This window comes from Rana temporaria, chromosome 3, assembly GCF_905171775.1.
Source record: "Rana temporaria chromosome 3, aRanTem1.1, whole genome shotgun sequence".
NCBI lineage: Eukaryota > Metazoa > Chordata > Amphibia > Anura > Ranidae > Rana > Rana temporaria.
Genome location: NC_053491.1, coordinates 98,083,111 through 98,155,199, shown reverse-complemented (window position 1 = coordinate 98,155,199; position 72,089 = coordinate 98,083,111). Strand labels below are relative to the sequence as shown.

Here is a 72,089-nt window from a genome sequence, read left to right as displayed (position 1 = left end):
AGGTGACATCACTGATGGGTGATGGGCGATGGTCACTGATGGGTGGGTGACAGGCCACAGACGGTGACAGGTGATGGTCACAGATGGGTAACGGTCACTGACGGGTGATGGTCACTGACGGGTGACAAGTCACTGATGGGTGACAGGCCACAGTCACTGATGGGTGATGGGTGACAGGCCAAGGCCACTGATGGGTAACGGGTGCACTGCTGACAGTCACTGATGGCAGTCTCTTAAGGTACACTTAACGGGGTGACTGTGGTGACTGTTGGGTGACAGGTGACAATGGGGGGGGTAATGTGATAAGTGTGCAAGTGACTTGTTGCAGACACTACAGAACACTACAGAACACAGATCTCACTGCTCCTGGCTCTTCTCTCCTAACACTGGAAACGGTGTGTGAGGAGGGAAGAGCCGGTAACAGTTACTTATCGGTCTGTGTTTACATTTAATGATCAGCTGTGAATCACAGCCGATCACACGGTAAACAGCCATCGGCCAATAGCTGTTTACTAGTGTGTCGGTGACGAGCAGTGTTGCGCACATGCGCCGTGTAAAATGGGGATGTACCATCTGTGATGGTCCGTGACTTCATCACGGTTGATCACGTGGTAAACAGCCCAATGGCTGCCCCCGTCAGTGACGAGCGGTGTCTCGGTGACATGCCGCCACTGACAGTACAGGGCTGCGCACATATGGTCGCACGCATGCCCTGTTTAAATGGATGGACGCCATATGATGCACGCCCAGACTGAGAGCCGCACCGTCATATGACGGTAGGCGGGCGGCAAGTGGTTAAGAAAGCTTTGGGTAATCTGCACTATTGGAGTTGTTAGTTACCAAATGTGGCACTTGAAGATGGATGAGGTGGGTGGTTGCTGTCAATTTGTTAATCCTGTAATCCATGGTGGCGGTGTTCCATTTAGATTCTAATGGAAATCTCACTTATGTTGTGGAAATTTGATTTGAAGTAGACATGGCACCGTTGCACCTCAAGATTTCCTTTTGAATACCATGGCGCAGGATTATTTCTCTGCACATTTAAAGGTATTATTTTTAAGGGCAATTTTCTTGTGATATTAAACTCAAAAGGCCAGATGACCAGGTAAAAACACAGGGGAAAAGCCTAAAAAAAAAAGCAAATGCAACCACCACACCTTATAAGCTGCAATATAATACATTTTTGGGTTTGGATTTAATACCTCTTTAAGTTTAAATGAGCAGCAGGCTTTACTGCCTCTCTGAAAAAAAGATCTGTTGTGTATTGCTTTTCAGGGGCAGTGAGGAGGCAATATGTCATGTACACATTACTATTTTTGTAATGTTTCGAATCACAGTACAGCAAATTTAATGTGTTATGCCAAGTTTTACAGGCAGCACTGCCTATAGAACGCTCCCATGTAAGTGAATAAGACGGCTGTGCAATGCAAAAATCACCATTTGGGGGAAAAAAGCCAAAAGAAAAAAGGCATCAGGAGGTGACAGTATCGGCTCCAAAATTTCTGCAAACCTCCTTTCTCTGTCCTCTGTAAAGTTATACACTATAGACTGCTTTTCAGGAGGGGGTGGTAAATACTGCTGCTATTGTGAAAGGAGCCTTTGAGTGTTAGGCCGCGATCATATGGACACTGATGCCCGTATGCCGTGAATGGGCTGTTTGTTAATGTGTCCCGCTCTTAACTGGCAGGTGCCACGAGTAGGCAGCCCATTCAAGTCTAAACAGACACAGCAGCTGCATGGACACAGTCACTGTAGGCAGACAGTGTACGTTCAGGACTGTGCATCCATATGCCTGTTACATTAAGAAAAGCGTGGCTGTGTCTATACAGCTGCTGCTTCCTATTATGCCCTGTACACACGATCGGTTCATCCAATGAAAACAGTCTGATGGATTTTTTCATCAGATATCCGATGAAGCTGACTTTCATCAGTCGTGCCTACACACCATTGGTTAAAAAAAACTATCGTTTCTGAACTTGGTGACATAAAACACAACGACGTGCTGAGAAAAATGAAGTTCAATGCTTCCGAGCATGCGTCGACTTGATTCTGAGCATGCATGGATTTTTAACCGATGGACGTACCCACAGACGAACTGTTTTTTCTATCGGTTTTTTAACCATCAGATCATTTTAAAACAAGTTCCTAGTTTTTTCACCGATGGATAAAAAACCGATGGGGCCCACACACGATCGGTTCGTCTGATGAAAACGGTCCATCAGACCGTTTTCATCAGACGAACCGATCGTGTGTACGCGGCATTAGACTTGAATGGGCTGCCTGCAAACAGGAATGACTCATAATAAAACATTCGCCCCTGTAAATAAGGCCTGAGTGTTACCAACTTTTTCTATTTAGAATTTGTTTTGTATTTATAAAGAATCTGTGAGTGCAAGCATAGGCTTTATCTGATTTGTGTGTTAACCTCCCTGGCGGTATGATTATTTCAGACTTTAGGTGCTGAAAGCGCTACCATTATTTTGCAAGGAAATTTGGTGTTTTACATTGTAGGCCTGTAATTCTTAGGAATAACTCACTTAAAGGGGTTGTAAAGGAAACATTTTTTTTTCTTAATAAGCATCCTTTACCTACAGACATGAAAAAGACACAATGCAGCGCCTTCTAAGCGTAGCAAGTGAATTTAATATTGGTGCACGCGTTCAAGACTTTCAAGTCTCTTCTTCAGGCTTCTTCAAGCCTGAAGAAGAGACTTGAAAGTCTCGAACGCGTGCACCTCCCGCGCCCGGATGTGACGTCGATAGCAGCACACAGTGGAGACCAGATCCTTACCTGTCAGTTCCAAGGGCGCTTTGGTTCCTGCTGCCGCTGCAGTACAGGCTAGGACAACACTACATGCCTGCATGAGGACACCCCGTCGTCTCCGGGAACCCCGCGGATGAAACCTTTTGACTCTATCATGCCTACACCTACATCTGTATTGTGAGTAGGTCTTTTATATGTTTTTTAAAATTCGCCAATATTAAATTCACTTGCTACGCTTATAGGGGGGTGCATTGTGTCTTTTTCTTGTCCCTCTACAGATTGCTTCATCTGCTAGCTGGCTGCCACCTAAGCAAGGCATCTTTTATTTATATAGTGCAGTGGACATTTTCTGAATTGGACTATTGTATTTCCATATAGCACTTTATTTCTGGACATCAACTGAACTTTTTTTTATCTTTTTCACTGTTCCACTTTTTATTTTTTTATTTTTTATGTCCACCTTACACATCCCAGGTATTGCTTTTACAGACCTTTATAGGGAATGCGCTCAATTATTGTGTTTTTTACCTACAGACATTCCTCTTTTCACTTCCTCGTTGTTCGTTTTTGCTCAGAAGTTGCTCTATTTCTTCTCTGTTCTGTTCACTTCCTGCTTGTCTGATTTTACTGACCACCGTGACAGGAGGCTTTACTGCGTTGGTCAGTAACGTGCTCACCCCCTCCTGGGAACTACATCTGTGTGGCAGGATGCTCTCTACGTGTTAGGGAGTGCTACTGCATTTGCAAAGTGCACAGTATAGTTGCTTTTAGTATATCGACCCTATTGCGTAGTACTGCAAAGCAGGAAATAGAGCTTGTATATGTAATAAGTAAACATGGCTGTTTCCATGTTCATATATATTCATAATTCATTGGAAAATATACTTACCATTCTGGCAGCCCGTTTGTTGAAATACAGCCTCTTTGTTGTTCACTGGCTGATGTAAGTATTCCAGAATTCCAGGTTATACTATACATATGAGTCAGCAGAAGAGGCCACAGCCAGGGCCGGACTTACCATTGGGCTTGACTGGGCTCAAGCCCATTGGCCCCAGTCCAATAGGGGGCCCGCGGGCCCCGCCCGTTTTAAATATCTTCATATTCGTTACAATTTATTATTTTATCAATTTGTATTGCTTTTATTAATCTCCTGGTTCGTTTTTAATTATTACATTGTTTACTGTGTATATGATTGTTTCCGCACATCCAGCCACTTCCCTTAAGCATGTGTGTATATATTGAAAAAAGTGAATATTACCGCGCTTATCAGGGGAGAGGGGAAGAGGGGGGGGGGGGGGGGGGGGGGGGAGGGGGGGAAGGGTAAGGGTACAGCTGCGGCACTGAAAGGTGTATCAAACCATAAATACTTGATAATAGGGAGGGTAGTGCTGCGCTAATGGGTAGTGGATGGGTGGGTGTATGGACAAGTGGGGGAAGGGAATGGAAGATGGTATAACTAAAAGTGGGAACAGTGTAACCAAAATAGCATAAACAAAAAACTGATCAGTGAACAATACTGGTGCAAATCATATAACTCCACACATTTCTCTTAATGTGATAAATGAAATAAGGTAATGCATAGTGCAAAAAACAGTATTTTGTGTATAACACAACACCCGAATAACTGTGATGGGTAACAGTATTAAACTGGTGATAAAAAGTCCATAGACAAGGCTTGAACTGTGTCAGACAAAATATATATGAATAATAATTAAGCAGTCCAAAAGGTAAGAAAAAAGTGCTGGTGTAGGTCCGCAGTGTGAGGTGGAAAAAGGATGGGTATCCAGTGATCCTTTTAAGGTGAATAAGGGTGTCCCCTTACCTTACTGCTGTAAGGTAACAGCATATAGATCCAACCACATTAGGTGGTTAACCAGATGGGCTTTTATCCAGAAACGATAGATCCTCCTTGGAAATCTCGTCCCGGATTGATGAGTATCACACCCCAAAGAAAATAAAGCATCGATAGTGTGATATCGTTTAAAATTTGAATTCTCGTAAAAAATAAACAAGGGTACTCACATTGTTACAAATACAATAAGGCATGTAAAAAAGGAGAGCAGTCTGTCGCCAACGTCACCTCCGATACCTCTCAGTGGGCTCATGCGCATTCGTCACTATCATGTGACTTCCTCTTTCAATTATATGATTTGCACCAGTATTGTTCACTGATCAGTTTTTTGTTTATGCTATTTTGGTTACACTGTTCCCACTTTTAGTTATACCATCTTCCATTCCCTTCCCCCACTTGTCCATACACCCTACCCATTAGCGCAGCACTACCCTCCCTATTATCATGTGTGTATATATATCTGACCTTGTGAATAGTCAGCTAGATCTGATGAAACAGCGGATGTCATTGGCCACGACGTCACTTCCGGTCCGCGGTGTTTGCGTTCCACCTTGGAACACACTTCCAGCCTCTGTCTTCTGGTTCACGGATGCCATCGATACTGCACGGCGTGCAGCGCCTACACTGCCCTGGAGACATACAGAGCATGGAGAAGAGTTACCAGTGGTAAGAAAAATAAAATCTTTCAATAATGGAGGCATTTTAACAGTTAGTGCGTGAATCTTTAGAAATAGGAGAGCCATAATGTTCGGATCCAGGGAGGCGGGTCAACATGAGTGGGAGGATCCTGGGAGGCGGGTCAACATGAGTAGGGCCTGAAAGTGACTCAAGCCCAGGGGCCCCCACCACCCTAAGGCCCCTTTCACATTGAGGAGTTTTTCAGGCGGTAAAGCGCTAAAAATAGCGCTGCTATCCCGCCTGAAAAACTCCTGCACTGCAGACTCAATGTGAAAGCCCGAGGGCTTTCACACTGAGGCGATGCGCTGGCGGGAGACAAAAAAATCTCCTGTCAGCAGCATCTTTGGAGCGGTGAGAGGAGCGGCACGTATACCGCTCCTTCACCGCTCCTTCCCATTGAAAACAATGGGAACCGCGGCAATACCGCCCGCAATGCGCCTCTATTGAGGCGCATTGCGGGCGGTATTAACTCTTTATCGGCCGCTAGCGGGGGTTAATACCGCACCGCTAGCGGCTGATACCCGCGGCAATTCCGGCGGTATAGCGCCGCTATTTTTAGCGGCGTTATACCGCCACCGCAGCTCCCGCCCCAGTCTGAAAGGGGCCTAAGTCCGGCCCTGGCCACAGCAAATGGTGGGTGAAACAATGTATTCCAACCATTCGACCAGTCAAATACCTGGAAATGTTGGAGAGCAGCAAAGATGCAGTTTTTCAACTAATGGGCTGCCGGAAAGGTAAGTGTAGCGCTACCCCCGAAGGAGCCGCTGGTTGATTTGGGATCATCGTATTAAGTTACCAAATTCTTCTGTCTAGTGGTGATGCTTGTGAGTGTGGATAAAAGAACAAGTGTCCAGCAGGTAGCGTGACTTTTTAATGCTTTATTCCTCGGCCAACAAGGCCAACATCAACATGACACACAGTAGAGCAAGAGGTTGATGAGTAGGGAGGACTTGTAGCATCAGGCCTTGGATATCAAAAACATAGAGAGCAAGCCTGCTCTCGGCACAAATAATTCGCCACCCTCGCCAGGGTGGGTAAGTGCCCTTTGGACAGGCAATTAACTTGGACCTGGCAGCCAAAGGGTCGCTCGTAATAATCAGATCACTGGGAGGAAACAATGCCTCTGCCACAGGCGTAGTAAATTTTCTTGGTATAATTGAAGTGTAAGGATAGCAAATCCTCCCAGTAAGTTGTGTTCTACAAGATCACCCACTGACAGCAAAAGAAAAATACCTGTCGTGTAGCGCGGTGATCGGATCCCCGGTGGTTCGTCCTGGCCTCACAGACAACCTCTGCACTTAGGTTCTCCCAAGTCAATCCCCCACCGTTCAGGCTCCAGCTTAGGATCTGGAACCCAGCAAGTCGCTGGGGTCCCTTTCTTCATCAAAAGAAGGCTCCACGAGGTGCACAGCCTCAACCCGGCCGGCCATGAGGATGGGGCCCGTGGATGCGCGCACCCTAAAGGTGGATGCCGCACCTGGAAGTCGGGCCCTGCAGACTACTCAAAAAATGGCCGGTGCTCCAGATATACCCCCCGCCAGCATTCCCAAAGAGGGGAACTCCTCTGATTGGCTGCTGGATAAGGATGGTTCCGTCAAAACCCCTATAGCGCCAATTGTCGCCCAGGGGTGGAAGCGCACCCCAGGACACACAGACCGACCCAAGAGGCAGTTCTGAACTGGCACCAGCACAAACTAACAATTAGTGAATGGGAGCGAGTGAAATCTCCCATTCCCCACTAACTTTAGCGTAACGCCCCACTAACTAAAAAGGGGGCGCTACATAAGTATATAAATGTATTATTATTTATTATACTGTACATTCACATACAACGTGACTCTGTGCTGGGTCAATTTAAGGCCCTGTTCACATATGGGCAATTTGGAACCATGGCAAAACGCATGACATGCGTTTGGGTGTTATTCATTTTGAATGGCACCCCAAATGTGGCGCAATTTTGCCACAGTTGTCGAGCGACAAAACGATCAAGCATTGTGGGAAACTGCAAGTACAAAATCACTCCTGGCTCAGGGTAAAAATGTTGTCCCTGAGATTCTTCCAAGTGACAATTGCACGCACTATTCAAGTTATTAGGCTGCCCTATCCATGACATGCGTTTCACGCATGAGAATCCTGCTAACAAAATCGCAAATGCAAGTTCCCGCTATGCGTAGTGTGAACACTGGGAATTTTGGTGTTGGCTGCAATAAAGGATAAAGTGGAAAATAAGTATAAATGGATTGCGGATGTTTTTGGACAATGCCACTTTTTCCAATATTAGCAAGCTGACGGTGTTTCATTAACGAGATATATACATTTTTTCTTCATCCTTACATGATAAAAGCCTGTACCAGGCTGGTATAAGGGCAAATATAAAATGCTTTTGCAAAATCCAGACATACCACATCAATCACGTTTCCCAACCAGATTTGATCTTGTCTACATTATAAAAATTGATTTTTGTTAAGGAGGTATGCATTTTATATACATTTAAAACTTCTTGGTATTTAATTTAATATGACAATCGATCTGTTTTTCAAACTGAATTCTAGGCATCGATATAAAGCACCAGTTAACACAATTATGGATGCATTAAATTATTAAATGTAATTTTAAATGCAAAGAGTATAAGTACCTGAAAATATCTTGGTATCAGTCTCTGTCATCCCTTACACAACCATAGGAGAGAGCAGAATAATAGACAGTACAGTGGCTTCCTGGTTAGCACTGCTGCGTTTGCAGCATTGGGGTCATTGGTTTCAATCCTGCCAGGACACTATCTGCATGGAGTTTGCATTTTCTCCCTGTGCTTGCATTGGTTTCCTTAGGTACTTTGGTTTCCTTTCACACTCCAAGGGCAAAATGGTAGGTTAATTGGGTCCTGCCTAAATAGGTTCTCATGATTATGTAGCAAGGTCTCTGGCCTTGTCCAGTCTAACGAGAACTTTCCAGGCCAAAGATATCTGACATCCTTCTGTATGTGGTGGGTTGTGAGGCATTGTGGGTGCAAGATGGACAAAGTTATTGGGCGCCAGACACTTCTTGGATGTAAAAGAGGTTTTTATTTCTATTAAAGGATCACTAAAGGATTTATTTTTTTTAGCTAAATAGCTTCCTTTACCTTACTGCAGTCCTGATTTCATGTCCTCATTGTTCGTTTTTGCTCTGATGTTGCTGTAATCCTTCTCTGTTCTGCACATATCCTGGTTGTCTGTTTCCTGATGACCACAGTACTGGGAGATTCTAGTTTTATTTTCCAAACCATCACTGCTCTATGGCTTTGTCTAGCACAGAGGCAGGATAACATGCAAAAACGGAAATAGATGCAAAAACTAAACTAGATGCAAAAACTAAACTAGAGGTACATTATATGATTGATTTTTATCTATTTTTAATCAATTTTAAAAGGAATCAGTTAACTATTATGTCCTCATACCCTGTAAACAGTCATTTCAGCAAAAAAAAAAAAAATTCCTTTACAACTCCTTTAACAGTCATTTTTGTGTTATTGGGTGAACGAGGGCTAGGACCAGGACAGCTCCAGCAAGAAGCCACATCTGCACTTGCAGGATTGCTGTCCCCTATGGCAACAGTATTTAACAGTTCCTAACTCAAATGTAACAGTCCTTTCAGCTTCAATACAGCTGCCTCTTGTAGTTCTTCAACACTGAGCTCCCAGGCTCTCACTAGACCCTCTGATTCACCGACTCTGAATCCCTTAAGCTCCTCCAAGTTTTGCGGTGGTATCCCCTCAAACATCATCCACGCTTCCCTGCTGGGTCGCTAGCTTGGCACTCCAGTTACTTCTCAAGCTTCACCCCTGCTAACCGGCGAGGTCCCTGGCTTGACTCGCAAGGCTGCTCTGGAAACGTCTCTACGTAGGTTAGGTCCCTGACATGATCACCACCTAAAGTTTCCCGATTCTCCACTTTACCCTTTTGGTGAGAATATGGTTCCGGTACTTGCTTTAGTTACTCGCTGTGGTCCCTGGTAAAGGTGGTTGGTCCCTTTGTGGCGACAGCTTCCCTTCTACCTCCGACCACTGACAGGTTCTCTGGTCGGCAGAACCGTCACTTTTGGTTGGACTACAAGCCGCAATCCTGATGCACGGTGTGCCACTACTTATATTGGCATGATGTCACCCGGAAGCCCCATCCCTTATGACGTCACCACCTGGGGCATAATGGGTGGTGATGTCATAAGGGACGGGCTCCAATGTGTGCCACCCGGGGCTACCCACGCCCCCAAATGTACGCCACTGGGGCAGAGTTAAACTAAGATAAGTATAATTAGCCTTGAGAGCTTCAGCAGGAGAGGCCACAAAAAGGGCAAAACCTTCAATCTATGCCTTTCCTATTTTTTGAAGAAATGCGGCGTGCAAAATTTTATTATAAAGGTGGAACTTGGTGCATATTATCCTGTTTTCATCCCCTTCACTATATCCCTCTAAGCTCGATCTTGCTGTATATTGGCTTTTACTATCGCGCTGTATTGAGCCTAGTTTTTAACTCAAATAAATCTTATGGAGTACACTTAGATTGTCTCCTTCCATTCATGCCATTTGGATGACTCTGGTCCCATCTTCACGCTGCCCACCACCGCTACATTGGAGATCACTGACACTGGAGGTCAGTCTTGGAGATCCAGCCTACCTGATTGGAGGCACCGCAGCTGTGCGCATATGACCTTCTGTTGTACAGAGGTCCACCGTATCTGGTAAGAGCAACTGTTTTTTGTGGTGGAGGACCCTATCACATTTTTACCATCCAAGGACAATACTTCACCTTTCATCACAAGGGATCTTGTCGTTCATCTTTGGGATCCTTCCTGGTTCCCTTCCTGTTGTTGATTGGAGTTTTTTCCCAATTTTCTGTGCGCTACACTTACCATTTGTTTTGTATATTTATCATGGGCTTTGTGATTACCTATAAATCCTCGTACACACCACCGAGAAACTCGACAGAATCCATCAAGAAACTTGGTGGGAGAGCTTTTTTGCTGAGGAAAATGGTCATGTGTACGTTTTTCATCGAGGAAACTGTCGAGGAATTCAACGAGAAAAAAAGAGAACAAGTTCTCTTTCTCCTCGACGGGAGTCTCAATTTCCTCGTCGTGTTCCTCGTCGGGCTGGTTTTCGACGAGAAACTCGAGCGCGTGTATGCTAAGAAACCCGCGCATGCTCAGAATAAAGTATGAGACGGTAGTAAAAGTAGCATTTGTAATGGAGATAACACATTTTTCACGCTTTAACAGACTGAAAAGTGCAAATCGTCTCTTTTTTTGAAAATTTCGGTTTATTGAAAGTTTTTTGCATAACAAAACACACATTCCTTGGTATAGCACCAAGTATACCATTGGTCAACATGACCATGTACATAAAACAGAGCCATCGCAGATGGCAATAACCAACAGAACGCCCACCCTCCCTCCCCCCTCTACTCAGTTCCCTTCCCCCTGCGCAAAACCTAGCGCGGGGCTCCTCTGAAAAAAGGATTTACACCTCGCTTAATGATCATCTCTGATCGTAGTCCCGATGCACCGGAAGTAAATCAATGTAAGTACACAATGTAGGAAAATTCAGAAATTATTTACCATTCCTCACTACCCAACCGTCTGATCAGATTCATACCAGGCCCTCCATACTTTTTCAAATTTTCCCACACACCCCCGAGATAAGTATGTTGCCTTGTAATATGGGAGCATAGCATTCACCAGCCCCTTCCAAAATGCTATCTCCGGGGCCCCCGGACTCTTCCACTTGAGCAAAATAGATTTCTTCCCATAGAACAGGAGTATGCTGAGTAACGTCCTATGCGCCCTGGATGGGACCACCTCCTCCACCAAGCCCAACAGACATACACTGATTTCTCTAGGTACAGGTACCCCCAGTACTCCCGCTATACAGGACGTGACCCCGGTCCAGAACTGCTGAATCTGAGGGCAGTCCCAAAACACGTGATGTGCGTCCGCTGGCGAAAAAGTGCACCTCCAACATTCAGGTGGCACCGACGGATAAATCGCTGCCAGCCTAGCTGGGGTGTAGTAGCTTCTATGCAGGAATTTAAACTGAATGAGTCTGTCCCGAGCCGCCACCAGATATTTAAACGGACGATCCCACATGTCATCCCACTCCTCCCCTTGTATGCCAGGGACCTCAGCCGCCCACCGCTCTCTACATTTTACCAAAGCCTTAGGACTGATTTTAAACAATTCCTTATACGTCACCGATAAAGTTTTGGGCAAGTCTTCTGTCATTAGGAGGTCCGTGCAAATCGTCTCTTACCAAACTTTCACTTAACACGCAGTAACATGAGATTAGCAAAAGCAGCCCCCAGGGTTGTGCCAGTGGAATCGAACTTCACCTGCCATTGTATGTGTTGTACGTCACCGCGTTTGAGAACGAGGAGATTTTGTCTTGACCATGTGTACGCAAAGCAAGCTTGTCAAGTTCCTCGACAAGCCTAACAAGGAACTCGTCGAGGAAAACGATGTGTCTTTTCCGACGAGTCCCTCAGTCGTGTGTACGAGGCCTTAGTGTTCAGCTTGCAATTAACTGTGCATATTTCATTTGTTTGCGCTGATTGTTTCCCTTTCATAAGTATTAGCTCATGCCCTTCTCACTGTAGCGATTTTCCATTCCAGCCACTGGGATTTTACTGTGGATTCTGCATAGCCATTGTTCTGTCCTCATCACACATCACCTTGTGGCCTTTTGGACTGTTTGACATGCAGATATGACTTCACATCCTTCAATAAGCAAACCTGGGTGTAGACTCTTCTGAGGAATTTATTGGAACAAGTGGTTGAATACAAAACAAACAAAAAAAAGAAAGAAAAAAAGAAATCATGATGGTATGCCATTGCAACAATGCTGTTAAAAGCACAGTATAAACAGCATACTGAAGGATAAAAACTGCTATAAACATGTAAACCTTAAGGGAGCATATATCTGACAGGCTGTTGGTTGAGGTCTATGAGCATAAAGAAGGCCATGAGGTTTTCTTTTCACTGCACAGTTCCCAAACTGAAACTGCTTCAATTTCCTTTTCTTTTTTCACCTCATTAAAAGTATTGTAGTGGATGTTTGATCTTTACACATGCATGTTCTGCTTCCTGTATATTAGTTCAGCACAGTAAGGCCGGCCATAGACAGTTCAAATCTCAGCTGCTTCAGCAAGAACCAGCCAAGATTCGCACCTTTATGTGAAATCCCTGGTGTTCCTGACAATTCCACTGCTTTCCTATTTAAACTGGACCTCACTAAGCAGGAGAACACACCGTGGTCAGATCTCAAGCTATGCTGGGAACTCAGCCTGCTCTCTTCCAATGATTAGACTTGTCCTGACATGCCCCCTCTGCACAGCCTTTCACTGGGAAGTTCAGTGTACTGCTGCTTCTCCTCCCCCAGCTCTTATGGAGCTGAGAACAGAGGGAATGTGATCACTTATAAAAAAGAGAGAAAAGGGTAATTATAATGCAATTTTATATTTATAGAAAAATGTTTTGCCTTTCATTTCTATTTTAAACTGAATGGGTTGTTTTACAAGGTGATCATTTACAAACACTTCAGGCAAGCTATACACGAACCCAAATTTTCTGCTAAACCAGCCAACTTCCGGTCCATGTGTACTACTGACTGTTTAACAGAAGATGTTGCACAGTCATGCCATGTTGCAAAACTAGCATACAGCCAATGGCTGCAGCATTGATCAGTCTATTCTGAAAGAGGGGTAGTCCCTGCAGTAAGAATACAATAGCTCAACGGGAGAGATCCCTGTATTCACATAATTTGTGTTGATGTGGAGAACCTGCCATCTTTCTTTTTTTATTCAACCCACTGGTTGAACAAAAAAGAAACTGAATGCCTATACCCAGTGCCGATCCTGACCTCCCTGGGGCCCTAAGCAAAATTACATGTCACATGAAAGTTGAGAAGCAGGGGGGCTGCCGAAAATGACATGTCACTGCCGACGGGGTTGTTCTGCTGTTGGAAATTACATCTTACATTAACGTGAGAAGCGGGGGGTGGCTGCCTTCTTACCTCTTCTCCCATGCAGCCAGCAAGTTGAGAAGCGGGATGAGGGGCCGAAAATGACTTCTCACCAGGCGGGGCCTCTAGTAATTCGGGGGGCCCTCCGCAGCTTTGCGGGGCCCTAAGCGGCTTGCATAGTGAGCCTATAGGGCAGATCGGCCCTGCCTATACCCTGCCTAAAGCTGGCTACACACTATACAATTTTTATACAATTTTATTGTACAACTTTGCTTTAGATTTACCAAACCATATAATAAATAATTGCATGCAGCCAGGCAGGCCCTTGCACTACATAGTTGAAGGTAAATCTGAAGGAAATTAAACACAAATTGTATAATGTGTATCTGGCTTCCATTGTTCTCAATTTCCTCCTAATTCTTTTTTTCTGTTGTGATTTGAGTTTTGTTAGAAGATGGCTACATTTGTTCTCCATGGTACGCCAGTATGTAGGTGTAGCCCTGTTGTGATTTTCAGCCATTTAAGAGGATGTAGATATATATATATATATTGCAGCAGGTGGAGCCAGAGAGCACAGATTTGGAAAACTGCATTTCCCAGGAGGCTGTGAGACAGAAAGTTCCGGGAGAGAGGGGAGTGAGGAGGAAGGAGTGAAGGGAGTCAGTCTGGGACAGTGATCCAAGAAAGACAGATCTGCATTGCAGGGGATTTAAGACAGCTTGTATCAGAGCTGTGTGTTTGCCACTGAGACACAGGCTCTATGCAGTAGTGTTTGGAGAGACTGATGTTCGTCTACTGAAACAGGGAGAGACTGTGTTGGGAGCGATCGAACTGAGGCCTGGTCGCAGGGCCGATCCAGCCACCAGAGTAACCCAGCCTGCCCAATTGAGTGAGTGAAGCTGACGGAGGTTATTGCCAGATTCCCCAGACGGCCCCTAGACTATCTGAGATGTCCTGCCAGAGGCTTTAAAAGACTGCATCCATTTCACAGACGTCGGTCTGAGGAGAGAGGGACACTCGCTTCCGCAGACAGCCATCCTCCTTTCCTAAGAGACATTGGAAGTGGTGAGCGGCCTTTGGCCATTGCAACAAGTGTATTTCCTACAACTGTCATACATCCAGGGCCCCAACGTTGGCTAGCCTAGGACAGTACTACTGGCCAGTAGTTTAGGGTGGGGTCGATACTGCTAAATATATAGATATATTACTGTTCATCGCATTCAATCTAAACGTATTATCTCATTCTGTTATTAGTTGTATTATATTAGAGTGGGGAGACATTAAGGGCTTTTGCTCTATCCCACAGTCATTAAATCTGTTATAAAACTTCACAAGGTGTGCTGGTGTGCTGTGGATTCATTGTTTGTGGTGTGTTACAGAGGTGAGACAGAAGACCCGATAATTCAGCGGCTCCTACGGGGGTGAGCGCTACACGTGGGGGCTCGTCCGGGATTTCTTCTGATACCTCTCGCAAAGTGATAACCGCACAAACGAGCCAGCAATGGATCCAAACACCGCAGCAGAGTGGTGCAAAGAACAAAATGGCCAATTAGGGCTGAGTATAGTAATGGACATTCCTGCTGACAAATGGACAGAGGAACAGATCCGTCAAGCAGTAACTACACTAGCACCTGACCATAAAGTGTTTGTAATAGACACGAAAATAGATCAAAAAGTCTCCCATACCTATGCCCTACTAGAATGGAAGAAAGGAGTCCCAACCTGCTTCCAGGGTGATAGCATCCAGCTAGCCGGAGAAGTTAAAGCACGGTTATTCCCTCTACTCACCTCAGCAAGTTGTCTGGAGGGACCAAGCCAGACCATGTCAGACTCCCCAGTGACCTTGAAGGCACGGATGCCGATTGGACAAGTGGCCACTGCCACACCCCTCTCACCCACTGAATTGATAGAGGGAGTAGACAGAGAGATCCCAGCTGAACGATTCTATCCTAAAGATGCCCCTATCTCGCCTGAGTGGAAGAAGCAAATTCAGTCTCAGCTCCTCAAGTGGCAAGATTTATTCTCCAAGGATGAGTTTGATGTGGGGTGTGCTAGGAGCACTCAGCACCGCATTCGGCTCCAAGATGACAAGCCCTTTCGAGAAAGGTCACGGCGAGTCCCATTGGGAGATCTAGATGACCTAAGGGAACAGCTGGCTGAATTGAAAAGGACCAGGATAATCCAAGAATCCAGGAGTCCTTATGCCTCACCCATCGTGGTAGTTCGCAAGAAAAACGGTTCCATCCGTTTGTGCATAGACTACCGCACACTCAACCAAAGAACCATTCCCGACCAATACACTACTCCTCGAATAGAAGATGCCTTACAGTGTCTGTCCGGAGCAAAGTGGTTTAGTGTACTTGACCTGCGAAGTGGATATCACCAGATACCCATGCATCCTGAAGATAAAGAGAAGACTGCTTTCATCTGTCCACTGGGATTCTTTGAGTTTAATAGAATGCCCCAAGGCCTCACAGGAGCCCCAGCAACTTTCCAACGACTAATGGAAAAGACGGTGGGAGACATGCACCTGATCGAGGTACTAGTGTATCTGGATGACCTAATAGTCTTCGGAAGAACACTGGAAGAACATGAGCAGCGGTTGGAAAAGGTCTTGAAGCGGCTGCATGAAGAAGGATTGAAACTTTCCTTAGAGAAGTGTCAGTTCTGTCTGCCTTCAGTCACGTACCTGGGACATGTTGTTTCAGCAGAAGGCATATCAACTGACCCTAAGAAGTTGGAAGCTGTGGCTTCATGGCCGAGACCTCGTAATATTACTGAACTCCGGTCCTTCCTAGGATTCTGCTCATACTATAGGAGGTTCGTAGAGGGGTTTGCCAAGATAGCTCAGCCTCTGAACACGCTTCTAAGAATGGAAGGAGCAGAAGATGAATCAATGCCCTTTGAGCCGGGTTCATCAGCCCACGGAACTAGGAAGCCTCGTGAATCAATCCAGGAGGAATGGACCGACCAATGTGAAAGAGCTTTCCTCCAATTGAAAGGAAGTCTAACACAGGCTCCTGTCCTTGCCTACGCTGATCCTGCCAAGCCTTATGAACTACATGTGGATGCTAGCAGAGAAGGGCTAGGAGGAGTACTATACCAGGAATATGATGGCCTCCTGAGACCGGTGGCATATGTGAGTCGGGGTCTCACCCCTTCTGAGAAGAATTACCCCACTCACAAGTTGGAGTTCCTGGCCTTGAAGTGGACAGTGGTGGACAAACTAAAAGACTACCTGTACGGGGCCAATTTCGTGGTCAGAACTGACAACAACCCACTCACTTACATTCTCACTACGGCCAAACTGGATGCCACTGGGCACCGGTGGTTGGCTGCCCTGTCAGGATTCCGCTTCAGCCTCAAATATCGCCCTGGGGTCAATAACCAAGACGCGGATGCCTTATCCAGGAGACCCTATAGCACAGGGGTCCCAGAAACAGAGTGGACTCATTTGACTCCAGATGGAGTTCAAGCCCTATGCCAAGGGGTGGAGTGCCGAACCAAAGGAATGATTGGAGCAGAGGCCATAGGAGTCATGGCTGCCGGTGTCCCTAAAATGTATTGTAACCCTACACAGCTGAGGAGTGAGGACCTGCCTACTTTCACGAAGAAGGACCTGAGAGTAGATCAGGCTGAAGATCCTTTGATCGGGTTAACTCTGAGAGCAATGAAAGCGGGTCAAAGAGGGCTCCTACTAACTGATTCACCAAAAGAGGCTCGTCTGGTCCACAAAGAGTGGGAACGGTTGAAACTGCTAGACGGGGTGGTCTACCGAAGGGGCCCCTCGGATGACTTAGAAGAAAAGCAGCAGTTGTTCCTCCCAGAGAAGCATAGAGAAAATGTGCTGAAAGCTTTGCATGATGACCATGGTCACTTAGGAGCAGAGAGAACTTTTAAACTGGTCCGAGACAGATTCTATTGGCCCTGCATGAGATCCGAAGTTGAAAGCTACTGCCATTCCTGTCTAAGATGTATCCAGAGGAAAACTTTACCTTCTAGGACTGCTCCAATGAGCCATCTGCAGAGTCAAGGGCCTATGGACCTGGTGTGTATTGACTTCCTGTGCTTAGAGCCTGACACTAGTGGACAGGGAAATATCCTAGTGGTGACAGACCACTTTACCCGTTATGCTCAAGCTTTTCCAACCAAAGATCAACGTGCTCCTACTGTAGCCAAAGTCCTAGTAGAAAAGTTCTTTGTTCATTATGGTCTACCTCAGAGGATCCATTCTGATCAAGGCAGAGACTTTGAAAGTCGACTCATCAGGCAGCTCTTGGATCTATTGGGGATTCAGAAGTCAAGAACCTCCCCCTATCACCCCCAGGGTGATGCACAACCGGAGAGATTCAATCGGACTCTGCTCAATATGTTGGGAACACTGTCGATCAGGGAGAAACAGCACTGGAGTCGGCATATCTCTACCATTGTGCATGCTTACAATAGCACAGAAAGTGATGTTACAGGATACTCACCGTACCGCCTCATGTTTGGAAGAGAAGCCCGATTACCAGTAGATTTAGCTTTTGGCCTCTCCCTTGACCAGACGTCTATTGCCTCTCACCAGGGTTATGTGGATAGACTGAGGAGAAACCTGGCTTCTGCATTTGAGAAGGCCCGTTTGACATCCGGGAGTAGAGAACAAAGAAACAAACGGAACTATGACTTGAGGGTTCGGGTACAGGATTTACAGCCAGGTGATCGAGTTCTATTGAGAAATTTGGGTGCTTCGGCCAGGCACAAACTAGCTGATAGATGGAGCTCTCAGATCTATATCGTCTGTAAACAATTGCCTGGCCTGCCAGTGTACCAGATTCGACCAGAGGGAAAGACCGGGCCACTGAAGAATTGGCATCGGAATCATCTCCTACCTCTGAATGAAGCTGTGCGGGTACCAGATAGAGATGAGTCTCCTTCACCCATTCCATCCACTTCCCGTCAAGCACCTGTTACTCGGTCCCAACAGCCACCTTCTACAAGAGAAAGTGAGGACGACAGCGATGAGGAAGATGTGTGTCCGAGTTGCATGTGGCCATCTGAACCTATGGATGTTCATCCAACTATTATGACTCCTGAGCCGGATTTGAGCAATTTGAGACCAGATGCCCCTGAATTTGTGCCTCAAGCAAACGAGGATAATTCTGTACCCTCTCAAGTGGAAAGTCTCTTGCCGGAAACCTCAGTGCTAGAAGATGCCAGTTCAGCCAGTTGAAAAGGAAACTGAATTCCCTCAGTTAACACAGCAAGTAGAAGAGGACTCAGCAGATGAAGGCCCATCCGGGTTTTTAGAATCAAGGTCCAAACGACTGGTGCGACCTCCTCAGAGACTCACTTATGACTCACCAGGGAACAGCACAGAGGAAGCTATCACAACTGTACGCAGATCACCCAAAGTGTCCACCCTAACCACAGAGGTATCAAAGGACTTGTGTCCAATCCCGACCATCAGCACACCTTGGTGGAGTGTTCCTCTGCCCCCTCCACTTGCTAGACGTTGTCATAGACTGCATCTATCTATGCGCAGTAAAGGTATTCAGATGGTCTAGTATAAACTTTATATGTGCCTTTCATACTGTATATATTGTCTGTAGAACTTACAAATACAGTTTACCCTTTGGGGGGGGACCCCAAAGACTTTAAGTAGGGGGAGAATGTAGCCCTGTTGTGATTTTCAGCCATTTAAGAGGATGTAGATATATATATATATATTGCAGCAGGTGGAGCCAGAGAGCACAGATTTGGAAAACTGCATTTCCCAGGAGGCTGTGAGACAGAAAGTTCCGGGAGAGAGGGGAGTGAGGAGGAAGGAGTGAAGGGAGTCAGTCTGGGACAGTGATCCAAGAAAGACAGATCTGCATTGCAGGGGATTTCAGACAGCTTGTATCAGAGCTGTGTGTTTGCCACTGAGACACAGGCTCTATGCAGTAGTGTTTGGAGAGACTGATGTTCATCTACTGAAACAGGGAGAGACTGTGTTGGGAGCGATCGAAATGAGGCCTGGTCGCAGGGCCGATCCAGCCACCGGAGTAACCCAGCCTGCCCAATTGAGTGAGTGAAGCTGACGGAGGTTATTGCCAGATTCCCCAGACGGCCCCTAGACTATCTGAGATGTCCTGCCAGAGGCTTTAAAAGACTGCATCCATTTCACAGACGTCGGTCTGAGGAGAGAGGGACACTCGCTTCCGCAGACAGCCATCCTCCTTTCCTAAGAGACATTGGAAGTGGTGAGCGGCCTTTGGCCATTGCAACAAGTGTATTTCCTACAACTGTCATACATCCAGGGCCCCAACGTTGGCTAGCCTAGGACAGTACTACTGGCCAGTAGTTTAGGGTGGGGTCGATACTGCTAAGTATATAGATATATTACTGTTCATCGCATTCAATCTAAACGTATTATCTCATTCTGTTATTAGTTGTATTATATTAGAGTGGGGAGACATTAAGGGCTTTTGCTCTATCCCACAGTCATTAAATCTGTTATAAAACTTCACAAGGTGTGCTGGTGTGCTGTGGATTCATTGTTTGTGGTGTGTCACAGAGGTGAGACAGAAGACCCGATAATTCAGCGGCTCCTACGGGGGTGAGCGCTACATAGGTATATAACCACCCTCTCTTGTTTGCGTCCAAAATAGACTACAGGATTTCTAATTTGCATAAAGCAGCGCACATGACCACAACTAACATGCACTGCTTGTTCCAAACAGATGTAAGGGGGAAAATGTGATGTTCAGGAACTCATGAAGGACATTTCCTGGGGTTAATCATGTCAGCCTATGAATGGGTCAGCTCCACTCCTCTGACCCCACAGGATAACCCCCTGCTCAAATAAAAGGACGGATTCTCCCATACCTGAGATGTACAAAGCTGGTAGAGACGTCCCCAAAAAGACTTGCAGCTGTAATTGCAGTGAAAGGTGGTTCTACAAAGTATTGACTCAGAGGGGCTGAATACAAATGCACACCACACTTTTCCTGGCCAGTCCTCCCGTCAGCACATCATGGGTTAATCCCCTCCTCCGGTCCACCAGTACCACCTTCTTTTAGCTAATAAGTAGGGGGCCCCTCCTCCCAGTCCTTGTTCCTTTTTTTTGGTCGGACGATCAGACCACCTAAGACTCTTCCAGACAATCAAGCTACGAATGAAGAGGAAGAAAGAAAAACCCCCCTACCGAACCATCCCCACCCAGGTTCAGCCTCTCCTCGGGTTGGAAGGTCCAGAAGTAATACAGGTATGCCCCTTTATGACACTGGACGCTCAGGTGCATGAGCTGCGGGCATTTTTAGCTTATAGGAAGCTTACTGTGATCATAGAGGCTGTGCTGTGTCTCCTGTCCTCTGCTAGGACACGCTGGCTCCTTCTCCTTACTCAGATCTGAGCTCCGTAGGAGCGCGCCTCCCCTCCTTCCTTCACTTTATGTTAGTCGGCGGTGACCTCCCAGGGGGGGCGGGGCCGTGGGCGTGCCCAAATCGGCTTTAAAAGACTCTCCAGGACAGGAGGCTCAGTGCGGTCTGCCACTGTCTGGGAGAGGAAGCACTAGGTAAGCCTCCAGCTGAGGAGGATTGTGTGAGATTGTGTCAGCGCTGCACTATGCTTTCAGGTCCTCATTGTTCGTTTTTGCTTTGAAGTAGCTTTTCACGATGGTCTAAGCTGTCATTACTGTGTGTCTAAAACTCCTCAGAACCAATCAGATTCATTTTGGAAACAAAACACTGCCCTGGATTAGTTTGTTTTTGTTCTGTGTGTCTTCCCGACTCACCTCTCACCCGGAACTTCATGTATGTACCTTTGAAACCGAAAGTGAAACTAGAGGCACATTATATGATTGAATTTAATCTATTCTTAATCATTTTTAAAAGGAATCAGTTAACTTTTATGTCTCTATACCCTGTAAACAGTCATTTTAGAAAATAAATAAATAAATAAAATAAAATTAGGTATCAATTGCTACACCGCCTGATGTGCGTATCCTGCTTCTTTACACAGCATGAGCTCACCACAGCCTCAGGATGCACCAAAGTCACCGGACAGGTAGGAGGGGTCAACGGGGGCCACAACGTAAACGAGTGCAATACCAAGAGCTAAAGGTAGTGTTTCTTGGTTGTCTTTTTAGGAGCAGAAGCCCTAAGATAAGACAGGAACGGAGAAAAAAGTCCCGCCACCGTTCAAAATCTCCGCAAACGTCTGGCTCTCGGGCAACGCATAAGTCCCATTCTAGTCCAGCACGCAAATCCAGTCACTCTGCGACTGTAGCAGAGCCAAATGCATCAAGACCCCGCCCAGACGATGGTCTTTGTTGGGCATGTTCGGCACCATCCGAACCTGGCAAACTTCTATGCACCGGCTGCATTAAGGACGTGGCTACAGGTGGCAGAGGGTATTCAGTCAGCCGCAGCCACCAAAACACCTAGAAGATCTAAAGTTAGTAGCGCCAATCAATCAGTGGGCGATGAATCACCTGCCCGGGAGATGCTATCACTAGGCTCATCGGACTCTGAAGAGCCCTCAGAATATTTATTTGATTTTCAATATGTTGAATCATTTGTAACAGCCGTGAGGGACACCATTGACTGGGATCAAGATGTTTAGCCAAGCTGAAGGGAAAAAAAAAAAAAAAAATTTTAAGGTTTTTTTCCTAGCCGGAAAAGGCAAGGGGTTACTTTCTCCCTCTTGCCGGAAATCCGAGAATGGTTCGAGGAGGAACGGGATAAGCCGGAAAAGAGGGTAAACGTACAGAATCGTTTCTCAAGGTTGTACCCTTTTAAAACCCCAGAAGCAGACCTTTGGGACTCCCCATTGGGCATAGATGTGGCCTTACAGCACCTGGCCCGACAGGTCGCATTGCCATTGTAAGACCCAATGGACAGACGTGCAGACACAGACATTAAAAAGGTCTACTCAGCTGCAGGTGCAGCGTGCCGCCCGGCTATTGCCCTAACCTCAGTCTCCAGAGCACTCAAGGTTTGGACCACGAGAACCCAAGCAGCCCTAAAAGCAGATACAGGGTCAGAATCAGTCATACAGACAATGGAGGAATTCAATCTTGCCGCCGATTTCATAGCGGAAGCCTCTATGGACCTGACAAAGTTACTCGCAAAAATCATGGCTTTTGCAGTGACGGCAAAGAGGGCCCTCTGGTTGCGACATTGGGGAGCAGACAGCACCTCAAAACTAAGTCTCTGCAATATTCCGTTTAATGGCAAGGTGCTGTTCGGAAAGACCCTAGAAGAAGCTATTAGTCGAGCTACAGGGGGAAAGTCCGGTCTAATGCCGCAGAGACCTAGGAAGACACAGCAGGCCACCCGGCCAGCCCAACCAGACTACAAAAGGGCGTATGACGCCAGGTCATACAGGCCAGGACGGGAATATACAAGGACCTACTAGAAAAATCCACAAGATTCTTTTTGGGGGAAGGTAAAGTCTAGAGCGGCACAGACCGTGAAAAAACCCGAAAAATCTTTTTGACGGGTTAACCGCCCATCCCCCCCCAGGTGGGCGCCAGGTTAATGTCCTTCGGGGAAGTATGGGCGGAAGAGGTCAAGGACCAGTGGGTCCGCAAGATGGTCAGATACGGTTCCAAAATATCCTTTCAGAAGAAACCACCCAATACGGTGGTCCACACAAAATAACCGACAGATCAGAGGAAACGGAACTGCTTACAAGAATATTTAGACGGCTTACAGCAAAAGAATGCAATTTCGCCGGTGCCCCTATCCCAACAAGGAAAAGGGGTATACTCTCCAATCTTTCTAGTTCCCAAAGCATCGGGGGATCTCAGACCAGTTCTGGACCTGAGAATTCTAAACCACTTCATAGAACCCAAGACGTTCAAGATGGAGTCTGTATTTACAATCATCTCTGTGTTGCAACCAGGAGACTGGTTGATATCAGTCGATCTAACGGATGCATATTTGCACGTCCCAATCAACGAGAGCCATCAAAGATATCTAAGATTCTTGGTAGGGGAAGATCACTTCCAGTTCAGGTGTCTGCCGTTCGGCATCAGCACAGCTCCGCGAGTGTTTTCCAAAATCTTACTAGCCGTTATTGCCGTCATTCGCCTGAAAGGCATAAAAATATTTCACTACCTAGACGACATCCTGGTAGTAGCACATTCGAGCAGAGAACTGGCGTCTCAACACGAGATGGTTCTAGAAATCCTATCAAAATTTGGCCGGATCATCAACAGGCAAAAGAGCCAATTGATTCCCTCACAACAGATGGATTATCTGGGACTGTTTTTCAATACAAACAGAGGCCTTGTCCTCCTACCCGAACGAAAGAAGGCAGAACTGGTAGCCTGCGTCAGCAGCGTGATGAAGTCAACATCGCTAACGGCAAGAGATTGTATGACCCTACTCGGGATGTTTACTGCATCAAGCCCAACCATTCCTTGGGCAAGATTCCACACAAGAGCCTTCCAGGCAACCTTCCTGAACCAATAGGACGGTACCTCTCTTCACCAGAGGATTCTCATACCAAGCCGGATTCGACAGAACCTAGCTTGGTGGAAGTCATCAGAGAACCTGTCGCAGGGCATGCCCCTCAGCCCCAGGCACTGGGTTCCGATAACTTTGGGTGCCGGTCTTCAGGGCTGGGCTGCTCACTGCTTCGGCAGGCAGGTGCATGGAGTTTGGAGCAAGACGGAATCCCGACACTCCAACCTTTTGGAGCTGCAAGCAGCATACATGGCCATGCAGGCCTTCGAGAAACTGGTACAGGGAGCTTGAGTTAAACTAATGTTAGACAACAAGACAGCAGTAGCATATATAGCCAGACAGGGCGGAACCAAGAGCTTGCCACTTCTGCAGGTGGCAACCAAAATATTTGTGTGGGCGAAGCACATCTGGAAGCCCTAACAGGAGCCTACATTCCGGGCAGCCAGAATTCCATCGTGGATCATCTGAGTCGGGAGTTCCCCGACAAGAACGAATGGGCCTTGAACCAGAAGTTCCTAGAACCAATCTTTTCCGAGTGGGGGACACCCTCAGTGGATCTAATGGCGACCCGAGTCAATACAAAGACACCCCAATTTGTGTCCAGGTTCCGTTGCAACAAAGCCTTGACCCAAGATGCCTTCTCCATTCCATGGGATTTTCCCCTAGTTTACATCTTTCCGCCGGTGCCGTTAGTAATGAGGACTTTGTTAAAGATTGCGAGGGGAAAAGGTTCATACAATAATAATTCTACCCTTTTGGCCACAGAGGCCATGGTTCCCTCTACTCCTACACATGGCGTTGGCTCCCCCAAGACGTCTGCCGCTAAAGAGAGATCTCCTATGACAGTGCCAATGGGTTCACCCCAACCCGAACAGGTTGAAAACTGACGGCCTGGCTGCTGAATCAACCAGACTCCAGGCACAAGGCATTTCAAAGGAAGTAATCTCAACACTGTTAAAGTCTAGAAAGGCCTCGACCAATGTCACCTACAACAGGATTTGGGCAAAGTTTACAACTTTTGCGTTACAGAAAAATTCCGCTTCGGTGGATCCGAATGTGGCACAAGTGCTGGACTTTTTGCAATCTGCTCTAAACAAAGGCTTAGCCTATAGTACATTGAAGGTACAAATTTCAGCTTTGTCGTGTTTTACAGGATACAGGTGGGCAGACGAACCACTGGTAAAACAATTCTTAAAAGCGACCATGAAAATTAATCCTCCAAGGAAGTCTCTATTTCCGGCCTGGGACTTAGGCACAGTGCTAAGAGCACTACTTCTGCATCCTTTTGTACCGGCAGAATCTTGTCCATTCTGGTTCCTAACACTTAAACTGTTTTTTTCTCACCGCCGTAACATCGGCAAGAAGGGTATCCGAGCTAGCGGCCCTGTCCAGTAAGGAACCGTACTGTATCATCCTTCCAGACAAAGTAATTCTGAGGCCTTCACCAATAGCAACGCCCAAGGTAGTTTCAAAAATTTCACCTTAACTGGGAGGCAGTGCTACATAGCTTTACATTACCTCCTAGGCAGGAAAAAAAAACTGGACCTCAGACCTCTGGACATGGTCAACCTTTTCTCAATTTACCTGCACCGTTCTCAACAAGTGCGCAAAACTGATTGCCTTTTCATCTTACCATCTGGGCCTAAAAAAGAACAAGCCGTTTCAACAAGAATAATCTCGACCTGGATCACCAAAGTAAGAAAGCTCACGTACGAGAAACAAGGGCTGACGCCTCCTCAGGCAACTAGAGCTCACTCTACCAGAGGGGTGGCAGCCTCCTGGGCAGCATTTGCCAAAATACCAGTTGAGGAAATATGCAAGACGGCCAGTTGGAGTTCCTGCAAGACCTTTGCAAAGCATTAGAAATCTAGACGTGACGTCATCTAAGGCGTCTAGTTTCGGAAATGCCGTGGTATCGGCACCTTTTCAGGCAAAATAAAGAAAGATTCACTTAAGCAGAATCCCTAGGGTGTTAAATTAAATCCCATGATGTGCTGACGGGAGGACTGGCCAGGAAAACGGAAAATTGTTATTCTTACCTTCGGTAATTTTCCTTTCCTGGCCTGTCCTCACGTCAGCACAGCCTTTCCCTCCCTATAGTCTGTCGTCCGCCAAATTAGTGGAACAAGGACTGGGAGGAGGGGCCCCCTACTTATTAGCTAAAAGAAGGTGGTACTGGTGGACCGGAGGAGGGGATTAACCCATGATGTGCTGACGTGAGGACAGGCCAGGAAAGGAAAATTACCGAAGGTAAGAATAACAATTTTCCGTTTTCACATATTTATTTGTAAAAAATTTGGAAAAACATTTATAATTATGTGCCAATTTGTGTTGGTCCATCACATAAAATCCCAATAAAATACATTTACGTTTTTGGTTGTAACAAAACAAAATTTGGAAAATTTCAAGTGTGTATGAATATGTTTTTCAAGGCACTATATATAGATCAGACCAAAATGAGGGACAAATGAGGAGCAAAGATGGGCAAAAGGGACTTTGTTCCAAATCAGAGACAGTGTGTCAATATCAGGGGCTAATAGTCCCCATTGATGGCTATGATAACTGTAATTTTTTTTTTTTACTGCAACACATAAAAGAAAAAAAAAAAGATCAAAACTGATTTAATACCACTAGAGGGCACTGCCTAACACACAACATGTATCTAGCTTCATGCTAAGCCTCTTGCTGACTTACACATTATTATTTTTATAATACAGGATTTATATACAGTAGCTCCCACAGTTTGCACAGTACTTTACAACATGAGGACAGACAGTACAGTTACAATATTATCCAATACAGGAGGAATCAGAGGGCCCTGCTTATTAGAGCTTACAATGTAAGATGTACTTTAATACTGTATCATTACAAATATGTTTTAATGATAATTCATTTTTAATTATTTTTAACAGCAGTGACATTTAGATGAGTGTATTATTGTTTTTTTTTTTTTCTGCGATGTAGAAAGATCAGGTTGCACAAAAGGGGCAGTTTCTCCAAATAAGGGACAGTTGAGAGCAATGTTTTATTGCTATAGTAAACACTTAGGACTGGAATTATTTTTTGTAATTATTGATACATTTGCTTGAATGAAAGTAAAACAGATTTTGACAGGCAATCTTATCTATGTGATTTCCAGCATTTACCAGTGATTCCCATTTGTCTAAGTCCCAATTCAATTTGCATTTGCTCACATATTTAGAGGAAGTTAATTTGCTGATATTCAGTCTCCATAATATTCTTTGCAAATCAATTAAAGCGGTAGTTCACCCTCCTTCACCCCATTATTCCATTACTTTCGGCATCGTAGCGCGAGCTACGGTATGCCGGTCCTAAATTTTTAATCCCCGTACTCACTGTGCTATTGTTGATTGAAGAATCCGACTCCCGCGGGGAATGGGCGTGCCTATGGAGAGGGAGGATGATTGACGGCCGGCTCTGGCACGTCACGCTCCCCGAAGACAGCCGGAGTAGGTCTCGGCTATTCACAGCGCCTGCGCACAGGCTATGCGCAGGCGCCGTGAATAGCCAAGCCTATTTCGGCTATTTCCGGAGAAGCGTGACGTGCCAGGGCCGGCCGTCAATCACCTTCTCTCACCATAGGAACGCCCATTCCCCGGATTCTTCAATCAACAATAGCACAGTGAGTACGGGGATTAAAAATTTAGGACCGGCATACCGTAGCTCGCGCTACGATGCCGAAAGTAATGGAATAATAAAAAAAAACATTTTTTTTTTTTTTAACAGGGTGAACCCCCGCTTTAAAGTGTGAATCTAAGCAAGTGAATGGGACTGTAATTATATTACAGAACATTTCTCTCTGCTTTCTGCAGGTGGCAGTCTAATATAATATCATGGACCATACTTTTGATATCAATTGTTTTTCACAAAAGGCAGCAAAATGTCATGGCAATTAAGCAAGTAAAACAAGGTAGCAGCCAAATCTTAAAATTTAGTTACGTTGAAATTATTATACAAATAAGGTATTTGTCTGAAATGTAATTTTTTCTTTTAATTAATTGATAATGGGAGAATCCCGCTCATATGATGTTAGCAGTATGTCAAAATCTGAATCCAGTGAGATTGTATCATGCAGGTCATCTGTCTGTTTCTTTTAGTTTAGGCATTTGATTCACAGCAAAAAAGTAAAAAGAGCTGCCGGGTAACTCTTGCTATCTATGTCCCCGTTTGGAAGAGTTCCCCCACTTTCTGTTCTTGAAACATAACACAGCTGTCATCAGGAACCAGTTCCCATAAGTAGATATCCCCAAATACTATTTTGGTACCAGTTATCGGCAGTTATCTCCCTTTGGGGGGATTTACTAAAACTGGAGCATGCCAAATTTGGTGCAGCTCTGCATAGAAACCACCAATCAGCCTCCAGGTTTTATTGCCAAAGCTTAATTGAACAAGCTGAAGTTAGAAGCTGATTGGCCACTATGCACAGCTGCACCAGATTCTGAGTGCTCCAGTTTTAGTAAATCTCCCCTTTTGTGTCCCACTGACAGTTATTTTCAGAGAAGTTCTTTGCTTACCAGTACACCCAGGGTAGTAGAGCAGGCAGTGTTCTAGTATCAGATGTTTCCTTTTGTTCTGGTACAATGTTTTTAATGTTTTTAATGCGAAAGAAAACCAGATAATAAATTCCCACGCAGGGGATATAAACAGGACCATAATATAGGTTTTTAACACAAGAACATGAATAAAAATGTGTTATAGGATTTAACCTATAAACAACAGTGACCCATCAGGTCCAGGAGCCAACATGAGATGTTTAAGCCTGCAGATTCAGGGGCTGAGGTGGATAGGGGAGCAGACCTGTCTGCGAAAACGGGGTGAAAACAAAACCAAACCAAGCACAGGACAAAGAAATGAACAAAACAAAAAAAACAACAACGGGTTGGGACAATGCGACGGGCAAGAGGCCCAGAAATGGAAGAAAGGGGTAGGAAGAGAGGCAAAGAAGAGGTAGAGAAAGGAAGTTCCCCCAGGCTGGGGATGGGGTCAAGGTCATGTTAGTTTGAGACAGGGGCGGATCCAGGGGGCAATTGCCCCCTCAGAGAATGAAAAAGAGAGGAGTGGCTCCGTGGGTGACAGTGCGGGCAGCTCCGCAGGTGACAGCACGGCCAGCTCCGCGGGCTGGAGGCTGCGCGAGTGACAGTGCGGGCGACACCACGGGTGACAGTGCAGTTGGCTCCGCGGGGGTCTCTGCGGGTGACAGTGCTGGCGGTTCCGCGGGCTGGCGGCTCCGCGGGTGGCTCGGTTGGTGAGGGGGCAGGTGAGAGCGGGCAAGCAGCTGGGCTGCTGGGCAATCAGGGAGCCGATGGGACAGGGGAGCAGGGAGATGACATCATCTCTCACTGCCCGGAGTCCGCCCTGCATCCCTGCAGTTCCACCCTCACTGTGGAGGCAGCCTTGGGCAGCAGAGAGATTACATCATCTCTCTGCTGCCTGACTGGTAATCTGCTGCCTGACTCTGGAGGCAGGTGACATTCTGCAACGTGTGGCAAGTGACAATTCACAACGTGTGGCAGGTGACGTGGCAAGTGACAATCTGCAATGTGTGGCAGGTGACGTGACAAGTGACAATCTGCATCTGCTGACAGGTGACGTGGCAAGTGGACAATCCGCAATGTGTGGCAGGTGATGTGGCAAGTGACAATCCGCATCTGCTGACAGGTGACATGGCACGTGACAATCCGTATCTGCTGACAGGTGACGTGGCAAGTGGACAATTCGCAATGTGTGACAGGTGACGTGGCAAAAGTGACAATCCGCATTTGGTGGCAGGCGATGTGGCAAGTGACATGCTCAGGGCTCCCACTGATTCTGCATTATGGTGAGTTGAGATATTTAATTTTATATTACAATGTAATAATAGAAATAATGTGCTTCAATCATCCTGACACCATAACAACCATGGTGCCGGGATGATTGAAGCGCCAATACCAGCCATTTACCCAATCAATTGCCCCCAAAAAAACATATTTTCTGGCAGTGCCCCTCCCGAGACTAGACTTTGGATCCGCCCCTGGTTTGAGAGGTCTAGGCTGCTTGGGTGTAGAGTTAGAAACGCATAGAACCACCACATGGCCCATACTTTGAGAAATCTGGCACAGGAGTCGTAGAGGATATTTGTAATTTTTTTGTGGGGATGTTTCCTTTTGTTCAGTGGGTGGCTCTGTACAGCAGGATATATTTATATATTTTTTGGACAAAGATATATTGACCCTTTCCCAAATATATTGTTTTGATGATTATACTTTCTTCTTTAATTGCCATAAATGTAGAAAGATGAAAATGATAGAGTTGTTTTTCAGCATTATGGACTTGGAGCCATGTGATTTCTTGCATAGGGCTTTAGTGCCTATAACAATTCATATATAACAAAAACCTTTTTCAGTCATGCCCCTTCAACAGAAGTCAGACCAGCTACAGTACACATGAACCTTAACCATTAAGCTTTAGTCATAATTAGGGATGCACGATATATCGGCGCCTGATACATATTGGCCGAAAATAGCTGTTTTGGGGAAATGCCGAAACAACTTAAAAATTGCCGATAATGACTAGTGGTGCAACGCGGGATTGCAGAGCGGTAAAACACACACTGAAATTGTCTTCGCTCTGCTCGCACACAGCCCCGCCTGCTCCTAACCACGCTGTGATAGACAGAATGTGGGTCCAATGCTGAGATGTGTTCTGTCTATCACAGCGTGGGGTTAGGAGGAGGCGGGGCTGTGTGTGAGCAGCGTGGAGACAGTTTCAGCATACGGGCGGTGAGTTGCTTTCTTTTCTAGTAGAACATGTGTGCACTGTGCAGCCATCCGTCCTTCCCCCCCACACCTCCCTCGGCTGGCTCTATCTTCGGCCCTCTGTCTTCCCCCCTCCTCCCCCTGGCTGCCTAGTCTGGCTCCTGTCCCTGTCGCCAATGCACTCCTGTTTTTGGAGGTGACAGGGTTAATAAAGAGAACCTGACACCTCCAATTGCTATCACACAGGGAATTATTTTCTCCTGTGTGATAGCAATAAAGTTAAGTGTAAAAAAATAAGAAATAATAATTAAATTAATAAAATAAGTAATTAAAAAGTAAAGAATAAGAAAAATAATATTAAAAATAAGAAAATTATACAAAAATAAAAAAAGTAAAACGACAAGCTACAAAAAAAAAGTGATAAAGTTATAAAAAAAAGAAACAAGAGGCGGCAATTGGGGGACAGTGACAGGATGCTCCATACATTTTTGCAATCCGACTGTACTGTTTTAACATACAATTATAAAAAAAAAAAGAAAGGTAATTTTCGGTTTCGGCCTGACATTTTTTTTTGTTTCGGTTTCGTTTCGGTTCTGAAATTTCCATTTCGGTTCACCTCTAGATAATCCTACCTAATTCCTAACTCCCTAAGGGCTTTTTTTACACTAGCAGCAAGGACTTCTGCTTCTCTGAAAAGCGATTCATGCTCAGATTGCTTTTAGAAACAGTTGACAGGCGATGGGGAGGTGATTTGTTGCCTCCTCAATGCTTGTTATAGCCCCTTAAATGCCACAATGTGGAGACACAGCCTTGTGCAGTGCACATGTTGCTGGGTGGTTACAACGCAACCCTATTCACTTAAACGGGATATGTGGCATGTGTACACCTCCAATCAATGCCTTTGCAGCTTAAGAGGAAGAAGTTGGGGGCGTATGTTTTTACTGTCCAACAACTGCAAGTGTAAATGTAGTAGCCCTAAAATCTAAGGGAGCCTAGGTTGATATCAGTGCCAAAACTGCACAAAAATATGCAGCAACTAGTAAAAAAAATGCTAATGGTAAAAACCAGGGAAGAAGATGGAAAATTGTAGCCAAACTTTAAAATTGAAGTAAAGTAAAATACTACTTTTTTGGGCTCTTCATAAGACCAAAGACCATTTTTATGTGCTTAAACCAGACTGTCACTAAAATTTACTATTGTAATTAATCTCGCTCCTTTCAGCAAATCACAATCATTTAATTTATTTTTTTAGTGAGGATACCATTTTTGGAGAGCACAGAGCTGTGCATCTTCCTTCAAGGTCTAGGTGAGAATGACATTCATCTGCATCTAAAGCCCCCTGGGATTCCCCCTGTCATGCATCCCAGGAGTCTTTGGGGCAATGTGGAAGATACTGCACATGCACAATATGGCATCATCAGGGGACTGGCTGCTAGGATGCGGAGGAGACTGCTGGCCCCTTGATGACATCAGCAAAGGAAATGGCGGTACAGGAAATGGCACATTGTGGCTTTCAGGGCATTACAGAAAGACCATTCTGTATTTGCTGGGCAGGTCATTTTGTGTTTTAAAGATAAATAAGGGGGAAAAAATATTACAGGGGGGTGCAGTTCCTCTTTGCGTGTTAGCTCTGTATGTAGAAGCTTCCCCAACACAAGCTACTACAGAAAAGTCATCAGCATGCAAGTAAAGTAATATTATTGTGGCTTACATGCAATTGTTATCATTTCATCACTGAACTAAGTCAAGATCTGGTCATAAACGGATGGAAACTTTGCCAGTTCAGCAGTAAGAAACTGATCGATTTCTATTGAACAGACTAATTAAAAAACTTTTGTTGATAAGGCTGCAGCTGCTGATCAGTGTAATGGTGTTACTTCATACCCTGTAGTGCTTTACAGACCCAGGTTCTTTTGGATATACCAGAACTAATATCCCACCCTTTGAATAACTTCAGACCAGGCTCAGGACAGTTAACGTAATTTTACTGGAGAGATTCAGCATAACCGTTCAATGTAAACAACGTCCTTTTCCTAATCCTGACTAGGATAGAATAGTGGCCAGTGTTAATTTTGGCATCAAATTTCTAGTCTTTAAGACTAAAATGGCATTTTAGTTTTAGTCCCATTTTAGTCTTCTGCAATTATTTTAGTTTTAGGCCTTGTACACACGGCCGGGAATCCCATCAGGAAAAAACGTTGGTTTCCTGACGGGATTCCTGGCAAGCTTGTCTTGCAAAGCCGTGCATACAGACGGCCATTCAAAAGAACCGCCGTTCTTTTGAATGACAAGAACACAGTGACGTCATTGACTACGACAAGCAGGCGCTCGTCAAATTCAATGCCGTCGCCACCATCTTGCTACACTCCACACTAAACTTGTATGCTACCGTGCATGCGTCAAACTCTTATCGAGCATGCGTGGGTTTGCCTGGGACAGGTAAGCATACAGACGACCGGTTTTCTCGTCAGGAAACACAATTTCCCCTTTGGGATTCTCGGCTGTTTTCCTGATGGGAATACTAAACTGCTAGGGAGCATACACACGGCCAGAGTTCCCGGCCAAATGCTCTCCTGGCAGTTTTCCTGCCGGGAAAACCGGTCGTGTGTACGAGGCTTTAGTCATATTTAGTCGGCTAAATCTCCAATACATTTTAGTCAACTAAAACTAATTTTAGTCGACTAAAATAGTATTTATTTAGTTGACTAAAATGTTTTAGTCGTTTTAGGCAACAAAATTAATGGGAGTCCATAACGCCATTGTCCATGATTTGGATGTCTTCCGAAAACCCTGGTTTCTTTGGCAGTGCCAAGACTGTGCTCACAGGTGATGCTGGCACTCACTGGACCTACAGCAACCCACCTATTTGGACCTCAGCTGTCCCCCTTTTTATAGCACAGATGGTCTGACTTGAACCAAAAGCCCTGGAACTAAGCAAGAAACACTTAACCCATTCCCCAGCCTGGGCCAGCTGCTGGCTTACATACATACTTCAACTTGCCAACACCCCATCCACCTCATTTGTGTGAATGGAGGAATCAGTTTATTTATTTTTTCCTTCACCTGAAAAAAACTACTCATCTATAGTCAGCCCCAATTGAGGCGCATTATGCCCTTCTAATGACACAAATTACTAATGTCTATGCTAACACCTGGACATTGCCACTGACCATATACCATATTTTTCGGACTATAAGACGCACTTTTTCCACCCAAAAATATGGGTGAAAATGTCTCTGCGTCTTATAGTCCGAATGTAAATCAGGCACCGCCCCCCGCCGCCGCTGTCAACGCCCCCTCGTCACTGCCGGCAAAAAAGATGGCAACCTGTTCTGCTGGGACTTGTAGTGCCTCTGTTCTGCTGGGACTTGTAGTGCCTCTGTTCTGCTGGGACTTGTAGTGCCTCTGTGGGGGACTGAAATATGCCAACCTGCTCTGCTGGGACTTGTAGTGCCTCTGTGGGGGGCTGAAATATTGCAACCTGCTCTGCTGGGACTTGTAGTGCCTCTGTGGGGGACTGAAATATGCCAACCTGCTCTGCTGGGACTTGTAGTGCCTCTGTGGGGGGCTGAAATATTGCAACCTGCTCTGCTGGGACTTGTAGTGCCTCTGTGGGGAACTGAAATATGGCAACCTGCTCTGCTGGGACTTGTAGTGCCTCTGTTCTGCTGGGACTTGTAGTGCCTCTGTGGGGACTGAAATATGCCAACCTGCTCTGCTGGGAGTTATAGTGCCTCTGTAGGGGGCTGAAATACGCCAACCTGCTCTACTGGAACTTGTAGTGCCACAGGTCAGGCCACAATAATGACACAGGTCGGGCTGCATTATTGGCAATGGTTAGGCTGCATTTCATGGGCACTGGTAAATATTTTAGTACACCATTTGGTTCAAAATATTTATTTTTCTTGTTTTCCTCCTCTAAAACCTAGGTGCATCTTATGGTCAGGTGCGTCTTATAGAGCGAAAAATACAGTAATATATAATACAGAAACTAGTCTTACCATCTCTATAAACTTTTTTATTTCAGGATTAATCTTCCCACTGGTGTTGCATTGTATACACAGGGGTAGATTCAGGTAGAATGGCGCTTCTTTGTGCGGGCGTAACGTATCCTATTTACGTTACGCCTCCGCAAATTTTACAGGCAAGTGCCGTATTCTTAAAAGAAAGTTGCGGCGGCGTAGCGTAAATAGCCCGGCGTAAGCCCGCCTAATTCAAATTCTGAAGAGGTGGGCGTGTGTTATGTTAATCAGGCTTGACCTGACGTGATTGACGTTTTTCCCAAACGGCGCATGCGCCGTCTGTGGAATTTCCCAGTGTGCATTGCTACAAAGTACGCCGCAAGGACGTCATTGGATTCGACGTGAACGTAAATGACGTCCAGCCCCTTTCACGGACGACTTACGCAAACGACGTAACATTTTCAAAATTCGACGCGGGAACGACGGCCATACTTAACTAAGGATACGCCTCATATAGCAGGGGTAACTATACGCCGGGAAAAGCCTAACGTAAACGGCGTAAATGTACTGCGTCGGCCGGGCGTACGTTCGTGAATTCGCGTATCTAGCTGATTTACATATTCTAGGTGTAAATCAGCGTACACGCCCCTAGAGGCCAGCGTAAATATGCAGTTAAGATCCGACGGTGTAAGAGACTTACGTCGGTTGGATCTTAGTCAAATCTAGGCGTATCTGATTCTATGAATCAGGCGCATAGATACGACTGGCCGGACTCAGAGATACGACGGTGTATCAGGAGATACGCCGTTTTATCTTCTATCTGAATCTACCCCACAGTTTTTTTCCAAAGAGACACTGAATGGATAAATGTATTTGTTTTGTATTGACTTTATCATATGTTCATGCTGGAACAAGGCTGTTATTTTACTCACTCAGCCTCATTTTAACAAGTGCAGCAAACGTCTGTAGTTATTATAGACCTGATGGTGTATGTGCTGTTTGTATCACAAAGCTCTGTTGTGTCACTACATTTCCTCATGTCCCTTTCCAGTAGAAAAGCTACGCCACCCACTTGCTGCTGATTTGTTGGAACAAGCCCAATTCAACTATAAAAGCCGGAGAAGCAGGCAGCAGAGCTCACTCACTGCTTGAGGCTACAACAGCACAGATTTCTTTGTTACCTGGAACTGAATCACACAGGAGCTGTTTCTGGGTGACTTCATCATTGCAGCAGGTAATTTCTACAACATTAACGGTTTATTTAGGAAATAGTAGCAAATAACTACCGTATGTTATTATATTTAATAAAAGGTGAATTTATCATAATCTAAAAAAGCATTACCTAAATAACAATAACTTCTCTATATAGAAAATTCTATACCCAATTCTGCTGTTCCACATTTGACTTCATCTTTTGCATTTTAAACAGTGTATGTTATATTATGAATTGCTGTACAAAGCTTGCCATTCCTAATTGTATCTTATCATTACAGGATCATTGTATTTCTCTCACCTGGACATATGTGGTTGTTGGACAAGCTGAAGGTACCTGACATGCACGGACAAGTGTCTGACCTGACAATGAAAGGGGCGGTCATGGATAAAAAGCAGCGTCTTACACCTTGTCACAATGTCCTAACCCCAGACAGGATTCCAGAGTTTTGTATTCCTCCACTACTTTCAACTCAAAGAGCAGTAAGACTGAAGTCACTCTACAGGTCTGTACCAGATCTTAGAAGAGCTGCTTATGGAGCCTATAATGCACCAGAGACACATATCATACAGGTAGACAGTGCAGATGAGCCTATGGAGGACGAAAATACAAATGGAGACCCTCAGGCACAAGCAGCTTTGTCCCTACCACATCTTTATAAGGCCCATACATCCTATGGATTCTGCACCTTGCTAGAAAGCCCCAACACCAGAAGGAAAGAATCTCTTTTCCATGATGACCCTGCTAGCCTTCCAATTCTGTTACAAAGACCTCGCTCTCTAACCACCACTTGCCAAAGGACAACGTCTTACGGTAGCTTCAGGGCATTAAAGCTAAGGACACTAAGTCGTTCCGGAACCTTGGACAGCGAAACGTCCTCTTCAACAGACTCTTCTCCATTTAGTTCCCCTCTGCTTCAGAGATCTCTACCACGGGGTGCCTCTTTACTGAAAGCCATCAGTCAGGACAGACTTTTTTCTAGAGCACTGAAGAAAAAAGGAAGGCTATCCAGAAACAACTCACTGTCGGCTGATGAGTGCAGCTCCACAGACAGCAGCCCAAATATAATTCGTAGAGTTTCTGATGGGATGATGGATTCTGTGTTTCCAATGGATCTTCTGTATTCCAGAGGTAGTTTTGTAGCCGAAAACACAGTGTTGCTCGAGAATGGGGCTTCTCTACGTTTATCTACAGAATATTGTGATACAGCACAGAGGCTACGTGTTCGACTCATCAGCATTGAAGGACTTTACAATGTGCACACTGACCCTAAAACAATCAATTGCTTTGTGGCACTCTCTATTACTCCTGGGAAGCAGCAGAAGCAGCGAAGTACCGTTATAAGAAGGAGCAGGAACCCAATCTTTAATGAGGACTTTTTCTTTGAGAACTTGCCACCCACAAAACTTCACAGCTGCTGCCTTAAGATTAAAGCAATCAACAAAGCGTGTGGAATAAAGAGAGACTGTGTCTTGGGCCAAAGTGAACTTTCTTTGCTTAGCATCTTATCCCTGTAAGAAAGAGGAAAAAATATTTAACATTTCAAGGCATTTTAATCCAAACTACGAACAAATTCATTATTACTGTTAACTGACAAAGGCGGTAAAAAAAAAAAAAATGAACATTTATCCTAAATATTTATTGAGTCCTTAAAGATCTCATAAAGGGTACTAATATAACTTATAGCATTTATTTAAAGATGTAGTGTTTAAAGAGGTCAAATATAGGGGCTAGAAATAACGTTAAAAATAATGTGCGGGTAGGTTGGTACTTAGCGTGGACTGCAAAATTTAAAAGGAGAGTCACCTTCTACAAGTGTTAATCAGTCTTATGAATTATCTGCTAAATCTTTTAACATCTGAGAACTGTCATTTGTTACTTTTGCACTCATGGTTGAAACAAAGGTATTTTCCATATGTAATTTGTAGGCAGTGTTGTGTTCTGTTTCTGGATGAGCAATTTGTGGCTCTGCAGCTGTAAGGCCTCGTACACACGACCGAGTTTCTCGGCAAAAACCAGCAAGAAACTTGCTGGGAGATATTTTTTTGCCGAGGAAACCGGTCGTGTGTACATTTTCGTTGAGGAAACTGTCGAGAAATTCGACGAGCCAAAAATAAAGCATGTTCTCTATTTCCTTGACGGGAATGGAGAAATTTGGCTTGTCGAGTTTCTCGACGGCTTCACAAGGAACTCGACGAGCAAAACGATGTGTTTCGCCCGTCAAGTTTCTCGGTCGTGTGTACGAGGCCTAAGCCTTGCCATGTGCTTGCTGGGCCTTCTAGTTTCAGTACAGCTAGAGAGGCATAGCTAAGCCCATTCAAGTGCTATGTCTTGTCATTTTGTAGATGACCTTGCCCATTCTGACTATACACTCATTAAAGCTGCTAATAAAAAGTATTTGAAAGTCATTGACTTACCTGCTTATACTATGCTACTATAATTATTTATAGAGCTAACATGCTGAAAAAAACGTGGTTTGTATGTAACTGTGCCAGCCTGTAATTGGGAAGTAATATTTGCACATCAATAAGCTTATAAAATGTATGTTTAGATATTTATTTTTTATTTTTATTATTATATGTCATTACATTTTATTTTGTATTATCCATTTAATGTAAAATTGTTTAAAGATGTACCAGAATTAATATATTACATAAACACAACCTGTAAAGAATATCATCTATTTTTGTATGTTTTAACTAATAAATTATTTGAAAAAAAAAATCAGCAGCATGTTTTAACATCTGTTCATGGTGTACATTAGCTCTAATGTTGCAGTTCTGTTGGTTCTGCATTATGTGGAAACAAAAAAGGTAGTTATTGCACGACACATGAAGATTATTCCTGTGACAGTCCTTGTAAATCTGCGTTCGCTCCTGTGTGTGTGTCTGTGGCGTAAGATTTATAAGCGGGAAGTAAATATTGACAGAGGTGAAGCTCACTATGTTATTTTCCTGCCTAATAATAAACTACAGTCTGGATTTTCTTTCCACGCGCATCATCCATATTCACGACGAGGCGGCATGAACACAGTCACTTAGTAACGCTATATTAACCCTTATCAACCAGACTCAAAACAAAAACCAAGTGTCTAGGAAGCCTTCACACATCACATATGTCAAAGGTGACACAATTAATGTAATCCTGCAGTGTGAAATAGGGGGGGATTTCATTATTTATTTTTTTATTTTTTATTTTTTATTAAAAATTGCTTTGCTATTGTTTTAAATACATTGATAGATTGACCCAGAAACAATTGTGTAGCTCAGGAAAGTAATAATGACATCAGAAGTTCAAATCTGCTAGTTGTCTTGTATCAGTAGATAATTCCTGAAGTCAGTGGATCAGCATGACAGCCAGGAAATTACTATTTTCAATTAGAAATTAGCAATGGCAGCCTCTATATTACTTCAGTGCAGGTTTAATATAAAGTAGATAAATGTTCTCAAATCTTGACTACTTAGGCTGGCCATACGAAGTGATTTTTTTTTTTTTTTTTTTATGCAAGCACGGGTTGTAGGAAGAAAAAAAACATGATTCCCCCACAGACACTGACAGTGTTGACAGGAGAATCCCTCCTGCTGAGCAACTGTTTTCTGCTAGAAGACAGTGATTATTGCTATTGTTATAGCAGCTGCAAGCAATAATCTTTAGAGAATCCGTCAGGCTGGTTGTATCCAAGTTGATCGATCAATCAATTTGGTACATTCAGCATGCCCATTAGCGGTTCAAATCTTGACTGGTTCCTGCTGAACCGGCTGAGATTCGAACTGTGCATGATCGGCCTTATAAGGGTGGTGTTATTGTATAAATGCAGTGATTTTCAAAAATGTTTTAATGCATTTTACACAAATATCTGAAGCTCCCTATGTATAAAGGGCTTGTACCTGGATCAAGTTATACCTCTGCAGGTTATGCTACACATGTCAATAAAGCTTTGTCCATATTTACTCAGACAAGTATCTTTACATTGACATAAGAATACTTGATGAGATAAACCTAGGTTTATCAGCTTGGGCTAAAATTGTTGATGGTAAATTATATCCCCTAAACAGACAACAAAAACATCAACTATCAGCATTCAACTTAAGAATCGGTATATATAATCATATGCACGTTACCATTTCTGAGAGGGTAAAAATATACCATTGTAGATTATCAGGTTTTAGTCCGACTAAGGGTAGACACCTGTAGTTATGCACCTCATCCCAGAAAGTTAAAGTGGAGCTCCACCCTAAATTGGAACTTCCGCTCATCGGAACCCTCCCTCCGGTGTCACATTTGGCACCTTTCAGGGGGAGGGCGGTGCAGATACCTGTTTAAGACTCTGCGGGGACCTGCGGGTAGTGCGTCACTTCCCGCCCCTGCCCCCCCCCCCCCGTTGTGTTCTGGGAAACACACGGCTCCCAGAATGCAGCGGGGACCAGTGAGCATGACGCAGCGCGACTCGCGAATGCGCCGTAGGGAACCGAGCAGTGAAGCCGCAATGCTTCACTTCCTGGTTCCCTCACCAAGGATGGCGGTGGGGGTAGCAGAGTGACAAGCGATTGCTCGTCTTCTGCTGCCGACGTCGCTGGACTCCAGGACAGGTAAGTGTCCTAATATTAAAAGTCAGCAGCTGCAGTATTTGTAGCTGCTGGCTTTTAAAAAAATTTTATGGCGGAGCTCCGCTTTAATGTATTCAAAAAAGAGAGGGGAAGGATAAATGGACTATAGCGGTGCTTATTCACATAATAATGGAAACCAAACAAAGATAACTAAAAAAGTATATATGAATTATCTGATACAAAAAAGTAAAAAATGGGTAGCAAACCACATAAGGTCGTTATTACAGGATAAGTCCAATTTGGTGGTTACATATAAAGGTTTTCTGAAACATGTCGGGATAACGTATGACTATTCAATCTTCAGAAAACCTTTATATGTAACCACCATTTTGGACTTATCCTGTAATAACGACCTTATGTAGTTTGCTACCCATTTTTAACTTTTTGTATAATAAAAATAATTCATATATACTTTTTGCTTATCTTTGTTTGGTTTCCATCATTATGTGAATAAGCACCGCTATAGTCCATTTATCCTTCCTCTCTCTTTTTTGAATAAAATACCATTGTATACAGTAAGTATGAAATTCTCATGCTTCTTGCTCCTAAGACTCTAGCTAGCATGGTTTTTGGGGAAATAGTCTATGTGCAACCATAAAGAGGTGCTAAACTGTTGGCCAAGGATCACATATTTGAGCAATAATGATAATCATATTAATGCCTGCTTACATTATTGGCATTCATGCCTGGAGACATACTGCCTTAAACATTAGTACCGCTAAGTGCAACGTCCAGACCAATCCAGCTGTAGCAGCAGCCTCTTATAGAGTTTAATGAGAAGCTCCAGGTGTAAGTGGGTCTGGGCAGGGCACCGAGTGGCACAAATACTTAGGGCAGAATACACCTGAGCACGAAGGTACAGAATGCAAGCAGTCATTAATATTATTATCATTTTTTTATTATCATTGTTATTCAAATTATGGGACCCTTGGCTGACACCACAGGGTTGGTTCACACATGTAATTGGTGTCGGGTGCATTTGCAGGTGTGAATGCACTCCCTAATAGGCTTCCAGCAGTAGGGCCTGACAGTGCGCTCGTGCAATCTACCTGCACCTAAACACTTGAGTATCTGAACTGGAGGTAATTGCCCAGTGTGCATGAGGTTTTTGATCATTCCAGAAAAGCTTTTCCTTCAGCTCCTTCAAATTTTCTTGTAACTGTAGGCGAACACAAGCATCAATTTGACCCCACTAAAGCTCAGAAATTCAAATGAATGTTCTGTTTGACCTAAATTCTACTAGTGCATGGCCAGATTTAGGAGATATATTATTAATGGGGCAATATACAGCATGACAAATTGCTAGGTAGATATAAGGTACAACAGGAGTAAATTAGCAAATAAATAACATAGAGACATTTTGTAACTTGGCAAGAGAAGCAGAATAGAGTCAAATTTTTACAGACAATGTATGTGGTTTGAATTTCTTTTTTGAATTAAGGTGTATAAAACTCAATCCCCCCACCCCCCCTGTATTGTTTTTTTTTAGACAGTGAAATGCGGGTCTTTTCTTGTACAAAGGGTTTTATTGAAAATACACATCGACAGGATAGTACAAAAACAGTGGTGGACACATCATGAACTAACCGGTATAAAACTGCAGGCATCAGGAAGGTTAACCTGAAATCCAAAACTTGAGCTAGCCCTTAGAAGTCCGAGGGCAGAGGCGTAGGCTACCAGCAAAAGGAAGTGCGCATCTCGTAAGTCCAAGTAAAGTGACGTTATACTGATCTTGGTTCATATACTGCCTGTCACAAAGGGTCATATGTGAAACTTATGGCGAGATGACGTTATAACACATAGCATTATAAAAAGATAACAAACTAAAAGGATTACATAAAGGAGGGTAACATTCACCAGTATGTAAGGTAAACAGCATCACATCATGCGTCCAATCCCAGCAGGACCAAGCCTGTGGGCCAGAGCAACAGAGAGAAGAAAGAGAGAAACGGTAAGAGGAAAGAGAACCAGGAAAAAGAGCATATAATGCAAAAGACAAAGAAAATAAAGAAAGTAAGAGAGAAGGGGTAGATAAGGGAGGAGGGGGGTCCAGGGGGTGGAGGGAACAGAGGCTATTTTAAAGGGAAAGGAGCGTTGGGTCAAATCGTGAAGGGTGGTCGTGAGCCACCCAGGGTTGCCATGAAATGCGGGTCTTTTCAATAGTCCGCTTCTGATTTAATGCTGGTTTTGGAATTTATAATATTAGCGGCAACTGACTAAGATCATAACGTACCTGGCATACTGTACTGGCACAAGTATTTAAAGTGTCCTACTGTGTCCCCTTGCTGTTTTATAAAACACAAACGAAGAAAGGGTTGCGCTAGGAAAACGGCACAACCTGACCAATGTGCGTATATAGTGCATGAATGAATTCCTAAATAAATAAAGATATTAAATATATATATTGAATAAATAAAATGAGGAAAAAAAAATTGCAAGTAGTCCTTCTAATTGATACGACTAGTAGCATATGCTTGGACAATAAATTTGAGTTCAAACATCAAATGGGTGAAAAAATAAAAAATACAATTTTTTATCCAATTCCAAAACCATCCAAACAGTGAAAAGATGAAAGAAAAGTCCACCACCGATTCAGATTGGGGTTGATTGAAAAGGAGGAATTCCTCAGGATCACACCAAGGGAAAGGTAAGTATATGCTCTTACCAGACACGTAGGACCCCCTGTTAGATGGGGTCAAGAAGGCATATAAATCCACCCGATCCGGTGATGGGAGATCGCAGGAATTATGGGCTCCTCGACTTCCAGCTGGTCCTCACCAGGTTCATGCAGGTGGCTGTCTCCTCAAAAGCGCTCCACTCTAGAACTCTGTATCCCACAAAGGAATCACAAGGAGAAACAAAACAAGGGCTCGAGATGGTGAAGTACCATAAAACTGGGTTTATTAAAAAACGTGTAACATATACACTAAACGTTTAAAATTGCCGGCAGAAACTAACATAAAAAACAAACGTACACCTGTGCTTCTGGGGTCACGTTAACGCAGTGACGTCAATGCGTGGCTCCGCCCTGACATGTTTCGTCATACATGACGTAATCAAAGGGCATGGCCGCGCACTGAGCGTTCACCTCTCATATACCCACAGAGCCTCACTCTCGTGTAACAGCGACCGATGAAAACAGCTGCATTTTTTCTCCCTTTAGACAAATAGGAGATGCCAAGAACATCTAAGAATGGGAAAGCGACGGAGACACCGGAAGTAGCGAAATAAGGGCTAGTCACTGCAACACAGATAGGAATATCCTGTGTTACCGGATCAAGTCCAACTTCACTAAAAGGTCGTCCCCACCCGATCTCCGATCTCCAAGCGTCTACAAATTTGTAAATCAGCCTAACCACAATAATACTGCCTATCACAATATATGCAAATATTAACAAATTACATACAAGCAGATAACCACAATTTATGTATTCATCATTAAAGTGGTAGTGGAACCAAGGCAAAAAAACATATATATCCTTTAAATAAAAAAATCCATATTAATGGAAAAAATTTATATTTAAAAAGCGGGATGAACTTACACTCTATAGAGCCATCTAGTGGATAAAGGGTGGAAGAACAACCACAGTAATCAATCATATAGGTAATACCATCTAATGCCTCACTAAGATAAAGGGACCAAGGAAGGTCTCAGTCCACTATATAAAGGTGATATGCATATGTATGTCGCTTACTAAGGAGCTGGGGATTACATTAATTAAATGAACTTTGATCTTACAAAAAACTCACTCCAAAAAACGTTGTCTATGCCAACCGCAGACCCGAATTGGTCTTGTGGGTTAGGTATATTGACGACCTCCTCCTCCTGTGGAGGGGATCCAGGGAGAGCTTTTTTTCTCAGAAAATAGGTGCAGGAACTCAACCACGACCCTGTTCAGATTTCACAAACAGTAAAAGGGTCTTAAAGGGGCATTAAATACCAGGATTGCATTACATACAGAGTGTAGAGTTCGGGGGGGTTACACACAGAGTGCAGAGCTGTCACTTGTAAACACCGAAACCAGACTTCTGTGTTTACAAGTGATTGTGGTGAGCAGGCACCAAAGGGTCTGAGCCAGAGGTGTTGGAACTCAGTTCCCCCAAGTTCCCTCTGAAAAAAAAGCCCTGTCTATATCTATAGATTAGGGCTGTTACTGATTACAATTTTCGTTTTCGATTAATCGATTTTTTTTTAATCGATTAATCGACTAATTTCGATTAATTATAACGCACATACAGATCCAACTACTTTGAACTGATCTCCTTGTATTAATCAGTGGTAAATGTGATATACACTATATACAATTACTCAACACTAGTTAGTTTCCAAAAATCCATGACTTAACTTCACAGTTCACACAAATACGTTTTAAATTCAAATTGTAGCACTAACGCAAATATTTTTTTCTTATTAAACTTTAAGAAAAACGTAGAAAGGTAGTTTAACTTTAATTATAAAACTTATCTAGTATATTGACTGTCAGTCACTTTATAGTAGGCAAGTAGGCATCACTGTGTGTGAGTGTTTATATTTTCTGGAAGCAGACATGATCGCATTTTATTGACAATATACCCTGAAGAACTGAACAGTCTTTCGCATGGAACAGATGTTGCCGATATACAAAGAATTGTCTGCACAAAACTGCTTAGAACAGGAAAACAATGGTTATTTTAGAAGGGACAAGACACTGATGGTGGAGAGAAAGGATTGCTGCTCACCCCGGTTTGAATGATAAAGAAATTTTCCCAGTGGGGTTTTGTGTATAAAAAGGGGGGGGGTAAACAGATTGGGGCATTATTTTTAACTACCCTGTATCATTCAACAATGGTTATTTTTGCCCCCTTCCCCTGATGGAGTCTGTAACGGTCACCACCGTCTACGACAACTATGACAGCTCATCTGACTCTCCAACCATCCAACAGACATCAGACATCCCATTTCCCAGAATAACGAGACTTGCTCTGTGTTCTGGTTTCAAATGCAAGACAACTTTAATGGCTAGCTCTCAAGTTTATATACAGTTTTCAAGGCATGCTTCAGTGATCACAGGAACAATCAAACTCTCCACACCCTGGAGGGCTTTAATACACCTTCAGATGGCTATATTTATCACTGCACCTGAGAAGTCACATTCCTTCATTAACAGAATTCAAAGAAAACACCATCACACAATGAATCCCCCTCAATCCACATCTTTAGACAGACGTTCTGTCTCCGCATACAGCTTGACAAGTTCCATTCCACACATACAACAGTATTTAGTTTACATAATGAGAGATCCTGGACCAGACTCAATTAGCATGTCAACAGTCTACACAGAGAGATGAGTCATAGAATAAACCAACACTTTCCAATATCTCCTGCAATATGAGCTATCAGTAATGTCCCTTGTCCTGTTATTTAGGATATCATTTCTCAGTCATCCTATGGCCCTATCGGACATAAGGTGACCCTAGACATAAGAGTTATTAATGACGCTGGCACAGGAGTACCCCTCATCCTTCCAAATTTTCTGTTTGTCCCGGGTCATTCCGTTACATCTCTCCCCTTTCGGTGGGAGACTGACACAGGAGGTAACCCCGAACGGGTTGACTCTGAAGTTAGTCAGTAGTACCAGTCCTTCAATGCTGGTATCCATACCGTACCCCAAATAAATTGCTCCAAACAGAGCATTACTCACCCCCCCAACCTCTGTCTCTCTCAGAGAACCTGCCTGCCGCTGGGGAGAGGCCTGGACTGGCCCTTCTCCCTGGAGTCCTTTCAGCCGCTGGAGAGAAGACAGGGTGACTGGGCTCAGTCCATCATGCTGTTGGGGATCTGGGCCAACTGGCCCCCATCCCTGGGGTATACCAGTGGAGACTGAAGTCCCATCCACTGGTAGGTGAAAATCCCCCGATGCTTGCAAAGCAAAGCCGACATCCTCCTGTCTCGGTGACGCACCATTTTCTGGGGTTGTGTCAGTGAAGACTAAAGTCCCATCCACTGCCCCAGGAACTCCCTCTTCCGTTAGTTGAGAGCAGAGGCTTGTGGCACTCTGCTCTGTTGCCAGCTCTTCTGCTGGGTTGCTTTGAGTGGAGACCACAGTCCCATCCACTCCCACAGGAACTCCCTCTCCTGCTAGATGAGAGCAGAGGCTTGTGGCACTCTGCTCTGTTGCCAGCTCTTCCGCTGTGTTGCTGTGAGGGGAGACCACAGTCCCATCCCCCGATGTCAGCTCAAGCTGCAGTTGTGTGCAGCAGCCAGTAGCATCCTGCCCTGCTGCCAGTGATTCAGCTGGGAGTAAAAGCTTTACCACCACAGCTTATTGCTGGGGAGAGGGGCCAACTGCCCCGGCTCCCTGGAACTCCACTTCCATGGTGACTGGCATCTGTACCTCTCCCCTCTCTTCAGTTGGCGCTGCTGTGACTTCTGCTGCTGCTGCAGCACCTCTTTGCTGTAGCCAAGTGGCATCCACAGCCGCTATAACCCGGTCTATGATCTCTGGTGGAGGATTAGGTCCATACTGTGCCAGTCCAGTCCACTCCTAGATTCACAAGGAGTTTACGTTGGCGTATCTATTGATATGCCGCGTAAATTGAAAGATACGCCGTCATATCTATGCGCGCTATTCAGGGAACTAGATACGCCTGAATTCGTGCTTCACCCGACCGACATAAGTCTTAGTACGCCGTCGTATCTAGGGTGCATATTTACGCTGGCCGCTAGGGGCGCTTCCGTAGATTTACGCGTAGAATATGTAAATGAGCTAGATACGCCGATTCACGAACGTACTTGCGCCCGCTACGCCGCTTACGTAAGGCTTACGTCCGGCGTAACGTTACCCCTGCTATATGAGGCGCAGCCAATGTTAAGGTATGGACGTCGGAACAGCCGTCAAATTTTACGTTGTTTACGTAAGTGGTACGTGAATGGGGCTGTGCGTAGGTTACGTTCACGTCGAAAGCATTGCGCCAACGTTTCTTAGGGAGTATATGCGACGTGATTCTGAGCATGCGCGAGCATGCGCCGTACGAACGGCAATTCATTTACATGGGGTCACGAGTAATTTAAATGAAGCACGCCCCCTACCTGCCTATTTTGAATTAGGCGGGCTTACGCCGGCCTATTTACACAACGCCGGAGCAACGTACGGCACGGGATCTTTCAGAATACTGTTCTAGGCTCCCTGTTTTACGTTGGTGTAGCGCATATGAAATGCGCTACGCCGGCCAAAAGATACGCTGAGCTACGTGAATCTAGCTCATAGTGTGTAAGTATGTATCTGAGTGTATATATGTGTGTGTGTGCGCAAGTACTGTATGTAATTAAGAATATGTATACAGTATCTCACAGAAGTGAGTACAACCCTCACATTATTGTAAATATTTTATTATATCTTTTATATCTCTAATATTTTATTATATGTGACAACACTGAAATTACACTTTGCTACAATGTAAAGTAGTGAGTGTACAGCTTGTATAACAGTGTAAATTTGCTGTCCCCTCAAAATAACTCAACCCATTAATGTCTAAACCACTGGCACCAAAGTGAGTACACCCCTAAGTGAAAATGTCCAAATTGGGGCCAAAGTGTCAATATTGTGTGGCCACTATTATTTTCCAGCACTGCCTTAACCCTCTTGGGCATGATGTTCCCCAGAGCTTCACAGGTTGCCACTGGAGTCCTCTTCCACTCCTCCATGATGACATCACAGAACTGGTGGATGTTAGAGACCTTGCGCGCCTCCACCTTTCGTTTGAGGATGCCCCGCATATACTCAATAGGGTTTATGTCTGAAGATACGCTTGGCCAGTCCATCACCTTTACCCTCAGCTTCTTTAGCAAGGCAGTGGTCATCTTGGAGGTGTGTTTGGGGTCGTTATCAGGGGCAGCCCGGGCGCCACCACCTCTCTCCTTGCCACCCCCTATATGCAATGGAAAGATCCATGCATTGCATGAATCTATCCTTGGCCGCCACTGCCACCCCTATTCATGCAACTGGCCCCTTTCTGGGGAACCGGGCACATGAATTACAGTGGCCAGGTTTTTTTCTGAAGCACCTGATAAAGGCCAGAGGCTCTAATAGAATTCAAAATAGGATGGGCTTGGGTCGCAGAGGATGCGTCCCGAGCCCACCCAGGAGTGATTATTCACTGTTGCAACACTGATCCTCCTCCCGGCCAATCGGGAAGCCGGTCTGATACCCCTCAACCGATTGGCTGAAAGGACAGGTGATCCCATTGAATACCTAGGAGGAGGGGAGGAGACGCACAGGGGAAGCGAGGAGGAGAAAGGCCGCCCGGTTCCCGCCGATGCCTGGATGCCCGATCCCCACCACTACTCCTTGGATGCCCATCACCTAGATGTGGTAAGTACCGGTGGACCATCTGGAGGACAGCGTAGGGGAGTGGTGGGGGGTGTGAGTTGCCGCACAGGGGGGTTCGGTTGTTCAGCGACCCCCAAAACAAAAAAACACCAGCTCCCACTGGTAGCTATCATGTTGGAATACAAAGAAAATGTTAAGGTACCAGAGATTGTTCTCGACATTGGAGTTCATTACTCAGACCTACATGTACTATATATATTCATGATTGCAAGAAATTGTGTGTTTTTGTCTTGTTAACATGTTTTATACTAATCATCACATGTATGATCGATTTTTTGGCTATTTTTCAATAAATATTTGTATTTTACCTTACTCTTGTAGTGTTGTTGCCATTTGAAGTAAAATTTGCAATAGTATCCACTCTATTGTAACCTATATAGATATTGCATATATGTATTAATTGTATATCCCTATAACTGGCTAGTCTATGAGAGTATGCTAGGCTTAGTGATATCAAGTTAGCTATGAAGACAGACACATATGCTAGTAAACAATATCTTATTTATTTCCCAAGAAAATAGAAATATCACACACTAAACAGCAGATATCTATAGAGCCTATAACAACAATAAAACAGTACATATACTTATCACATCCTCTAGGTACAATAGAAGCAGCAAATATTACGCCAACCATAAAGTGCAAAATGAAAGCAGCTAACACAACAATCAGACAAAAATTATAACAATATAGAAATTATAAAGTGTAGCGCTGTATATAAAAGAAGTGGAATAACCTACTTCAATAACATATATGGTGTTGAAAGGTAAAAATATGAATATAAGGTGTTAGCCCTATATGTGATGTGAGCGTCTAAAAAGACGCAATGGTAACCTGTGAATTAACAACAAGCAGCAACTTGTAAATATCAAAAGTGGCTATAAAAAATATATATAAACAGTGTAACATATAGCTAGAATTCATGAAAAACCTAGGATCATATGGGGAATAAACAACACATATATAAAATATGAGCAACCATAAATTATACAAGAAATGGAATGTCCCACTGCAATAAATAAGATTGAAAAAAATCTAATGTCTCTCTCCCACTTCTCCCTGCAGGGCAGAACGTCGGGTGCTTGTAACTGTAAGTAGGATCTGGAGATGATACCCTTTTTCTCTGTTTCATCAAAAACTGAGCCTAGAAAATTGGAGTCCTCTAAGTGCAGAGATGAACAATTTTCCTGGGATCTAACTGCATGTGTTAACCTAAGATATTGATAGTGGGACTCGCCCAATAAAGGGAACTCCTCTTTCAGCCTCTCATAAGATTTAAGGTCCACCCCATCAAAGATTTGAAACAAATATTTAATACCTGCTGTCTCCCATCGAGAGTAATCACAAAGTTTAACAAGCTCAGTGTAAAACCTGTTTCGCCAAATGGGTGTACTAGGCAGGAAACCCGTAATCCCTATGCTCTGTTTAATACTACTCCACAGTTTTTTAAAAAGACAGACTGTAGGGCATATCACAGGGGCATCAGGGAAACCCATCTCCATGTGAGATAGTGCAGAATACAAAGGGGTTGGGTCTATGAGCAAAGACCTAGAGGGGTCTACCACAGTCGACTGATTCCACCCTGTAAAATGTTGTAATTGGGCTGCATAAAAATAGGTCTGGGCATGAGGAACAGCCATTCCACCCTGATCCTTAGGGTATTGCAGGGTGGTAAGTTTTATCCTGGCCACCCGGTTGTTCCAAATAAGGGACCTAAATTGGGAGTCAATACGCTGAAACCAGTACTTTGGAATCCACACCGGGGCATTATGTAAGATATACAGCAGTTGTGGGGCCCAAATCATCTTAGTCAAGTTTACTCGTCCCGTAACTGACAAAGGTAACTTACCCCAGGCGGAGCATTTAGTTTTAAACTTTTGTAAAAGGGGTTTAAGGTTGAGGGACACATAATCTGTCAGATCATTGGTCACCACAATCCCTAGATATTTGAAGAAGTCCACCAGCTGTATCCGGGATACACCGTCTGGCAACTCTGAGGGGGGAACGTCCAGCGGGAGGAGCACCGATTTATGCACCATTGCGTATTTTTAGTTGCTCACATCACATATAGGGCTAACACCTTAGATTCATATTTTTACTTTTCAACACCATATATGTTATTGTAGTAGGTCATTCCACTTCTTTTATATACAGCGCTACACTTTATAATTTCTACATCCTCTAGGTAGACTCCTCGCTGGCTGAGCTCAGATGTTAAAGAGGGCTCTCTGTTTCAAACAGTCCTATTTAAAGAACCTCACTCATACTTCCTCCAAACCCCCTTACTGCCAGCCCCATTTGCTTTTGGACCAATCAGAGTGTTCACAGGGCAATCCTCCTCAATAGATTATATTACTGACTGTCCTGCCGTACTTGGCCTCTGGGGGCAGTATTGCCTATATCCTCTCCAATAGCTTGCTGGTCTTTGATCATTGCCATTACTTATTTTGGCAGTTACAACTTTCTTTGAAGCTTGTTTGCGGAGGGGCTAATCAAGGAATCTCACAAACAGATTGGAGCCGCTTGTGTCATGTAAAGTTAGAGGCTTAATTGAGTACATTCCAACTTGGGAGCCAAATGGCAGTCCTGTCCTCCATGGAACTGATCAGCCTGGCTAACCGTTGCAAATGAAAACAGATATGTAGAAATTATACTAACTCATGGTCTTTAACAATCCTATTGTCTATAGTGTATAGTAAAAAAAAAAATGCCATGCGCCAGTAAAGTGTTTGGGTTTGGCTCGAAGGAAAGATGGCAACCCCCACGTGCAACAGAGTACAATAGAACATACAGTTCAAATAATAGGCAATGTAGGCTTTCCTCCTGGCATGTATAAAACAAGCACAAAGGCAGTCGATTAAGGAAGTAACCATGCACAAATAAAAAGAACAACATGACTGAATGCCATTCGTTTTTCTCGAGGGGTTGAACCGAATGGACTTAGATCTTTTTTCAGCCAAATGAATTATGTAACATGCCACTAAATGAAAGTGTGACATTGTTAACCCCAGTGAAGGCACATCCTAATACAAATATTTATAACACATGGTAAACACGTGCCATTGCTAATTATACCAGCTCACGTTTTGTATAATAAGCCAACGTGAAATAAATTTCCTCTCACTTAAGCCCATCGTTTTCTTCTTTTCTTCTTTCTTTTGTTACCTAAAACTGAGACATCTACAGTGTTTTAGTTGAAATTTGCTTTCAAGTAGGTAAAAGTACAATTGCACCTATGGATTACCACCTGTGCAATTCCAGTGAGTGAAAAAGTTGATAAACTATCCCACACTTGTCCCACAATCACACTAGTTTAATAATAATAATAATAATAATAATAATAATAATAATAATAATAATAAAAAGATAAACAGAGTAAGCATAGTCAAAACATAGCCAGAGTTCAGGAACCGGATCGGATAGTCAGCCAAGCCAAATGTCAGAGAGAGCCAGGGATAAACTAAGTAGAACAGCAAGCAGGATCAGGAGCCAGAAGGGATTCAGCCAAGCAAGTCTTCAACAGGAATGCAGGAGATAGTCTCTGTGATGTTGACCAAGGCGGAGGCAGAGAGCAACTGAGCTGGAAGGCTTAAATAGGCAGGACTGACGAGCAGGATCATCAACAGGTGAGTCACTGTGGAGAGATAGGAGCTGTCGGCAATTAGCCGACAGCTGAGCGGCCAGCTCAGAGAAGGAAGGGCTGAGCCCAGCCCTGACAGCCAGACTATGGCCAGAGGGCTGGATGTTTCCAGAACAGAAAAAGTGCTACTTCAAAGAGCCCCTTACAAACAGCATCAGTCAGTGTATTGTAGGAGTAAGATAAAGGGTTAAAGCTTCGGTACTTTGTTTTCTTGGGGCCAAACTGACGCTGGGGGAGACTTCCCCTCTTAAGACACTGATAATATAAACCAACATTAAAAAGCAGCAAGCAACAACATCTTGTGAAAATAAAAATGGGAAAATTCAATAAAGTATTTTTTTTTTGTGATAATGGTAAATGTGATCATGTTAATCATAAATATATGCAAAAGATGTCACAACCTTTTTGCAAGTTATTTGAAAAAAAAAAAGTATATAGACATGGAAACAGCCATGTTTGCTCATTGTCTGACTCAATGCAAATCTATCATTGCTCTGACTGAGACAAATGGGCTTTCCAAGTGGTTTATCTTGTAAACAATTACTGTCTCATATGTTGTTCAACAAGGTTGCTTATTACAATCTGTAGAGACAATGGCCAAATCTACACATCTGTAATCTATATTTAACCCTGGAAACATTAAAAAAGCAATCAAGTAAAAATTGGAAATCACTATCACAACTGCTTTTTATAGGGATTTGCTCTAAAACACTGACAACAAATGGAAATGTGAGATTATTTACCCCGGTGAAGGCACATCCTTGTTAATAAAAGTATTTTTAGTGCAAGGTAAACACTTTCACATGACAAGTCATGTGCCACTGTTAATTGCACCAGCTCACGCTTTATATAGGAAGCCAACATGAAGTAATGACATCTTCATTTAACAGCCAGGATACCAATTTCCTCCCACTTAAAGGGGTTGTAAAGGTTTGTCTTTTATTTTCTAAATAGCTTCCTTTAAGCCAGTGCATTGTTGGTTCACTTACCTTTTCCTTCGATTTCCCTTAATTTTTTCACTTCCTGTTTCTCCTCCGTAAGCTTTCCACCATCATCTGACCGGTGGAAAGTCAATCAGAACAGCTTACTGAACACCTTACTGAGGAGGAACAGTAAGTGAGAAATTCAGACAAAGAAAACAAAGAAAAAAACATTTGGAAGAGAAATCGAAGGAAAAGGTAAGTTAACCAACAATGCACTAGCCCAAAGGAACCCATTTAGAAAATAAAAAGCAAACCTTTACAACCCCTTTAAGCCAATGATTGTATTGTTATGCTTTCCCCTTCATTATGGTGATATTAAAACCACAGTTTTTAAGAACTTTCATCAGCTGATTTAATCATTTACTGAGTATGCAGATTCTTTGGCCGGGATTCAGAAAGGACTTAAGATGGCCTATCTCCAGATACGCTGTCGTAAGTCCAAATGCGCGCCGTCGTATCTATGCGCTTATTCAGGAACTGAGATACGCCTGAATTTTGCAAGATACGACCGACGTAAGTCTCCTTACGCCGTCGTATCTTGGGTGCATATTTACGCTGGCCGCAAGGGGCACTTCCGGGGATTTACGCGTCGAATATGCTAATGACCTAGATACGTCGATTCACGAACGTACTTGCGCCCGTCGGATTTAGCTACGCCGTTTAACTAAGGCGTATGTCCGGCGTAAGTTTACCCCTCATAAAGCAGGGGTAAGTCATGTTAAGGTATGGACGTCGGAAACGTCGGAACAGCGTCGTATTTTACGTCCTTTGCGTAAGTCGTATGTGAATGGGGCTGGGCGTAAGTTACGTTTACGTCGAAAGCATTGAGCCGACGTATCTTAGGAAGTATCTGCGACGTGATTCTGAGCATGCGCGCGCATGCGCCGTTCGATCGGACATGCATTTACATGGGGTCACGCTTCATTACAATACAACACGCCCACTGCCTTGCTACTTTGAATTACGCGGGCTTACGCCGGCCCATTTACGATACGCCGACGTAACTTTGGGAACAAGTGCTTTCTGAATACAGTACTTGCCTCTCAATGTTTCGTCGGCGTAGCGCATATGAGATGCGCTACGCCCACTCAAAGATACTACAATATATCTGAATCGTGGCCTTTAACTTTATTTATGTTTCGGTTTAAGCTGGTACCATGACCACTGCACCAGGTTTCTTGTTTCACAATGGTTCCTTTCTCATGCAGCATCTTATGGAGATACCTTTGCATGCAGGAACTAGAGCTCTGTCTCCCTACACTGTGTGTGTCAAAAGAAACACACAGCCCTATACCCTTGGATTACAAGGCACTCCCCTGCTCCTCCTCCCCGATAACAGACTGACTCCAGACTGCATTGTCCACTGTGAAGACCAGAAGTTCAGGGAAGCCGCACTGAGATACCAGGGCCATCAGCAATGAAAGTTGTAAATTACAAGTGGTGGAGTTCGAATTTTAACAAATAGTTTATTGGGTAATGTTTATTTTATTGTGCTCAATGTGTTAAGCTAAAAAAATGCTGAGGGTTTAATATTACTTAATATTAAGCCCTCCACAATATACAAGTTAAAATTTTCTTCCAATTAGTTAAAATAAAAATAAATTGTAAAGATAACCACCCTCTACGATTCCAGGAAGAGTTATTAAATTATCCTTTATATGTTCAGAAATATTTGAATTACAGACAGTCCCTGAATTACCCATAGGAAGGGAAATTCACTCCTGTAAGAGTTATTATGGGAAAATGTGTCTCCACTGAAGCTTAATCCTTGTTTCCACAACAACCCAAAATGTTCAAAATCCAATTGTTACAGGAACAGAAAGTGAGGTGAAATCTTCTGAACAGGGGTGCCAGACAGCAAAGAAAATGTTACAGGGGTGTCAACCCTTCTCTATGCTATCCAAAAAATGTAAAAATATTTTTTCTTTATCGTACATAAAGGAAACACAGAGCAACCATAATAATGACTATATGGTTATACGCCACCTATAGGTGAATGGTCACTGGCAGATAGTCAAACAGGAGGTCCTCCCCTATATAACCCCTCCTACAGAGGAAGGACCTCTGTTTTTTCACCAGTGTCTGTAAGGTGGTAGTCACTAATGTGATACACATGCTCTTGGAGCATACTTGGAGGTCTGGACGGTTCTATTTAGAATCATGGACTTCATTCAGATTAATTCAAAAGAGTTGTCAGCCAAAATGGATGGTACCCGAGCCTCATTGGAAGGAGAGAAGATTCCTCGAGGTTTGCCTGTAATGCAGCCTAATGCCGCGTACAGACGGTCGTTTTATGCGATGTAAAAAAACTACGTTTTCTGTGAAGTAAAAAACGACGTTTTTGAAACTTCAATTTTCAAAAACGATGTTGCCTACACACCATCGTTTTTTCACAGTGCTCTAGCAAAGCGAGGTTACGTTCACCACGTTTTTCCATTGAAGCTCGCTTCATAACTAGCTTCTGGGCATGCGCGGGTGTAAAAACGTCGTTTGAAACGTCGTTTTTTGCTACACACGGTCAATTTCTGTGAAGTAAAAAACGACGTTTTGAAAAACGACACATAAAATTGAAGCATGCTTCAATTTTTTTTGGTCGTTTTTCAGAAGACATAAAACTACGTTTTCTCCCACACACGGTCAATTAAATTTACGTTTTTAAAAACGTCGTTTTTTTACATCGCATAAAACGACCGTCTGTACGCGGCATTACGGACCCTGCATAATGGAACCCTGGGCAGTGTTCTGACAAAATGTGCTTTCCTGCAGGGTGCTATACAGATCCAGGGGAGTGGACCTGACATTAAGGGGACCCAGTCCCTGAAGGTCTTTTATGACAAAGCTCATTGTGATGGGTGAAGATTGGACTCCTGTTATGTTCAGAGTCCTCCATAAATGCATATTCTATAAACGCATGAATAAATATGTGCTTATATATAAATATAAATATAAATATATATATTTTGCATTTTACAGCATACGTAAATGCATGAACTGCAAGAATACTTATATACTTGCATATTTGCATTCCTAAGTACCTACATAATGGCATACCTAGGTACCTGTATATTTACATACTGTACCACCACTGTAATCATCAGTAAACACACGTCTTCATGTGGCAGTTTATTTCCAGGCTCATCAAAGATTTCTGTAATTGCAGTAGAAAGTTTTTTTTGTGAATCTGCACTTTGGGTTAGCCACAGCTCCAGAGGGTTCACAAAGCTTCTAGCCCCAGTGCTGGGCTTGCTGAAGATACCTTAATACTCAATACCTCAATAATCGTTGTTCAGGAAGCAGTCAATTCCAGGGGTTCCTTCGATATTTTTCTGCAAGAGGATGCTGTGTTTAGGTCGAAACACGTTTATTACGTACAGTCCTACTCCAGGTCTTGGTAGAGGATCATTCACAGAATGTCAGGCAAAATGGTCGGCCCTCACGCATGTTCACTTCATCAAATCTGGCCCTCTTTGAAAAAAGTTTGGACACCCCTGCTTTAGGGCATCCCATATAGTTATTATTATGGTTGCTCTGTGTCCCGTGATGTACGACAAAGAAAATAGGATTTTTTCATCATACTTACCTGTAAAATCTTTTTTCTTGAAGTACATCACGGGACACAGAGGTCCCTTCCATCTTTTTTGGGATATTTATTGCTTTGCTACAAAACTGAGGTCCTTCCTGTGTATGAGGTATTATATAGGGAAGGACTTCCTGTTTGACTATCTGCCAGTGTCCATTCACCTAGTTGCTCTGTCTCCCGTGATATACTCCAAGAAAATAATATTATAGGAAAGTATGACAATAAAATCCTATCTTTTGGCTGGAATTAAACTTAAAAAATGTACCTGTTCTAACTTACATACAATTTAAACCTACAGAACTTATCTTGTTTGTAAGCCGGGGAATGGTTGTATATAGATTCCATGGTTAATGTTATTCAGTAAATAACTTATGAGGTTTTAATTATCCACAGAACACGTGAAATAGCTAGCACTGTAGCCAGATTGGGAAATTATTTCTTTGGGTTTTATTTACTGAAGGCAAACAGACTGTGACTGTGCACTTTGCAAAATGTAGTTGCACACTGCAAGTGCAGTTGCTCCAGAGCTTAGTTAATAAAGTAAAGCTTGATTTGGAAATGAATACTCAATCACATGCAAGGAATAAAAAACAAAAAAAACAGCATTTTTGCTTGCATGTGATTGGAAGCCAGCAGAGCTTCTCCTCATTTACTAAACTCTGGAGCAAAGTGCACAGTCTATTTGCTGTTACTAAATCAACCATATTGTCTATAGGCACTAGAAAACTATGTCAGAAAGCAACATGTTAGAGATTTCTAAATATTTTCTATTCATCTGCATATGCAAGCATTAGAGGGGACTGGTCTTGCTTCCCTCTTTGTTCCACAGGCATAAGCTTCCTAGATCAGAAAATCAAGGCATTCATACATTGGTCTTGTATTCATCACAGGAAGCCTCTTGCATCTTTCACAAGTCCTCCCCATGGAGACTCCTCACACAGGGCTCTATTCACTATGCAGTAAATTACTGCACAGCTTTTTTCAAAAAGTATTTGGGCATTTACTAAGAAACGCTACTAAAATACTGCATGAGTTATTTTATGAAGTCATGCGGTATCTTAGTAGTGAAAACCTGCGGTAATTTACCACCGGAGGTAGCCGGCGTCCTTAACACAGACTGTAAATAGCTGGTTGTTAAGAATGGGCAGTTGCCAGTATCCCTAACAACTAGTAAATGTCATGAGTCCCTGCTGACAGCTGAATAAAAAAAAAGAATTGCCGGGTCTGGTATGGATTTTAAGGGGAACCCCCAAAGTAAAAAAAAAAGACAGAGTGGGGTCCCCTCCAGAATCCATACTTGACCCTTATCATGCAGCCTGGCAGGTCAAGAATTGCCCCCCCCTTCTGAACCATACCAGGCCACATGCTTCCCAACATGGGGGGTGATTTATGGCAGGGGAGGGCTCTAAATTCAAGCAAGCCTGCTAAGGAGAAAGTGACTCATAGCAAATGGTGCACAAATGCCCGTAGAAGCCATTTAATATGATGTGTCCTCTATTCTCTGCCATGACTCTGTAAACCACTTCATCCCCTCTGACACATCTGTATTTATCTTAGTGTGTTGCAAAGAGCTATGTTAGCTTAGGCCAGGGATAGGCAACCTTAAAGCGGGAGTTCACCCGAAAACATTTTTTTAACATTAGATTGAGGCTAATTAGGCGAAGCAGAATCGTTTTTTTTTTTAAATCAATGTAGTACTTACCGTTTTAGAGATAGATGTTCTCTGTGGCTTCCGGGTATGATCTTTGGGACTGGGCGTTCCTATTTGATTGACAGCCTTCCCAACGTCGGTGCGGCTCTATACGGCGCCTGCGCACCAATGTTCGGCTACTTTCGGGAACTCGTGACGCGCTGTATGCGACCGTCGGAAGGAGCGCCCAGTCCCGCAGCCCATACCCGGAAGCGGCGGAGAACATCTATCTCTAAAACGGTAAGTACTGCATTGATTTAAAAAAAAACACCCGATTCTGCTTCGCCTAATTAGCCTCAATCTAATGTTAAAAATAGATTTTTCGGGTGAACCTCCACTTTAAAGAGGTGGAGATCTACTTACAACATGGGAGAAGTCAAAGATCACTGGGCACAGTGGCGCCCAGTGTCACCTCCTCACACCTGATTTAAACCTCTAATTGTCATTCTACCGTGGTGCAAACGCATGCATTGCATGGCAATCATAGGTTTAAATCAGTTAGTGAGAAGGCAACATATCACCTCCTCACTACCTATCAAACACACTTGGATTGCTTTTGCCTGCTGCAATTGTGAAAGAGCCCTTAGTTGCGTTCAACAGTGGCACCATTAACGGTTGTCCAAACGTTGGGGGCGTAATAAAACCCTGTAGTTGAGTTTACGGCCCCCAATCCCCACCCCATTTAGCTGCTGAGGCAGCAGCCAAAGGTGAACACATGCTGCAGCAGGAATCAAGCCCTGGCTCACACTGGAGCATTTTGACATCCGATTTCAAAAAGTAGTTTCTACTTTTTTCAAGCTGCGATTTACATTGGCATCTGTGCATAAACCTGCACTTATGTCATTGAAATCGCGGCCAAAATCGGGACTGAGATGCGGGAGTGAAATCATGCGAGTTCAGCTAAACATTCCCGCAGCTCAGTGTGAACCTGGGCTAAACCCCCTGTTGCTTTGGTGGGTGCTACCACCTGCCAATCACGACCCATTTAAGTAAATTGGCCACTCTGCAAGCTCCCTGCAACTGCATGCTTCTGCGGGATCCAAAGGGTTAAAGTAGGTGGTGAGAAAGCATCACTCTGCATGGAACAATAGTCAGCACTACAGAGGAGGCATCAGCTGATGCAGCACTTGTTCTCTATTACAGCTCCAACTTTACAAGTAGTCCCTCTGCATTGTACTCTGTTTGATGCTCTTGAATAGCAAACCCACACCATGATCTACCAGTCACCTGGCCATGTTCTACAGGCTGCTGAACCCTGGCCTAGATATTGGTATGCTACCACAGGTATTGACATATAGAAAACAAACACCAGGCTAGTGGATTGTAAATAAGGTATGCATAGTATGCATTTTGTCAAAAAAGCAACATAAATGGCAACAGGTGAAGAATAGGTTAAATTGCAGTAAAGTAACGGATGTGAATACTAGGCTAGGATATGGCAGTTAACCTAGAATACAGTGATACCGAATCAAGTCAACCTGATACACACGGCATTACAAACAGCATACACAGTGAAAGTATAAATGATAATGAACAATCTCAAATGACTCTCTGCAACAGCTAATCAAGAAAATGTCCCCGAGTGCACTCTGTGTCTATACCCCTGAACGTTAGTAAATGTAGGCTTTCTTGGGTGAGGTTCCCCCAGGTAGTGTTAGTATAGTACTTGGTGCCTAATTTGCAAACTTAAGCTGGCTAACGTTGGGGCTCGTCTGTACAGTGATGCACTTATTATAAGAAGCATAGTCTTTGGTGTACTTAACTCACTATTCAGTGGTGAAATAAGTACAGTTGCATATGCTCACCAATTCTGGCACACCACAAACCCTGTCCTAAATGCTTGGTGGTCTGCTGTTCTCTGGACCTAGCCCCAGTAACTCAGTCCATATTGATCTAGTCCTCTAGGCTCAGTGCAATGTAGCCACACTCACACACAGGTAGCAGGTCTGTACCTATCTGCCCCCTGGCAGCAAGAGATTCCCTGTGGCTCAGATATTAGCACTCATGCCCTCATAGATGCTCAGACCTATGTAGGTATTCACAGCAACAGGTCTGCTCTGTCAGGGCTGAGCTCAGCCCTTCCTTTTCAGAACTCTGTGCTCAGTTGTCGGTTAATTGCCAGTACTCTTCATTCCACAGTGACTCACCTGGTCTTCATTTCCTGTTTGTCAGCTAGCCCTGCTGGCTATTTAAACTGCCTGGATCAGATCTCCTGTGCCTTTGTCTGGTCAACATATCCAGATATTCTCTGCTGTGTTTTCCTGTTAAATACTTTTGCCTGGCTGACTTCCCTTCTGGTTCCTGATCCTGTTTACTCCCTCTACTATGCTGATCTCTGGATTCCTGTTTCGCTGGCTTGTTCTGACTACCTGCTCTGGTTACCGAATCCTGGCTATGTTTTGATTACGTTTGCTCTGTTTGTACCATTTTACCATTTTATTAAAAAGTGAGATTTTTACTGCACTTCTGTCTCAGTCTGATTCATGGTTCCTGACATACTCACACTATCTGCCCAGACCTCTGCACATTTGCCTGGTAAAACTCTCAGTTCTCTCCTCCTTTGTGTGCAGGGATCTCTGGGTGTTGAAGGCCAAGCTCCATCCTATGTATTTTGCAGTTCTACAGAACTTTATATCCCATGATCCTCCTCTGTGCAACATCATCAATCCTCTCCCTCTATATCTGTATGGCCACTGCTGCTAGGAGGGAGAGGATCTCACACACACAGCCCGCGCTGTCCCCTGTGTAGCAGCAGGGGAATGAAGGAGATCAGCGGGTAAAGGAATGCACAGCCCGCTTCTCTAGCCGATAGGCAATCAGCTACAGATTAGTAAATAAACGCTTTCCACAATTCTGCATCATTGCTAGTTGCCGTTGATCCTCTGTGAAATAGTTAAAGGGTTAACTGCATTTTGCATCTGGCACATGTCTCAATAAAACAATAACGCAGATATGGTGACGCCAGTCCAGGGTGGGTATACCACTTCTCCTCTCACTGTTTGCTCAGCATGAGCCTCATACAATATGTAATTAAGTCCTGCAGTAAAGGCCTTTTCTAAATTGGTTTGCTCAGAAAAGCTGGGAGATAACACATACAGCCCTTAAGCGTTGGACAGTGTTACTCACTTTCATTGTCTTGCATAAGTATAACATGTAAGGGGATACAGTATTTTTTTTAATCCACATAACATGTAATTTTTACAGCAGAACATTTAATTTTATAATGTCCTTTACAAATGAAATTAGAATTAGAGTATACATAGCAAATGTATGCTAGCTAAATACTTGTAGATTTTCCCTACTAAAAATTTGAGCTATGTTTAACTAGCTTAATTGACATATATCAGGGGTCCTTAAACTTTTTAAACAGGGGACCAGTTCATGGTCCCTCAGACTGTTGGGGGGCCGGACTATAGTTTGAAAAAAATATAAACAAATTCTCCCCCCCCATCACAGACTCCTCTCTATCACAGATAGCTCTCCATCACAGAGCCCCCCCATCACAGACTCCTCGCCATCACAAAGCCCCCCATCACAGACCCCCCTAATCACAAAGCTCCCCATCACAGATCCCTCCCACCACAGACTCCCCCATTACAAAGCCCCCCATCACAGATCCCCCAATCACAAAACCCCATCACAGATCCCCCCCAATCACAAAGCCCCCCAATCACAGATCCTCCTATATCACAGAGTCCCCCATCACAGATCCCCCCTGCGAAATTACACTGTCTCTTTCATAAGATCGCAGCACTCCCCCTTCCCTACCTTATTCACACAAGACACGAAGCACAGCAGGTCCGGACAAAGCGCGGGACTTTTCAAGTGAAAGGCACATGATTGATTGCTGGGACTGCCCCGCTGCCTAGAAACCAATTACCCACTTTTCTTAACTCGAAAAGTCCCGCCCTTTGTCTGGACCTGTCATGCATCGTGTCTTGTGTGAATAATGTAGCAGAGGGGAGGGAAAGTGCTGCGGAGGGGAAGTGCTGCAATCTTATGAAAGGGGCAGTCCGTGCTGTGGGCCCGCGGGCCGTAGTTTGAGGACCCCTGCCATATATTATACCATTTTCATGTTCAATTTCCTTTAGATTTACCTTCAATTATGTAGTGTAAGGGTCTGCCTGATTGCACACAAACTTAAAGTGTTTGGTTTGACCTCCAAAGTGCTGTATCAATGTACATTAATAGAAAGTTATGTGTAGGGGAGAAGTGTGGAAGAAAAAAGGTGCACAAGCAGCAGGGATGACTGCAGCCCCGGAAAGGATTGTCAGGAAAAGGCCATTCAAAAGTGATGGCAACTTTCACAAGGAATGGACTGAGGCTGGAGTCAGTGCATCAAGAGCCACTACACACAGACGGATCCTAGTCACGGGCTTCAAATGTCATATTTCTCTTGTCAAGCCACTCCTGAACAACAAACCACGTCAGAAGCGTCTTACCTGGGCTAAAGAAAAACAGACCTGGTCTGTTGCTCAGTGGTCCAAAGTCCTCTTTTCTGATGAGAGGAAATTTTGCATCTCATTTGGAAACCAAGGACCCAGAGTATGGAGGGAGAATGGAGAGGCACACACTGCAAGAAGCTTGAAGTCCAGTGTGAAGTTTCCACGATCTGTGTTGATTTGGGGAGCCATGTCATCTGCTGGTGTTGGTCCACTGTGCTTCATTAAGTCCATGGTCAACACAGCCGTCTACCAGGAGATTTTGGAGCACTTCATGCTTTCTTCCACAGATGAGCTCTATGGGGATGCTGTCCTTATTTTCCAGCAGGACTTGACACCTGTCCACACTGCCAAAAGCACCAAAACCTGGGTCAATGACCGTGGGATTACTGTGCTTGATTGGCCAGCAAACTCGCCTGACCTGAACCCCATAGAAAATATATCGGGCATTGTCAAGTGAAAGATGAGAGACATGAGACCGAACAATGCAGAAGAGCTGATGGCCGCTATTGAAGCATCCTGGTCTTCCATAACACCTCAGCAGTGCCACAGGCTGATAGCTTCCATGCCACACCGCATTGAGGCAGTAATTGCTGCAAAAGGGGCCCAGACCAAGTACTGAGTACGTATGGTATGCATGCTTATACTTTTCAGAGGTCCAATATTGTCCTATGGACAATCCTTGTTTTATTGATTGCATGTAATATTCTAATTTTCTGAGATTGTGGATTTGGGGTTTTCATGAGCTGTAAACCATAATCATCACAATTATGACAAATCATGGCTTGAACTATCTTGCTTTGCATGTAATGAGTCTATCTCATATATTAGTTTCACTTTTTAAGTTGCATTAGTGAAATAAATGAACTTTTGCACGATATTCAAATTTTTCGAGTATCACCTGTATATAATTATGAACATGCACCTTTGTTTTAATGTAAATGTGTGTAGCGCCTGTTTACTTCAAAGTACCAGTGCTATTTAAATTTAGAGGGAGATCAGAGTGTTAGTTAAACTCTTATCTGGTTAATGTGTTAAAATTTGGGTCTCGGTCTCAGCTTGGCTGTGCTGTGGGTTTATTCTGTTGTTGCTGGGGTGTTCTTCCCACCCCAGGACAGTAGGTGGCAGCAGTGGAGTCAAGGTTTGGGTGCTCTGCCCCAGCAGCCAATCAGGAGGGTTGAGCCTCGCTGTGCATGCTGGGGGAGGGTATTTATGGGGCAGACGTCATTAGTTCTGGGTCTTCTTCTTCATGTGCGGCTTCCACCTTTATGGTGCCTGCACCACGGCGCCCCCGCATTATGGCCTAACGGACTGGGACATGGGGGCTCGTCCGGGATAGGCTGTTACCTCGAACAACCAAATTGAGAAGTTTTATTCCGCCATTGTTTCAAGGAATTGTTGTGGTGTTGGACTGTTCTGGTGAGGAAGGAGTTAACCTCGCCATTAAATTTTGGGCGCACATGCAGCGGAGTGACGTATGCCTGCAGCGTGCGAGAAAAATAACTCAGAGTGGGAGGAGTTACCCACCCCTGCGTGAGATGTAGGGCGAGTTTGGCGCCAAAGGACAGAGTGATTGCCGCCCACGAGAGAGAGTCGTGCAAACCATGTCTGTACCACCAACGCCGTTTGAAAGGCTGAGACCCCCGATGTCTGTACCGGGAGCCAACCAGATGCCTGCTGCCACTGGAGTCCGCTTGACCCATACAGGGATCCGAATGAGGACCCAGGGGAAGTTCGTCCTGTTCTACAGTGGTAGCCCTCGGACTGTCCTGCCCCCGCTGTTTGGAGCTAGCCGTCCGGATCCTGCCATTTGCTCGGTGCAAAAGATGCCGAGATTATTTGTTCCGAGTGGAACCACCAGCTAAGTCTCCCCGTGAGTATCAGGTGGATTGGATCACCGTAACAGTGACCACCGAGGAAGAGGTCCCATGGCCTGAACCCTCCTCCATGGAAGACACCGCCGACCCTGAAGCAGTGACTGTTTCCTCCACGCTGACCATGCCATCGGCTGCTACCCCGATCGTGTGCCTGCTGTAAAAGTAGATGCTACAACTGAGACAGTGTGCATGACGGTGGTCCCCGCCTGGCTCACCTCTTTAAAGATGGGCCCCGTCAAGGCCTTCCACGGCTGTGGTTGAGGCCCACCTACAAGTACACATGACAAGGTCAGTACTCTTGTTGGAGAAAGTGTGTGTTTGCCTGCGGAAGAGTATGACACCTCTGATATTGACTCTTCATCTGATGTTGGGGATGACAAGTGGTTTGAGTCGTAGCTGCCTGAGTCACAGTGGGGCAGAAACTCCCATGCTTCCAAACCCTGCAAACACAAAAGACACTCTGGGGATGCCGCACCATATGCGGATGTCCCGCAGCTAACCTGGGGAGTTGCGGTGCCAAGCACCAGTGTTGTTCAGGAGATTGTTGACTTGCCTGCTGCCTTGCCTGTTACAAAAAGAGCGCCTGACGCCCTTGTCATGCCAGGACTTGGACACCCCTGTACCTTGCCGAAACTGGCCCGTCTTCAGCGCATCGTTATGAAGAAGGTGGCCCAGGACTACAGGTGGGAGTTGCCCTACGTGCCTCCAGCTCTCATGATGTTGATTGAAAAGATGAGAGAGGACTGGTGCAAGGAAGCAATTTGGGACTACTTGGAAGTACCAAAGGCCGATCGCAGCACTGAATATGCGTTTATCTGCACCGGCCACCGGTTTGAGGGTTACCTGAAGAATTGGAGCCCTGGTTGGTACATCTACAGTGACAAGGTGGTGCTTAAATGTCCTGGAAAAGGGGATCGAGTTTATTCTTTAACCACCACAAATAAGAGAGGGGACATCATCACCTTGCCTGACCCAAGATTCTACAAGTAGGCCCAATGCCTACAGTATCACTTTGTTTGCTGCTTTTTAAGAAGTTATGGACGGGAATGATCGCCCCTTTTCAGGTTTTGTTTTCATTTCCACCTGATCCACATTTTGGGCTGCAATTTAAAGAACTTCAGGGGGTATGATAAGTTAGTGAGATTGGCTTCTTTACAGCATGAAAAGAAAGAAGAGGAAAAGTTTTTTTTATTTCTCTTTCTCTCCTGTTTGCTCTAATTGGAGCATGGACTACCTTATGATGGTAGTACCAGCGCACTGACCGCTAGGGGCAGTGTTCTGCAACTTCTACCACTGCAGAGACTAACTTATAACTTATAAATATATTTCTTGCATTTTTTAGAAATTCTCAGCACTTAGTTTCTTTGATGTGTCTCTTTGGGAGGAAAAGGAGGTTTCGCCTTCGCCCTTAGTGACTTTAACTGTATAGTGATGTATATTTGTGTGTATGTTCTGCCATTTTAATATTTTACAGGTCGTGATCTACTATCAGGACTGTCGGAGAATGAGGCAGGATAGATAGTTAGGAATGTTTTGTTGTTTTAAAGTGATATTATAAGGATTGTACAAAGAATGTTTTATATTGTTCTATCTTTCGATTTCTTCTCTTTATTGTAAAGCAGATTCAGGTCAGGTATTCAGGCTTGAATACCTTTTGTTGGGACACCGAGGACAGTGTCTATTCAGGTGGGAGGAGTGTGTAGCACCTGTTTACTTCAAAGTACCGGTGCTATTTAAATTTAGAGGGAGATCAGAGTGTTAGTTAAACTCTGATCTGGTTAATGTGTTCAATTTTGGGTCTCTGTCTCAGCTTGGCTGTGCTGTGGGCTTATTCTGTTGTTGCTGGGGTTTCTTCCCAGTAGGTGGCAGCAGTGGAGTCAAGGTTTGGGTGCTCTGCCCTAGCAACCAATCAGGAGGGTTGAGCCTCGCTGTGCATGCTGGGGGAGGGTATTTATGGGGCAGAGGCGCCATTAGTTCTGGGTCTTCTTCTTCAAATGCGGCATCCACCTTTAGGGTGCCTGCACCATGGCGCCTCGGAGTTATGGCCTACCGGGCCGGGGTGTGCGTGCCACGCGGAGTTCCTGGTTCCGGGACCAAGTTGGTCCGGAACAAATGAGCTGTGGCAGGGAGCCCAGTGGTTCGACTGGGTTCCCAATCCTGAAGTTCCCAAGCCGTATAGCTGTTCGGTGGGGAGTCCATCTGAGGAGAGCCAATGAGAGGTTGGCGATCCAATAGGGTCTCGACAAACCACCGGGGATCGAGGTATCCGGACACTGAGAGGCTGGTCACCTGTCAGTCGGTACCTGAAAGTAACCTGAAGGAGATCCAGGCGTAATTATACCAAGGAGGTTCATCTCTGTAACCACAATCAGGAGGGCCTGTAGCAGAGGTTCCTCACTGAATACGTTCCAAGAGGGTCTGTGGCAGAGACTATTCCCAAAAGGTTCCAGTTCATTCCAGGAGGGTCTGTGGCAGAGACTTTTTCTCAAAGTACTCTGGCTGCCAGGTCAGTGAGAGAGGCCTGTCCAGGTACGCTATTCCCACTCAAGCAGGAGTGGAGCAAGAAGTGTTACACATGGGAGCAGGACTGTTTCCCTATTGCTATGCCTGAATTTTCTATTCTTCTTCTCCTTTCAACTCTACCTTCTTCACCACAAGTTTTATTGTTTTTACCCGGCTGGGTAATAAAGAGCACAGCAAAAGACATCTGTCGTGGATATTCCTTTACTACTGCTACAGTATATGCACCATACACCCCTAAGACGGCGGAGGAGCCATGAGGTAACGTGCCACCCAAAACAAAACCAGCAGCTCCTTCGGGGGTAGTGCTACATGTGTTATTGTTTATCACGTATTAGTCACATTGAGTATCATTATTAGATTAATTTTCTATATGTGTTTTTTTTTTGCACTTTAGTGAATCTCTGCTATCAACTTTTGTCTGAACAGTAGGAGCCCTGCAAAATTGAGGCTGATCCTGTCTCTAAACACCTTAAAGATTGGCAGCCTTGGGTGGACATTTTTTTGCCACTGGACTTTGACCTTTCCCTTTTTGAACCTTGATCTCTTATTCATATTTATAATTTTAGCCTACATTGTGAGCATAGCTTTGGCCGCTCAGATTCAGTTGACCTCCAACTACAAATGCTTCTTTTTCTCTCCCCCCTCTGCTCCCTTCCCTATTTCCTCTAACTCCTCTCTTCCTTCCCTTTCATATATTCTCCTCTTTCCTTTTCTTTTTTTTCCCTCTTTCTCTTTTGTTTCATTGCCTGGAATTTTTGCACTACAATTCAAAAGTAAAACTTGCACTACTACATACAAAGACCATTTCTTTGACATGGGTATCTACGGTGCTGGATATTGGTTGGCTTTGTGTTCCAGTTGTTTGATTATTTTTTTTATATTATTTGTATACCTATATGTGTAATACTCTGTTATATTTAATGTAAGTAGATTGGGTGTATATCTGATGGGGCACAGTTGGCGGCATTTGATGGGGCACAGTTGGCTGCATTTGATGGGGCACAGTTGGCTGCATTTGATGGGGCACAGTGGCTGCATTTAATGGGGCACAGTGAGGCTGCAATTGTTTGCCCATGAGAGGCTTCTGGTGAATTTAGTGGGTCACCAACTCTAAGCCACTCAGCATGTCACGGAGCTTGGTGCCTCTCCGCATGGGTTTGCCCACATTCATGTTGCATAAAAAAAAAAGATGGTGGCCATCTCTAAGCCTGGGGGCCCCATAATCTCCTATTGCCGGGGGCCCCATGAGTTGTCAGTCCGCCCCTGGCTGTCCGTATCAGCAGAGAGCGGAATTGCCCGCTGTAATAGCTTTCATTAGAACTTCCAGTGTTCCCGGGGCTCATGTCACATAGCTCCACCTCTTGGTCCGGCACCTTTGATCGACAGAACGCCAGTCCAGTGTGGGACATGTGACGTCGTCAAAGGCGTTGGGCTAAGAGGTGGGGCTATGTGACGATGAGCCCCGGGAAGACGGGAAATTCAAATGAAAGCTATTACAGCGGGCAATCCCGCTCTCTGCTGATCCGGCCGGCTTGCCTCTTCCTCTGCACAGGTGAGGCTGTATTGGGCACAGGCAGGCCAGGCTGTATTGGGCACAGGCAATGCTGTATTGGGCACAGGTCACGCTATATGGGGCACAGGTCACGCTGTATAGGGCACAGGTCACGCTATATGGGGCACAGGTCACGCTGTATAGGGCACAGGTCACGCTGTATAGGGCACAGGTCACGCTGTATGGGGCACAGGTCACGCTGCATTGACACTAGGGCGGCTCTGGGGGGCCCCATACAACATTTTGCTATGGGGCCCTGTGATTTCTAGTTACGCCCCTGCATCCACATATTCAATGTAGATAGGGGAATCACTCCAGCTGAGCTATTGTATTCTGATGGCCCAGGGGCCCTCACCAACAGAAGCACTGATCCTTTAGGTAAACTCTGACAGGTTAGTTGTGCACAAGTCGATAGACTGACTTATGTACCACCAGCTAGACCATACATGCATAAAAATTGTATTTCGATCCATGTATGGCGAGCTTTAGATTTTCCTGAGAAAAATATGTTTTTTTATAGAATAATAGGGATTTGTAGTGTACTTATAATAAATGTTTAAAAAAAATTGACTCCAGTGACGTGGATGTGAATGTCATAAACTGGACTGGCAGGCAGAAATATTTTTTATTTATCTTTGAAAAGCTGGTGTTCTTGTAATAGAATGTGTTTGTGTTTCCACTTGGAGTGATATTAGGGTTGTCTCCAACATTTGGCTTTTTTCGTCTCATTTAATCACCTAATGATAAGATAAGAAGCTGTTGTTTATAGTAACATGTGGTTGGTTGGCATTGACCTTTTCTATATCTGATATCCTACATGGTGGTTAGACACATGTGGCTTTAAATACAAGTGAATTCTAGGAAAGCTTTGATGTTGCCAAGAGCATTACTTGTTACTTCAAATAAAGGTTGTGAGGACTAGAAGTTACATCAGCATTTTAATCAACTGAAATGTTATTATGACTTCTGAAGTGCAATTCTGAAGTGCAATCAGGGACATTGCTGAATGAGGTAATATGAACAAATAATCTCAGGTACCATAATAAACGGACAATGGAAAGCTTCACACACTCTTTTGACTGTCTTTGCTTTTCTTGAAAATACAGGAGAAACTGAACAGACAGAAGAGCCACTGGTCAAGAAATGTGCATGCATTTTACCAAGATGTATACTCTACCAAGATGTCCAAATTGTGTTTTTTAACCACTTCAATACAGGGCTTTAAAACCCACCTTCATACCGGGCCTATTCTGGCACTTCTCTCCTACATGTACAAATCATCATTCTTTGCTAGAAAATTACTAAGAAACCCCCAAACATTATATATTTTTTTAGCAGACACCCTAGGGAATAAAATGGCGGTCATTGCAACTTTTTATCTTGCACGGTATTTGCGCAATCATTTTTCAAACGCCTTTTTTTGTAAAAAAAATGGTTTCATGAATTAAAAAAAAAAAAAAAAACAGTAAAGTTAGCCCAATTTTTTTGTAAAATATGAAAGATGATGTTACGCCGAGTAAATAGATACCTAACATGTAATGCTTTAAAATTGCGCACACTCATGGAATGGCGCCAAACTTCGTTACTTAAAAATCTCCATAGGCGACGCTTTAAAATGTTTACAGGTTACCAGTTTAGAGTTACAGAGGAGGTCTAGTGCTAGAATTGTTGCATACGCTCTAACGCACGTGGCGACACCTCACCTTACCTTATTTATTCATTTTTTACACTTTTAAAAAAAAAATTTTTTTATCGCTTTTATTCCTATTACAAGGAATGTAAAAAAAATGACATGCTAAATGTGGCATGTAAGGGGGCGAGGAGTGGATTAGGCGGAAGTTCCATTTTTGGGTGGAACTCCGCTTTAACATGTTAATTCATTTTCAGCATTTTTAAACTTGCAGCTTTCATTATAATTGAATGAAGTTCCAGAGATCATGATTTTACTGGAGAAAATGTTAATATTCACATGAAGACACAAACGACACCTGAACCCAGGATGACACGGCCCCCCTCAAACTACTCATACTTCTAAGATTCACACTAGGGTTGGTGTCACCTGGTGCGGTAAAATTTGGTGTCAATCCCCCCCTCCCCCTGCCCCGGTGTCACTGAGCAATCCAGGGCACTGAGCAGGCTAGTGCATCAGCACAGGTCCTGTGTAATCCCCCTAATGTAACCCTCCCCCTGTAGTCCCCCTAATGTAAGTCCCCTGTGCACCCCCACTAATATAACCCTCACACCCCCCCCCCGATATCCTCCTTGGCTCCTCCTCCTGTTGTGGATGGGGAGCCTATAAAGAAGATGAAGCTCTTGTTTTCCAGTTCCAGATGAACTCTAATTACTTCAACCCTTCAACTGGCAGGAACAGGTCTGAAAACTAGCCCTAAATCCACTTATATCAGTGTGTGTGATAGACTGCATGTCTTTCTCCGACACAGGCACTTCTGAATCAGGAATTAGCTGTTTCACACAAAAGCTTTTACACCTAAAGAGATCATACAGATTTTATACAGAGAATACATTTTATGTTTTGGGTAATTTGTGAAATAAATATACCCTCACCCGGCCACAAGTACACTTGTTCAATTGCTTGGTATCACAAATTGATAATCAGACAAACACATGATATAAACTCAATGGGCCGGATTCAGATACAATGGAGTATCTATCCGCGTGGCGTAACGTATCTCAGATACGTTACGCCGCCGTAATTTAGGGTGCAAGTTCCGTATTCAGAAAGAACTTGCGCCCTATGTTACGGTGGCGTAACGTATGTGGTCCGGCGTAATTCAAATGTGGATGGTGTGGGCGTGTTTTATTAAAATTTACTGTGACCCCACGTATTTGACGTATTTTACGAACGGCGCATGCGCCGTTCGTGAAAAAATCCCAGTTCGCATGCTCGAAATTCCGCCGCAAATCGTCATTGCTTTCGACGTGAACGTAAATTACGTTTAGCCCTATTCGCAAACGACTTACGCAAACGACGTAAAATTTTCAAAACTCAACGCGGGACCGACGTCCATACTTAGCATAGGATACGCCTCATATAGCAGGGGTAACTATACGCTGGAAAAAGCCTAACGTAAACGACGTAAAAAAATGCGCCGGGCAAACGTACGTTTCTGAATCGGCATATCGACCTAATTTGCATAGTCAACACGTAAATATACG

The 72,089-nt window shown here is 44.3% G+C and overlaps 1 protein-coding gene across 1 annotated transcript; it reads left to right on the top strand.

Annotated features, from left to right (window-relative positions):
* The first annotated feature begins 35,559 nt into the window (after nt 1-35,559).
* On the top strand, nt 35,560-37,278 carry LOC120931520 (C2 calcium-dependent domain-containing protein 4C-like). Its single transcript, XM_040343053.1, has 2 exons — nt 35,560-35,670; nt 35,930-37,278. The coding sequence occupies exon 2, from the start codon at nt 35,958-35,960 to the stop codon at nt 37,164-37,166; it is 1,209 nt and encodes a 402-aa protein (XP_040198987.1). The 5' UTR covers nt 35,560-35,670; nt 35,930-35,957; the 3' UTR covers nt 37,167-37,278.
* Nucleotides 37,279-72,089: the final 34,811 nt, after the last annotated feature.

Bases quoted from the DNA above. Each gene is read 5' to 3' on its own strand.
- LOC120931520 (XM_040343053.1), top strand. From the start codon at position 35,958: ATGTGGTTGTTGGACAAGCTGAAGGTACCTGACATGCACGGACAAGTG.